At 36.2% G+C, this 72089-nt stretch overlaps 2 protein-coding genes and 1 pseudogene across 3 annotated transcripts in view; 2 read left to right on the top strand and 1 right to left on the bottom strand.

Annotated features, from left to right (window-relative positions):
• Window positions 1-25917: 25917 nt before the first annotated feature.
• LOC308347495 (olfactory receptor 6C2-like) lies at window positions 25918-26853 on the bottom strand (the record flags this gene model as incomplete). Its single annotated transcript, XM_080810968.1, has 1 exon — window positions 25918-26853. One exon carries the CDS (start codon window positions 26851-26853, stop codon window positions 25918-25920), a length of 936 nt encoding a protein of 311 aa, XP_080667094.1.
• Window positions 26854-46983: 20130 nt separating this feature from the next.
• LOC308347485 (olfactory receptor 6C2-like) lies at window positions 46984-47922 on the top strand (the record flags this gene model as incomplete). Its single annotated transcript, XM_080810959.1, has 1 exon — window positions 46984-47922. One exon carries the CDS (start codon window positions 46984-46986, stop codon window positions 47920-47922), a length of 939 nt encoding a protein of 312 aa, XP_080667085.1.
• A 24120-nt stretch (window positions 47923-72042) lies between these two features.
• Window positions 72043-72089, top strand: part of LOC308347523 (olfactory receptor 6C2-like) — a 964-nt pseudogene continuing 917 nt past the window's right edge. The window contains exon 1 of the transcript in view: window positions 72043-72089. This exon is cut by the window's right edge and continues 917 nt beyond it. The product of the transcript in view is annotated as an olfactory receptor 6C2-like (transcript).

Genomic DNA, 72089 nt, shown 5'->3' with positions numbered 1-72089 from the left:
TCAACATTTCCTTAGCAATTCGGGGTCTCTTCTGATTCCATACAAATTTTAGTATTATTTGCTCCAGCTCTTTGAAAAATACTGGTGGAATTTTGATTGGAATGGCATTAAAAGTATAGATTGCTCTGGGCAGTATAGACATTTTAACGATGTTTATTCTTCCCATCCAAGAGCATGGAATGGTCTTCCATCTTTTTGTGTCTTCTTCAATTTCTTTTAGGAGTGTTCTGTAGTTCCTCGAGTACAGATCTTTAACCTCTTTGGTTAGGTTTATTCCGAGGTATCTTATGGTTTTTGGTGCTATAGTAAATGGAATCGATTCTCTAATTTGCCTTTCTGTATTTTCATTGTTAGTGTATAAGAAAGCCACTGATTTCTGGACATTGACTTTGTATCCTGCTACATTACTGAATTGCTGTATGAGTTCTAGTAGTTTGGGGGTGGAGTCTTTCGGGTTTTCCATATAAAGAATCATGTCATCTGCGAAGAGAGAGAGAGTTTGACTTCTTCCTTGCCAATCTGGATACCTTTTATTTCTCTTTGTTGTCTGATTGCTGTTGCTAGGACTTCTAATACTATGTTGAACAAGAGTGGTGAGAGTGGGCATCCTTGTCGTGTTCCTGATCTCAATGGGAAGGCTGCAAGCTTTTTCCCATTGAGGATGATATTTGCTGTGGGTTTTTCATAGATAGATTTGATGAAGTTCAGGAATGTTCCCTCTATCCCTATACTTTGAAGCGTTTTAATCAGGAACGGATGCTGGATTTTGTCAAAAGCTTTTTCTGCATCAATGGAGAGGATCATGTGGTTCTTCTCTCTTCTGTTATTGATTTGTTCTATCACATTGATTGATTTGCGAATGTTGAACCATCCTTGTAACCCAGGGATGAATCCTACCTGGTCATGGTGGATAATCTTTTTAATGTGCTGTTGGATCCTGTTTGCTAGGATCTTGTTGAGAATCTTAGCATCCATATTCATCAGTGATATCTGTCTGAAATTCTCCTTTTTGGTAGGGTCTTTGCCTGGTTTGGGGATCAGGGTAATGCTGGCTTCATAAAAAGAGTCTGGAAGTTTTCCTTCTGCTTCAATTTTTTGAAACAGCTTCAGGAGAATAGGTATTATTTCTTCTTTGAAAGTTTGATAGAATTCCCCAGGGAATCCGTCAGGTCCTGGGCTCTTGTTTTTTGGGAGGTTTTTGATCACTGCTTCAATCTCGTTACTAGATATCGGTCTATTCAGGTTGTCAATTTCTTCCTGGTTCAATTTTGGGAGTTTATAGTTTTCCAGGAATGCATCCATTTCATCTAGGTTGCTTAGCTTATTGGCATATAACTGTTGATAATAGCTTCTGATGATTGTTTCTACTTCCTTGGTGTTAGTTGTGATCTCTCCCTTTTCATTCATAATTTTATTAATTTGGGCTTTCTCTCTTTTCTTTTGGATTAGTGTGGCCAATGGTTTATCGATCTTATTGATTCTTTCAAAAAACCAGCTTCTAGTTTCGTTGATACGTTCTACTGTGTCTCTGGTTTCTACCTCGTTGATCTCTGCTCTAATCTTGATTATTTCCCTTCTTACGTGTGGAGTTGGTTTGATTTGTTGTTGATTCTCCAGTTCTTTAAGGTGTAGAGACAGCTGGTGTATTCTGGATTTTTCAATTTTTTTGAGGGAGGCTTGGATGGCTATGAATTTCCCCCTTAGGACCGCCTTTGCTGTATCCCATAGGTTTTGGAGTGAAGTGTCTTCGTTCTCGTTGGTTTCCATAAATTGTTTAAGTTCTTCTTTGATCTCCTGGTTGATCCAAGCATTCTTAAGCAAGGTGGTCTTTAGCTTCCAGGTATTTGAGTTCCTTCTGAACTTTTCCTTGTGATTGAGCTCCAGTTTCAAAGCATTGTGATCTGAGAATATGCAGGGAATAATCTCAGTCTTTTGGTATCGGTTGAGCCCTGATTTGTGACCCAGTATGTGGTCTATTCTGGAGAAGGTTCCATGTGCACTTGAGAAGAATGAGTATTCTGTTGTTTTAGGGTGGAATGTTCTGTATATATCTATGAGGTCCATCTGGTCCAATGTATCATTCAATGCTCTTATTTCTTTATTGATTTTCTGCTTCGATGATCTGTCTATTTCTGAGAGAGGCGTGTTAAGATCTCCTACTATTAATGTATTCATATCAATATGACTCTTTATCTTGATTAATAGTTTTCTTATGTAATTGGCTGCTCCCATATTGGGGGCATAGATATTTACAATTGTTAGATCATCTTGGTGGATAGTCCCTTTAAGAATGATGTAGTGTCCTTCTGTATCCCTGACTACCGTCTTTAGTTTAAATTCTAATTTATCTGATATGAGAATCGCTACCCCGGCCTTCTTTTGAGGCCCATTGGCGTGAAAGATGTTTCTCCATCCCTTCACTTTCAGTCTGGGTGTATCTTTAGGTTCAAAATGGGTCTCTTGTAGACAACATATGGATGGGTCCTGTCGTTTTATCCAATCTGCAACCCTGTGTCGTTTTATGGGTGCATTTAGGCCATTCACATTGAGAGTGATTATTGAGAGATACGTTTTTATTGACATTGTGTTATCTTTGAAGTCTTTCTTTCTGTCGATTGTCTCTATATTTCTGTTCAATGCTATTCTTAGGATTTTTCCTCTTTTATAGAACCCCCCTTAATATTTCCTGCAGTGTCGGCTTGGTGGTTGCATAGTCTTTCAAGCCTTGCCGGTCTTGGAAACTCTTTATCTCTCCATCCATTTTGAATGTCAGTCTTGCTGGATAAAGTATTCTTGGCTGCATGTTCTTCTCATTTAGTGCCCTGAATATATCTTGCCAGCCCTTTCTGGCTTGCCAGGTCTCTGTGGACAGGTCTGACGTTATTCTGATGGGCTTTCCTCTGTATGTAAGGAGCTTCTTTGTCCTAGCGGCTTTCAAGAGATTGTATCTACAATTATGATTCCTCAATTTTACTATGAGGTGCCTGGATGTTTTTTTTGAATTTATAATCTTGGGGGGGGACCTTTCTACTTCTAGTACATGAACACTTGTTCCATTTGCAAGATTGGGAAAATTTTCATGAAAAACTTGTTCCACTATATCTTCTAGACTTCTTTCTTTCTCCTCCCCTTCAGGGATTCCAATAATTCTGACGTTGGAACGTTTCATGGCATCATTTATTTCCCTGATTCTGTTTTCGTGGCTTCTAAGCTGTTTGTTCCAGGCTTCCTCCTGATCCTTTCTCTCTATTTGTTTGTCCTCCAGATCACTAATTCTATCTTCTGTCTCAGTTACCCTAGCTTTTAGAGAATTTAGATTAGATTGGAACTCATTGAGAGCGTTGTGAACCTCATCCCTGGTGGCCTTCAGCTCTGCCCTAACATTATGAACCTCCTCTCTGGTCGCTTTCAATTCTGCCCTAATCAATTCTGTTTGGTCATCCATGGCTTTCTCCAACCTAGCTATTGCCTGGATAATTGTTAGCCTGAATTCTCTTTCTGACATATTGTCTATGTTGATAGTCGTTAGCTCTGTTGCAGAAGGCCCATCCTCTGTATTTTTCTTCTGTTGGGGATTCCTCCTCCTAGTCATTTTGGTGAGAGATGACTGGACAGATGTAGCTGGATGTATTGACCGTGGTGCAGTCAAGGTGCACCCTGGAACGCTTCTGAGCACTCAGGATTCCCCACCCAAATGAGAGAAAAAAGAAAAGAAAAAGAAAAAAGAGGGAGAGAGAGAGACAGGAAAAAAAGGGAAGATAAAAGTGAAGGTTCAGCCCAAATGGGCCCCAGGGTAAGGTTTATGACGTATACAAACAAAAACAGACAAACAAAAAGACTGATAAAAGTATATGACGAGAGAAAATATATATATATATAAGCAAAAAAAAGGAGGAGCCTCGTCAAGAAGAACCCCAAGTATAAGATTTATATACTATCAGGACAAACATAAATACACAGAGACACTGGCAGAAGAAAAAGATGGGAGCATGGTTATAGATTCTCGGTGTGGGCGAGGAAGGTTATTTTGATTCTTCCTGGATGTATCTTGATATCTTTGTTAAAGGACTCAACTTTCCTAAGAAAAAGGGGGATTAAAAATTGGTTCACCTATAGGGGTAGCATTGCTTGGAGAAAGGGGGTTACCTTGAAGTTTAACTCTATATGAATATTAGAAAATAAAAATAAAAAAGGAATAAACTGGACTAAACTAAATTAAAAATTTTTTTAAAAATTAAGAAAATAGAAAAGCAAAAGAAAAACACATGTGTATGTATCAAAAAATTCAGGTTAGAAGTTTATCATGGAATTTGATGTACTGGACATCTCACTGTGATGGTAAATAGGTTAAAAAATTATCTATATAAAAAAAGAAAAAAAATGAACCAGAATAGTGGGAAAGAATTAAAAATAAAAGTTGTATCTATGAAGTAGTGGTGGTTGTTCTCTTGTAGTCTTTTTTTTTTTTTTTTTCCTGATTTGTTTTCTGGGGGAGGGGGCTGCCACGTGGGTTTTCAGTCAATGATGTTCCCTGAGTTAAGTCCTCCCGACCCCCTCAAGGGGGTGGGCTCTGAGAAAAACGTTTTTTTTCAGGTTTTTGTTCTCTGGAGGTTTTTATGTTTGTTCACTTCTTTTCTCTCGCCTTGACAGCTTTTGATGGTTTTTGGAGGTTTAGAGGAAAGAAAACTGCACCCCAACCTCCCTCTCAGAGAGAAGCCTCAGTCTGCTCCCCTGCAGGTGCTGCAGCCGCTGGGCCGCTGGCAGAGCAGGTTCTGAGTCACGGTCCCTGGGGACGCAGGATCTCCTGCTTGTACGCAAAACCAAGGCAGCTGTGGCTGTCTGGGCAGCTCCAGACCGCCAGAGAGGTTCCAAGCAGCAATCGCACACTGAGATTTTCCCGCTGGCTGGGGCTAAGAGCTCAGGTCTTGCGCGCACCTCTCCCAGGGGATGGTTTGGGGCGCTGCGCCTCCAGCTCTATTGGCTCTATCGCCGCGTGGGTCTATCGCCGCGTGGGTCCCAGAACACCAGGCTGGGCGTGCACCTCTCTCAGGGGAGGTTGAGGCACGCGCGCATCTCCAGTAAGGTGCGCGTTCTGCCGTCTGGTGTGGCTCCCAGCCCCTCACGGGAGCCAGACTCCACCCGTTCTCGGGCGCACTGGCTGCTCCGGGACAAAGACCAGGTTTCTCCGCCGCACTCTCCGGCTCAGCGCCAAGGGATGCTGCCCTGGGTCTGGGGACTTAAGCCCCTATCCCTATCCGCCCTGATTCCCACAATTTCCCCGCTCGAGTCTTTGCTCTTTTGAGTGCTTTCAACAAGACTCCAAGTTAATGCTGGTCCCCAGATGCCGGGCACTCTCGTATCGGGGTATTATTTTTCAGTCGGTCGCCTCTGGTGGCTCCCTCCCCCTTTTGTTTATCTTCCGATATCAGTCCGACGTTCCCACTCCACTTTACCTGCCCACTGGCGTCTTCTGGCCCCCGTAGAGATCCAGACGTGTATAATTCTGATCTCAGGCTGATTTCATGGGTGATCGGAGTTCTTTGGTAGGTAATCAGCTCACTTTAGGGTGCAGGTTGAAAAGGCGCCTCCTCCTACTTCCCCGCCATCTTGTCTCCCTCTGTGAAAATATTTTTTGTACATTGTCAGATAATTGATAGAATTGAACTCTCTTCATAATATTGATCTATTTCTAACTGTGTTTTTAATTAATAATTTTATTAATTCATTATTTTAAGTGATAATTAATATCTTCCTTTAAGTGTATAAGAGTATCTTTGTGCATACACCTAAGTCATGAACATACATCTTCTTTTTTTTAAGTAATTATTACTTTCATTCATTTATGGATTAATATGGATCTAGGTTGGGTTACAGATTTGTTACAGTAAAATTTACATACAATAAATGGACCATTTTTTAATATTTCAGCTGAGGAATTTTTATAAAAATATACCTCTCTAATTATTACTACCACTGAAAATACAATGAATATTTCCATTTCCCTACAAAGTTCCTTTAGGTCTCTTCCTATTAAAACTCTCTAATCCCAGCCAATGGAAATATGCTTTTCATCATTTTATATTAAATTTGACTTTTTCAAATGCAAGTCTTTTTCTTATGTTTCATATGAATGGAATCAAACATAACATTCTTCCCTTTTGTGTTTTTTATATTCATCTTTTTTTTAAGATTTTATTTATTTATTTGACAGACAGAGGTCATAAGTAGGCAGATAGGCAGGCAGAGAGAGAGAGAGGAAGAGAAGCAGGCTTCCCACTGAGCAGAGAGCCTGATGCAGGGCTCCATCCCAGGATGCTGGGATCATGACCCGAGCCAAAGGCAGAGGCTTTAACCCACTGAGCCACCCAGGCGCCCCTGTCTTTTTGATAATAGCAGTTCTACAAGTGTGAGTGATATCTCACTGTGGTTGTGATTAGCATTTCCTTCACAATGATATTGGACGCCTTTACCTGTTGGCCATCTGTGTGCCTTTTTTTGAAAAATATCTATTCAGATGCTCTGCCTATTTTTTTAAATTGTTTTTTTTCCCCTATAAAGTTATGTAAGTTCTTTATATATTTTGTATATTAACTCCTGATCAGATATATGATTTGCATATTTTCCCCTATTCAGTAGATTGCCTTTTCATTTTGTTGACATTTTCCTTTGCAGTTCAGAAGCTTTTTAATTTGGTGTAGTCCCACTTACTTACTTTTGCTTTTTGTTGCTTCTGATTTTGGTGTCAAATCCAAAAAAAAAGAAAAAAAATCATTGCCAAGACCGATGTCAGAGAGCTTACCCTCCTATATTTTCTTCTAGGAGTTATGATTTCCAGTTTTATGTTCAAGTCCTTAACCTATTTTGAATTTATTTTTGTGTAGGGCATAAGATAGGGGAGAAATTTCATTCTTTTGTGTGTGGCAATTCAGTTTTCCCAGAACAATTTTTGGAAGAGAATATTCTTTCTGCATTGTGTATTCTTGGCTTCTTTGTCATAAATTAATTGACAATATTTGTGTGGGTTTATTTCTGGACTTTCTATTCTGTTCTATTAATCTCTGTGTCAACTTTTATGCCAATACCATACTGTGTTGATTACTATGGCTTTATAATCTAGTTTAAAATCAGATAATGTGATGCCTTCAGCTTTGTTCTTCTATATAAAGATTGACTTGGATACTCAGGGTCTTTTGTGGTTTCATACAAATTTTAGGATTGTTTGTTTTATTTTTGTGAAAAATGTCATTGGAATTTTTGTAAAGACTGCCCTGAGCATGGTATATCTCTTCATTTATTTGTGTTGTTATCAGTATTTTTCATTAATGTCTTACAGTTTTTGGTGTATAGATCTTGACCTTCTTGGTTAAACTTATTCTTAAATATTTTAGTCTTTTGATGCTATTGTAAATGAGATTATTTTCTTAACTTCTTTTGCAGAGAGTTCACTATTAGTGTGTAGAAATGTAACTGATTTTGGTATAATGGTTTTGTAAACTACACATTTACTAAAATTCTTTATTATTTCTTTTAAGATTTATTTATTTATTTTAGGAGGGGACAGAGGGAGAGAGAGAAAGAGCCTCAAGCAACTCTGTGCTGAGTGTGGAGTGTACTCGATTGCACCACCCTGAGATCATGACCTGAGTTGAAATCAAGAGTCAGACACTTAACTGACTGAGCCACCCAGGTACCCCTAAAATTTTTATTATTTTTAACAATTTTTTTGTGGAGTCTTTAGAGTTTTCTATATATAACATGTACCCACATAGAAATAGTTTTACTTCTTCTCTGATCTTGAAGCCATTTATTTATTTTCTTTGACTAATTATCTGGCTAGGACTTCCAATACTATGTTGGACAGAAGGGTAAGAATGGCCATCTTTGGTGTCTTATTCCTGATCTTAGAGTAAAGCTTTCAGCTTTTCACTACTGAGAACAATGTTATCTGTAGACTTTTCATATACGTCTCTATTCTATTGAGATGTTTCCTCTGCACCCAGTTTGCTGATACTTTTTATCATGAAAAGGTGCTGAATTATGTCAACTGCTTTTTCTGCAGCTATATGGAATTTTATCCTTCATTTTGTTAATGTGGTGTATCACATTGGTTCATTTGTGGATGTTGAACCATTCCTTGAATTCCTGGAATAAATTCCACTTGATCATTGTGTATTATCCTTTTAGTGTATTGTTGAATTTAGTTTGCTAATATTATGTTGAGGATTTTTATATCTATGTTTGTTAAGGACATTGGTCTGTAATTTTCTTTACTTGTAGTGCCTTTGTCTTGCTTTGATATAAGAGTAATGCTGGTCTCATAAAATAAGTTTGAAAGTATTTTCTTCTCTTCTCTCTCTCTCTCTCTTTCTCTCTTTTGGAAGAATCTATGAAGTATTGGTATTAATTCTTTAAATGTTTGGTAGAATTCGTGTAAAGCCATTTGGTGCTGGACTTTTCTTTTTCTTTGTTGGAAAGATTTTGAATAATGATTTATCCTCTGTACTAGTAATTGATCTGTTTAGATTTTGTATTTCTTTGTGATTTATTCTTGGTAGTTGTATGTTTCTAGGAATTTATCCATTTTTTTCTAGGTTGTCTAATTTGTTGCCACATTTTTATAGTATTGTCTGATATCATTTTGTAATATTGTCTGATATCATTTTGTAATTATGTGGTATCAGTTGTAAGGTCTTCTCTTTTATTTATAAATTTATTTACTTGAGTCTTCTTTTTTCTTGTTAAATCTCACTAAAGTTTCTTTATTTTGTTTTTATTTAAAAAAACAGCTCTTAGTTTCATAGATATTTTCTTTTTGGTCTCTATTTATTTCCATTTTGATCTTTGTTATTTCCTTCCTTCTATTAGCTTTGGGCTTCATTTGTTCCCCTGTTTTAGTCCCTTGAAGTATAAAGTTAGGTTGTTTGTATGAGATCTTTTTTGTTAATATAGATGTTTATCATTATAAATTTCACTCTTCGAACTCTTTTTGCTGCATCCCATATGTTTTGGTATGTTGTATTTCCATTTTAGCTTCTCAAGATATTTTTTGATTTATCTTTTGATTTCTTTCTTTGTTGGCCCATTCGTTGATCAGTAGATGTTTTTTAATCTCCATGTATTTATAAATTTTTGAGTTTTCTTCTTGTAATTGACTTCTACTTTCATACCATTATGGTTGGAAACGTTGCTTGACATAATTTCAATCTTCTTAAATTTATTAAGACTTGTTTTGTGGTCTATCACATGATTGAATCTGAAGAATGTTTTATATGTGCTTGAAAAGAATATATTTTGCTATTTTTTTTCCAGTTTAAAATTCTGACACCAATTCTGATGTATATTGTTTTCCACATAAAGCAATCCTTCAACAGCAATTGGGCATCCTACAATTCAACTGAGTTCTGACACCATCTACCTGGAGATGTTGCCAGATACCACAGGTGGAGGGCTTATTCCTATAAGACCACTCTCCACCCACTTCAGAGGTCAATGGCAAGCCTAAGTTGTCACTTGTAATTCTGACAGACCAGCTATAGATCTGAGGTTCATTGACCTTCTCCTTGGGTTGGATTACTTTGCCAGAGTGGATTACAGAGCTCAAAGAAACATTTTATTTACTAGATAAGCAGTTTATTTATACAAAGGTATAATTCAGGAATAGCCAGACGAAAGTGATGTATAGGGTATGTTATGTGGGAAGAGCACAGAGCTTCATGCCCTCCCAAGTGCACCACTCTCAAGGTACCTCTGCTTGTTCACCAACTTGGAAGTTCTCTGAACCCATTCTTTTGTTTTTTAATGGAAGCCTCATTACATAGGCATGATCGATTAACTCACAGGCTATTGGTGATTGAACTCAATCTCCACCCCTCTCTGCTTCCCAGATGTGAGGAGGCGAGGACTGTAAGTTCCAACCCTTTGTACAAGGTTTCTTGCTCTGGCAACCAGCCTCTATCCTTAGGTTACAAAACGGCTTCCCAAGTCACCTCATTAGTATAACAAAAGATACCTTGATTTCTTCCATCACTCAGGAAATCCCAGAGGTTTTAGAAGCTCTGTGTGTCTAACTGGATGAAGACCAAATAGATATTTCTTATTATAAGTCACAATATCACCCAGCTGATAGGTCCTTATTGTTCATGATAACAGTACTAGTCTTGTAAATATGATGAATGTGTTGTTTTCTGGGCTTGTTCTGTTTTTTTTTTTTTTTCACAAAAATATTAGATATCCAGATGTTCTTTTCATATATTTTCACTGGTGAAGCACGAATATGTCCGTAGGATGTTACAAAATGTGAAATCTCAAAAGAGTGATTCTTTTAATAACAATAGTTATTGTTGAATGATGGTTTGGTAATCAAGTGGAGAAATCTTAACTACCATCAAGCTTTAGAATAAGGTACTCCCTTAAAATCATATTTGTGAAGACTTGTTTCCTTTTTTAACTGAAAAATGTATATATGTGTATTCTTAAATATTTTATTGTGTTAAGAATACTTAACATGAATTCTAGCCTCTTAAGTTTTAAGTGTAAAATGTATTACTGTTAACTATAGGTGTTCTGAAAGATGAAATAAAATCGGGTCACTTATGGCAAGGAGTGTTTTTTTTTTTTTTTTAATTAACATACAATGTATTATTTGCCCTAGGGGTACAGTTTAACATGCTACCACACCATATTTATTACTATCTCAGATCTATTTTGAAAGAATTTATACCAATGACCACAGTCTAGATTTCTAAGACTTTTTCAGGCATTTATCAATTTACGTTAGGAAACACTGAGATATATTTGACAAATTATATCCATGCACAAACAAGGTAAACTAAACAAAAAACCAATAACAATATTTAATACCTATTATGTGGATATTAACAGCCTACTATAAGCAGATTAGGAAACTCAGAAACTCACAAATATAATTTCTTCCTCATTCTTTTTCTTTTTTTAACCTATTGTACTTTTTAATGCTTTATAGGAGCATATGATCAAAAGTTTTTTTGAAGCTCTCCAAATTCTGTGTCTTCCTTAGCCTTTGCTTCTGCATTTTTTTTTTACATATAATGCATTATTTGCTTCAGGGTACAGGTCTGTGAATCATCAGGCTTACACATTTCATAGCACTCATCATAGCACATACCCTCCCCAATGATCATCACCCAGCCACCCCATCCATCCCCCTAAACCCCCAGCAATTCTGTTTGTTTTGTGAGATTGAGTCTTATGGTTAGTCTTCCTCCTGATCCCCTCTTGTTTATTTTTTCCTCCTTACTCCCATGACCCCACCACCCTACTTCACAAATTCCTCATATCAGAGAGATAATATAATATGATAATTGTCTTCCTCTGATTGACCTATTTCACTTAGCATAATACCCTCTAGTTCCATCCATGTCGTTGCAAATGGCAAGATTTCGTTTCTTTGATGGTTGCATAGAATTCTAATACACACACACACACACACACACACACATATATACACATATATATGTATATATACACATATGTATATATGTATATATGTATATATGTATGTATGTATATGTATATACATATACATGTATATATGTGTATATATATGTATATATACATGTATATATACATGTATATGTTTACATATATGTATATATATGTATACATATATATATACACATATATATATACATGTATATGTATATACATATACATGTATATGTATATACATATACATATATATGTATACATATACATATATATGTATACATATACATGTATACATATACATATACATGTATATACATATACACGTATATATGTATATATACATATGTATATACACGTATATATACATATACATATATATGTATATATTCATATATACATATACATATATATGTATATATTCATATATACATGTATATGTATATGTATATGTATATATACACATGTATATATACATGTATATGTGTATATATGTATATGTATATATACATATATACATATGTGTGTATATGTATATATACATATACATATACATACATATACATGTATATATACATACATATATACACACATATACATACATATGTATATATACATATACATATGTATATGTATATGTATATACATATATACATACATGTATATGTATGTATATATGTATATATGCACATGTATATATACATATATGTATATGTATATACATATACACATACGTATATGTATACATATATACATATATATACATATGTATATGTGTGTGTGTGTGTATAGATGTCCATCAACTGATAAATAGATAAAGAAGTGGTATACACACACACACAAACACACACACACACACATATATATGTGTGTGTGTATGTATATATATACCACTTCTTTATCTATTTATCAGTTGATGGACGTCTAGGTACTTTCCATGATTTGGCTATTGTGGACATTGTTGCTATAAACATTTGGGTGCATGTGCCCCTTCAGATCACTGCATTTGTATCTTTAGGGTAAATACCCAGTAGTGTGATCGCTGGGTTGTAGGGTAGCTCTACTTTCAACTTTAAAAAAAAAAAATTATTTATTTATTTGACAGACAGAGATCACAAGTAGGCAGAGAGGCAGGAAGAGAGAGAGGGGGAAGCAGGCTCCCCGCTGAGCAGGAAGCCAGATGCGGGGCTCGATCCCAGGACCCCGAGATCATGACCTGAGCCAAAGGCAGAGGCTTAACCCACTGAGCCACCCAGGCTCCCCTATTTTCAACTTTTTGAGGAATGTCCATAATGTTTTCCAGAGTGGCTGCACCAACTTGCATTACCACCAACGGTGTAGGAGGATTCCCCTTTCTCTGCATCCTTGCCAACATCTGTCATTTCCTGACTTGTTAATTTTGGCCATTCTGACTGGCGTGGAGTGCTATTTCATTGTGGTTTTGATTTGTATTTCCCTGATGCCAAGTGATGTTGAGCACTTTTTCATGTGTCTGTTGGCCATTTGAATGTCTTCTTTGCCAAAATGTTGGTTCATGTCTTATGTCCGTTTCTTTTCTTTCTTTTTTTTTTTTTTTTAAGATTTTATTTATTTATTTGACAGAGAGAGACACAGCAAGACCAAGAGGGAATAGAAGCAGGGGGAATGGGAGAGGGAGAAGCAGGCTCACCACTGAGCAGGGAGCCTGATGCAGGGCTTGATTCCAGACCCTGGGATTGTGACCTGAGCCAAAAGCAGATGCCCAACAACTGAGCCATGCAGGCACCCCCTACCCATTTCTTGATTGGATTATTTGTTCTTTGGGTGTTGAGTTTGATAAGTTCTTTATAGATTTTGGATACTAGCTCTTTATCTGATATGTCATTTGCAAATATCTTCTCCCATTCTGTCAGTTGTCTTTTGGTTTTGTTGACTGTTCCTTTGCTGTGCAAAAGCTTTCAATCCTGATGAAGTCCCAATAGTTCATTTTTGCCCTTACTTCCATTGCCTTTGGCGATGTTCCTAGGAAGAAGTTGCTGAGGCTGCAGTCGAAGAGGTCACTGCCCGTGTTCTCCTCAAAGATTTTGATGAAATCCTGTCTTAGATTGAGGTCTTTCATCCATTTTTAGTCTATTTTTGTGTGTGGAGTAAGGACATCATCCAGTTTCATTCTTCTGCATGTGGCTGTCCAATTTTCCCGACACCATTTGTTGAAGAGATTGTCTTTTTTTCCATGGGATATTCTTTCCTGCTTTGTTGAAGATTAATTTACCATGGAGTTGAGGATCTATTTCTGGACTCTCTATTCTGTTCCACTGTTCTTTGTGTTTGTTTTTGTGTCAGTATCAAAGTGTCTTGATGATTACAGCTTTGTAAAAGAGCTTGAAGTCTGGAATTGTGAGGCCACCAACTTTGTGTATTTTTTTTTTCCAACATTACTCTGGCTATTATGGGTCTTTTCTGGTTCCATATAAATTTTAGGATTATTTGTTCTATTTCTTTGAAAAAAAAATGATGGTGTTTTGATAGGGATTGCTTTAAATGTGTAGATTGCTCTAGGTAGTATAGACATTTTCACAATATTTGTTCTTCCAATCCATGACCATAGAATGTTTTTCCATTTCTTTATGTCTTCCTCCATTTCTTTCATGAGTACTTTATAGTTTTCTGAGTACAGATTCTTTGCCTCTTTGGTTGGATTTATTCCTACGTATCTTATGGTTTTGGGTACAATTGTAAATGGGATCGACTCCTTAACTTCTCTTTCTTCTGTCTTGCTGTTGGTGTACAGAAATGCAACTGATTTCTGTGCATTGATTTTATATCCCGACACTTTAATGAATTCTTGTATGAGTTCTAGCAGTTTTGGAGTGGAGTCTTTTGTGTTTTCCATATAAAGTATCATATTATCTGTGATGTCCATCTGGTCCAGTGTGTCATTTAAAGCCTTTATTTCCTTGCTGATCTTTTGCTTAGATGATCTGTCCATTTCAGTAAAGATGGTGTTAAAGTCCCCTACTATTATTGTGTTATTGTTGATGTGTTTCTTTGATTTTATTATTAATTGGTTTATATAATTGGGTGCTCCCATGTCAGGGGCATAGGTATTTAAAATTGTTAAATCTTCTTGTTGGATAAACCCTTTAAGTATGATATAGTGTCTTTCTTCATCTCTTATTATAGTCTTTGGCTTAAAATCTAATTTATTTGATATAAGGATTGCCACCCTAGCTTTCTTTTGTTGTCCATTAGCATGGTAAATTGTTTTCCACCCCCTCATGTTAAATCTGGAGGTGTCTTTGGGTCTAAAATGAGGTTCTTGTAGACAGCATATTGATGGGTCTTCTTTTTTTTTTTTTTAAGATTTTATTTATTTATTTATTTGACAGAGAGAGAGACAGAGAGCACAAGCAGACAGAGAGGCAGGCAGAGGCAGAGGGAGAAGCAAGCTCCCCACTGAGCAAGGAGCCCGATGCAGGGCTCGGTCCCAGGACCATGAGATCATGACCTGAGCTGAAGGCAGTGGATTAACCCACTGAGCCACCCAGGCGCCCCAATAGATCTTCTTTTTTTTAATCCATTCTGATACCCTGTGTCTTTTGATTGGGACATTTAGCCCATTTACATTCAGGTAACTATTGAAAGATATGAATTTAGTGCCATTGTATTGCCTGTAAGGTGACTGTTACTGTATATTTCTCTGTTCCTTTCTGGTCTGTTACTTTTAGGCTCTCTTTTTGCTTAGAGGAATCCTTTCACTATTTCCTGTAGAGCTGGTTTGGTGTTTGCAAATTCTTTTAGTTTTTGTTCGTCCTGGAAGCTTTTTGTCTCTCCTTCTATTTTCCATGATAGTCTAGCTGGATATAGTATTCTTGGCTGCATGTTTTTCTCATTCAGCGCTCTGAATATATCATGCCAGTCCTTTCTGGCCTGCCAGGTCTCTGTGGATAGGTCTGCTGCCAATCTAATATTTCTACCATTGTATGTTACAAACCCCTTGTCCCAAGCTGCTTTCAGAATTTTCTTTGCCACTGAGACTTGTAAGTTTTACTTAGATGACAGGGTGTAGTCCTATTTTTATTGATTTTGAGGGGGCTTCTCTGCACCTCCTGTATTTTGATGCTTGTTCCCTTCACCAAATAGGGAAATTATCTGCTGTAATTTGCTCCAATATACATTCTCTCTTTCTTCCTCTTCTAGGATCCCAATTATTCTAATATTATTTCATCTTATGATATCACTTATCTCTTGAATTCTCCCCTCATGATCCAGTGGTTGTTTACATCTCTTTTTCTCAGCTTCATTATTTCCCATTATTTGGTCTTCCATACCAGTAATTTTCTCCTCTGCCTCATCTATCCTAGCAGTAAGAGCCTCCATTTTTTATTGCATCTCATTAATAGCTTTTTTAATTTCAGCTTGGTTAGATTTTATTTTATTTTATTTTTTTAAAATTTCTCCATAAAGGGATTCTCTAGTATCTTTTGTGCTTTTTTTGAGCCTAGCTAGCACCTTGATAATCATCATTCTGAGTTCTGGTTCTGACATGTTACTAATGTCTGTATTGATTAGGTCCCTAGCCCTTGCTACTGTCTCTTGTTCTTTTTTTTTTTTTTTTTTTTTTTTTGTAGTGAGTTTTTCCACCTTGCCATTTTATCCAGTTAAGAATAGATGAATAAGAGAACAAAATACTAAAAGGGGAGCAATGACCCCAGAAAAATATACACTAACCAAATCAGAAGAGACCCAAAACTGGGGGGGGAAAGAAAGGGGGAGAAAAAGAAAAAAAATATATATTAGACTGTTGAATAGAACAAAGCTGCACACTTGATTTTGGGTGTATTTTGGTCTTTAGAAGAAACTACCTCCTAAAATTTTAAAGAAAGAAAAACTTGTATATATACAAAGAAAAGGGTTAAACACGATGAAGTGATGGAATATGAATGTGAAGATGAAAATTAAAATAGATTCTAAAAAAGGAATTGATAAGATAAGAAGTTGGTTGAAAAGAGGAAAGAATGTGATCAGGCTGGAGACTAGTTCAAAAGCATGCACTCAATTTAGGGTATATTTTGATCTATTAGAAGAAATTGTATCCAAAAATTTAAAGGAAAAAAACACTATATTTATACAAAAAAATAAGGTTAAAAACAATGAAGGAATAAAATACAAATATAACAATGAAAATTTCAAAAGATTTTTGAAAAGTTATTGGTAAGATAAAATAGTCAATGTTAAAGTAGGAAAGAGGAAAAATTTTAAAAAATGGAATAAGAAAAAATAATTTAAAAAAATTTAACTTTGAGGGGCACCTGGGTGGCTCAGTGGGTTGAGCCTCTGCCTTCGGCTCGGGTTGTGATCTCAGGGTCCTGGGATCGAGTCCCGCATCGGGCTTTCTGCTCGGCGGAGAGCCTGCTTCCTCCTCTCTCTCTCTCTGCCTGCCTCTCTGCCTGCTTGTGATCTCTCTCTGTCAAATAAATAAATAAAATCTTAAAAAAAAAAATTTAACTTTGAAAGACTAAAAGATCATAGGGGAAAAAAAAAAAAAAAAAACATGAATTCTATTTGTTGCTTTCCCCTATCTCTGAAGTTTTGCATTTCTTGTTGGTTGGTGAACTTGGTCTTGCTTGGATGTTCTTGCTGATCTTCTCGGGGAGGGGCCTGTTGCAGTGATTCTCAAATGTCTTTGCCTGAGCTGGAATTGCACTGCCCTTGCCAGGGGCCAGGCTAAGCAATCTGCTCTCAGTATTTTTTTTTTCCTGAACACTTTCTGTACAGCATTGGAGGACAGGAATGAAAATGGCAGCCTCCCAGTCTCCCACCCCATAAGAGCTGAGAGCTCAGGGCCCCACTCCTCAGTGCACCCTCCAAGAAAAGTGGTCAATCCATTTTTGTGGGTTTTGTGATTGAGTTCTAGCTCCAGAGAAGCTCTTCCTGGTCTCCAGGTGTGCTCTGAGATCACCCAGCCTGTGAACAAGCATTTCTATCTCTGGCACATGGCTGGGTTTGGAGTCTCCATTGCCAGCAGATACCTGCAATGTGCTCCTATGCCACTCCTCCCAGAGAAGGAATAAGGTCTCTCTGGATCTCTTCAGTTGCAGTTGCCCTGCTGTGCCTTGGATCATGGTTTAAGGTAACCCCAAGCTGAGACCACACTCCTTGGCTCTGTCTCTGCAGTGGGCTTCCCTGCTCCAATACCTGGGAGCTTTGCCACACTCTGATATCTCTGGTCTTTTTGTGTCCCTGTGGCTGTTGAGACCACATTGTCCCCATGAGGGCTCCACCTCCTACTTAGCCTCTGGAGCAACATCCCTCAGTGGAGCAGACTTATAAAAATTCTGATTTTGTGCTCCGCTGCTCTCTCACTTGCTGGGTGCTGACCCCTCCTTCTTGGTCTATCTTTCTGTCTCTTCAGATTCACTTCTCTACATGTCCTACCTTCCTGAAAGTGGTCAATTTCCTGTTCCTAGAATTGCTGCTCTTCCCCTCTTTGACCTCCTGTTAAGTTTGTAGGTGTTCAGAATGGTTTGATAACTATCCATTCAGTCTCCTACTTGTCCACCATCTTGCTCCTGCCCCATGTTAAGGAGTTTTTAAATGGAGCCAGGAGGCCATTAAGGAGATGGGTCTCATGCAAGTCTTCAGTGGTGGAACCATGAACCTTTAAACTGAGCCAAACCCAAAATATTCCAAGGACTCAGCCTGAACAGCTGCCTTCACTATAGTAAGAGACAATTTAATGATAAACTTTGCAGCCAATTATATTCAGTCAAGATTAGCTTTCTGTTGCCAGCACTAATAAAAAATTCTTTGTTAACAACTAATACAAGCATTCCCTATTTGCTTAAAAAAAACAAAAACAAAAACAAAAACAAAAAACAAACAAACAAAAAACCTGGCTTTTGCTCCCTAGTAAGACACTATTTAGTTTCTCCCAAGTCTGCGTACCCTGAATTGCAATTCTTTGATTCCAAATAAATATCCTTGCTTAATTCTTGCTTCCTGACAATTTTAGGTTGACATGACTGGTGTCAGAAGCTGGACTGAAAGCAATCCCACTGCTGCAGGCTCAGTGTGGCCTAGAAATGGCTGTGGTATTCACTCAAGCATTTGTGCTCATCACTTCCCTGGACAGCTGTCTCCTTCAACTGTGAGTCCTTTCAGGTTCCAACCTCCCTCCTTCTTGTTGAGACTGTAGCCTTTATTTGGGGCCAACTTGGAGATACCAAGGGAGATGATTATGGTGCCAGCTCACAGCTATGTTGTAGTGGTGGTGGCGGTGGGTCTTCCTATTGGTGAATACACTTTTCTTTCACAAGGGGGGGGAAATGAGTAATTCCTGGTATCTTAAAATAGCTGTTGGATAATTTAAAATTGCATTGGCCATTCTGGGGAAGCTTTGTTTAAACGAGTCCACCTTAACAGAGACTCTTAAAATAAAAGATTCCAAACCACTTGAAGATCATGGAATGCATTCTTTGATTGGCATACAGAAGCTTCTAAAGACAAAATAGCTCCCATACAGCTCTAAAAGGATTCTTACAGCATGCAAGTGATAATAATGATAATTTAAAAAGTCTTTGGTTAAAGACTTTGGACATTTGAACTGGTAATTTTAACTTGGTCCATCTACCAGAAACACAATTTGGATTCAGCTATTCTTTTGAGTTTCATATCTGAGGCATATGACAATATGAGGAATATTTAAAAAAGAAACACCAAAATGTGTAAGATCTCTTTATCTGTCTGTATACACATTATGGACATAGTATTTTTCAACCTCTGGATGGTATTACCAAAATTAATTTGTAAGAGCTCTATTTAATTGTCTTAACAAAAATTAAGTGCTTATAAATTAAATATTCCTAAAGTTCTCAGAAATATAATCAAACTAGATTATATTAAAATATATTATATTAAAAAACTAGACATTTTTTCAAGCTCATATGATCTAGGATGATCTTTGATATATAAAAGCTAATTTAAGTTTATTGGTTTAGAAAAAAAAAAACAGGAAGGTCTTCAGAGTTATCAGCATTAGATATAATGCGGGTAAACAAATTTTTCTACATTTGTTTACAATCAAATAAGCTAATGTTATCTCAATGTTCTAAAATTTGTCAACAAGACAAATAACAAAATGGTGTTTAGCTGTTTAGTGTTTAATCCAAATATAATTGTTATGTTAAACAAGTGATTTAAATTAATATGAATAAGATCAAAGTTTATACTAAGTTAAAATAAATAATGGATATTTGTTAAATATTTAACTTACAAATCAGAGAAACATTAACTGTTAAACATGTTTATTTACTTTTGTCTTTTGATATTTACAAAAAGTGTATTATGAGGAAGAATATATTTCTGAAAATTTCAGATGCTTTTAAAAGTTTACTAATATACTACAGGATGCAATTTATTATGGTCCCCAAATTGCTGGTTTCCTAATTTTCACTGAAAGGAAAGATTATAAATAGTTAAAAAGGTTGGAAGAAGAGCTAACATTACAAAATGAACCAGAGAAAATGTTAAAACAGAAAATAAGCATAAATTAACTCTTTGCAAACTGTGAGCGTTGATGCTGAGAGAATGCAGACAAGGCCACAGGTGCCGCTTTAGAAGATAAGGTGCATTGAACTCCCATAGAGTTTTCTCACCCTGTGGAAGGATTTGCTGTAACTTCTCATTTTTCAAACTGAGGTCACAGACCATTGATGAGTTATGGTTAACATTTATTTAAATAAAGAATACACAATATCTATCAATGTAGATGGACAGATGATATATGTGTCTTTAATTTTACCTATAATTTACAGATTTTATTATAGATTTATTTATTACCTTTATATAAATAAAAAAAGAATAATTTCATAGAATGGAAAATAGAGTATGCATGGCATATACTGAAAATATATACATGTCAGGAAATACTTCCTGAAAATATTTCCATGTCAAGGAAATACATGTCCATTTATTGAACTTTTATTTCAGTTACTTATATGGTTTTAATGTGTATGTATGTCCTGGGACATAAATCTACACTATTTGTTGCTGTGAAATGATCCAGCATGTTTGAAAGCTACTGGTTTTATACCACAGTTAACTGAGCAACAAAAAGGGCTGTGCAGCTGGCTGAAAAAGTCAGTGTAAGAACAATCACGCTTCTGCCCTGTACACACACAGTCGTAACTTCTCGAGGCCAAGCTGTAATCACTCTTTGATTGCCTCATAAATAGATTGTCTTTTCAGACTTATAGCCAGGCAACAATCTTTGTTCAAAACAATTTCCTTCATTTTTTCCCAGTTACTTGCAAGGCTGGGAATTCTGGTCATGGCATCACAGATATTGATAGTTCTGTCATCAGTTCTGAAATTGGCGTCCCATCTTTCAAGTCTTTACTCTCTGAGAACCTTCTTCAATAATGATACAGGGATCCTATTGCCTCTGCTTATTGTATCATTTCTAGTCTAGCTGAACAATGTCAGGATAAAACTTAATATTCTTTCATCTGCTAAAAGGACAGAGTTTTCCTGTACTATTGGTCTGCTTCTGATAAGAGATTATGAAAGAAAAGCAAAGATTTTGTGTCTTATTGAAGTAATTTTCTGTGCTTTATTAGGTCTTTGATAGGTTTTGCTCACAAGTCTGTAACCTTCTGGTATTTGCCTGTAAATCTTTTATTGTCTCTGGTCAAATACACAGTTAAGTATCTTTCATAATAATCTGGGAGACTATTTACTCAAATGTTTAAAACCTTTTGATATTTTTGACAAAATTCTGTCTGCATTGGCCGTTATCAAGACTTTTGGACATTCAAAATTAGAAGACGCTAAAAGCAACAAATCTAATTTTGAATGTCCAGAAGTCAATTGTGCCATTCTGGCAGCCCTAGAAATATCTCCCACCAGTATTGCTTCATGACATTTACAAGTTTATCAGCTGCCCAGTGGGTCATCTGATGAGTCATTTCCATCAGAGGTCACCCAATTACCCCATCCCCCTACTATCCTCCCCTCCAGCAACTTTCAATTTGTTTCCTATAGTTCAAAGTCACTTGTGGTTTGTCTCCCTGTCTGTTTTCTGAATCTGACTTATAATAATCAAACTCATTATTGCTTTACATATATGGAAAAATAAGATGCTCTTATATTCAGTCACACAATTCCAGTAAATCAGATTATCATGTACTCTGTAAAGATGATTACATTTTAAGATTTTATTTATTTATTTGACAGACTGAGAGAGATCACAAGTAGGCAGAGAGGCAGGCAGAGAGAGAGGGGGAAGCAGGCTCCCTGCTGAGCAGAGAGCCCGATGCGGGCTCGATCCCAGGACACTGAGATCACGACGACCTGAGCCGAAGGCAGAGGCTTAACCCACTGAGCCACCCAGGCGCCCCTAGACGATTACATTTTAATCATGAGATTTCTTCCTTTGAAACTGAGAAAAGAGTCTGGACAAAGGGACCCACTTATGCTGTGTCCCTACAAGGTTCTGGATTTTTGTGCGTCCGTGGCATCAGTATTTATTTCGCTCTTCTTATTAAATGGAAAGGGCATTATGGGGTTATTGATTTTGCCTGTGATGCTACCATTGTCCCTCCACTGCTCCTTTAACCAAATCTGGGATCCTTCTCATACCAATTAAAAAGACCTTGGTGAAGTTGGGAAGGTTATAATTTTGAATGTGTGCCCATTAATAACTCAATCTAAGATAGAAAGGGGCTTGGTTATACTTTTGCCCAAGCCTTTTTTTCCCTTGGACTGGAATAATAGACTTAGAAAAGGCAATATACACCTTCTCCATAGTCAACACCAGCACATTTATAACTTCTGTTCAATTCAAATTATCAACAAACTGAAGTTGGTAGCCTGGCAGAAGTTGTCTTAGAGACTATCAAGGGCACTTGATATCTTAATGGAGCAACAAGAAAGCTCTTGTGCCTTATCAGGAGAAAAATGCTATTTCTATATTAATTGATCTGGTGAAGTAACATAAGAACTAAAATTTAGGGCGCCTGGGTGGCTCAGTGGGTTAAAGCCTCTGCCTTCTGCTCAGGTCGTGATATCAGTATCCTGGGATCGAGCCCCACATAAGGCTCTCTGCTCAGCAGGGAGCCTGCTTCCTCCTCTCTCTCTGCCTGCCTCTCTGCCTCCTTGTGATCTCTGTCTGTCAAATAAATAAATAAAATTTAAAAAAAAACTAAAATTTATAAAGGATAATATCAACGTATTAGGTGACATAGGACACAAGCCCAGACTTGGAGATTATTTCAATCTCTTCAGTTGTTTACCATCAGAAATAAAATCATGGTTAAGAATGATAGGACAAACTCATTTATCACTATTAATTTAATTTTATGTGTTCCTATGTTAATCAGATGCTTATTAAAAATTGAATCTTATGCTGTAAATTGCCCAACTGTGCAGTTTATGTTTGCACAGAAGACTATGTCAGATAATTTTAATCAGCATGGAGTTTATAGACTAGAAGACTTGGAGAAATTAATCACAGGACCTTCCCTTACTTGCTCCCCCCAACTCTGTCACAGAGGAACTAGATGGAACCAGGGCAGGTATTGATGTTTCTTCAGGAACTTATGAGGAAAAGGGAAAAGATATGAAAAGAGTTGATAGCAATGACTCCATTTTTGTACTTCAAATTTTATCTCATTAAAATATGAAATTTTACTGGCCTTGCTGACTTGCCAACAGTAAGGTTTTATTTCCTTGGATCTGTACTTTTGCAATAAGTTTACTGGGCCTTTAGATACTTCATAATTCAACATTCTTAACAATTTTCTAGATTAAAGCCTAATGTACATGAGTTTCTGGGAATATTATTATCGCTAATTGCTCTTTTTATGCTTATCATCTTGCTAAGGAAGGTGAGCATCTAATTATGGGCACTCCAAGGATTGATTTGCTTGAAACTCCAGGTTACTAAAGCTTACTAAAGCTCCAGATGAGGAAACTGTCTAAGAACCATTTTTCTGACTACCTCCATGTTGCTCATTGTGGCCTGATGCTAATGACAGTGTTCTTAAAACATCCTTCCAAGACTGAAATTTCCCTCCAACATGGGACATGATTTCCTGGGATAGGTCCATCCCAGCGACATGGGACTAAGTAAATACATGACTGATTAGGGATGCTTTCAGAGAAAGATCTTAATCAAAAGGAGGAAATGTGAAAAGTGAAATGAGATAGGGTCACTTATATCAAGGGGTTTTACAGTGAAGCTGGGAAGCCATTAAGGAGGTGAACCTGTCCTCACCCATGAAACTATGAAATTTTAAACTGGACCAAATCCCAAATATCCCAAGGACTCAAACCAAATACCTGCAATTTGCTATAATAAGAGATTTTGCTTAGCAACCAATTATATTCAGTCAAGATTGGCTTTTTACCCCTAACACCAAGGAAAAGTTCTTTGTAAATAATGTATACAAATACTCCCTTTTGCTTAAAAAACTGCTGACTTTTGCTCGCTAGTAGGATACTATTTGAGTTACTTACCCAAGTCTGTATATCCTGAATAGCAATTCTTTGATCCCAGATAAATTCTCATGCCTAATTATTGCCTCCTCACAACTTTAGATTGGCAGTATAAAATTGTAAAGCAGATCTCTAGAGCTTTCTTCTTTCTGTGATGACTGCTGATTAATAATTTTTCATTTTTCTCTCCCCTATTCCTGGTCAGTACCATTCTAATCTTTGACTTTATGAATTTGACTATTTTAGATATTTAAGTGGGACAGGGAATTACTTGTCTTTCTGTGTCTGGCTTATTTCACTTAAAATAAGTCTTCAAGTCCATCCATGTTGCTGTATGTTGCAAAATTTCTTTCTTTTTAAAGGCTGTGTAGTATTCCATAGTATATACCACATTTAATATATCCATTCATCAGTTGATGGATATATAGGTTGATATACATATGTTTCTGCATTTTAGTTATCCCAAATAGAGCTGCAATGAACATGAGAGGGCAGATATCTCTTTGAGATCCTGACTTCAGTTCTTTAGGGTATATACCCAGAAGTGGGACTACTGGATCATAGGGTAGTTAATGTTTATTTTTTTGAGAAATCTGAATGATTTTTAAATTTAAAACTAAAGAAAAGAAAGAGTGAGACAATAAAGAAGGAGGAGAATATATTTAGATGGGGAAATAGCAATTGGAAAAGATTAGATGTGACACAGAGGGGAAATGTCAGTTCTAATTGCTAAAGCATGGAGAATGGTGAGATGGGGAAAAGTTTCAGATGATGAGCTGTATGAGGTTCTTTTTTTGGAGAAAATGTGATAAACAGTTTGTATTCTTCCAATGTGTATCTTTATATCACAAAAGATGGAACACCTTTATGTTTAGCTTTTCATACTCCTTTTGGGAGCTTTTTTAAGTTTCCAAGATCCTATGTATCTAGCTATTTTTATTTCCTTGATTTCTTTCACTTTATTTATCTATCTATTTATTTATTTATTTGGCAAGGGTTTGCTTATTTTAGCGACATTCTCTGTTAGCATTTCAATTTGGTGTATACATCTGGCAGTTTTTTCTTTTTTTCAATACCAAAATATTTGAAGTCTTCAGGATAGTTTCCCATTTTCTTTCTTTCTTTCTTTCTTTCTTTCTTTCTTTCTTTCTTCCTTTTAGTTACCCATTTTCATCATCTTCCCTTTAACTTTGTGTATTTTTTAAGAAAGGCTTATCTGTAACATTTGAAAGTTTTGGTTATTTTCAGTTTGATGTAGTTACAAATTTTATAATTTTTGTTTCGGTATTTTAGATATTTTTCCATAATTGTAAAGTTTATAACTCCCTTTCATGGAAAAATATTTATTTGAGTGCAAATTTCTTTCTTTCTTTCTTTTTTACTTTTATTTTACTTTATTTTTAAAAATATATATATTTTTATTTTTTAATTAACATATAATGTATTATTAGCCCCAGGGGTATTTTATTTCTTTAATATAGAATTGTTTCTGTTTTGCCCTAAGGGTACATGGAAGTAAATTTCTGCTGATTTGTTCTCTATTGTTAGTGCTTAACATAGACCTTACTCAAGGAAACTACCAAATTCATATTCGTTAAGTGAATCAAGGGATAAATCATTTGAAAGCTTTGGATTGGAAGAAACAATGACAACCATTCCTTAGTCTTTAACTGGAAAAAGTAAAAAATTTAAACTATATTTTCCTCTTTTGATATTTTCTGATTTGGAGATATACTTCTGTTTAATTTGTTGTGTTTTGTTTTTTGATTTTCCTAATTTGGAAGTAAAGCTAGGATTTAAGTTTTTAAAAGCTATTAACATGGCCTGTTTGTGGAAGGATCTTAAAAGATATTTTTGATGAAGATGTTACTAGAACAGGATGAATGAAAATGTACTGAATAAAGTAACTTGACTATGAAATTTCGCCCATTATACTTGGTTCATTATATTTATTTACTTATTTGGCTTCACATTCTCTTATTTCCTGGAAAATATCACAATTCTTTTGATTGAGTTATTGAAGGCTTGTTTGACTTGCTTGTTCCTCAGTGTATAAATGAAAGGGTTCAGAACTGGAGCGATAGAGGTAGTGAGCACCGTCACGCCCTTATTAATCGCCACTGATTCCTTTGCTGAAGGTTTGATATAGATGAAGATGCAGCTGCCATAAGTGATAGAAACCACAATCATGTGGGAAGAACAGGTAGAAAAGGCTTTTATCTTTTGCTGGTCGGAAGGGAATCCTAAAATTGTCTTGATGATATAAATATAAGATACAACTACACACATAAGTGTCATAAGGAGGGTCAGCACAGCACAGATTATAACAGTCTGTTCCATGAACCAAGTATTTGAACAAGAGATTTTCAGGAGGGGAGATGCATCACAGATAAAATGATCAATGGTATTAGAATCACAGAATTCCAGATTTAGGCCTAAGCCAAGTGGGGGGATTATAATAAACAGACCAGCTACCCAACAACAAAAAACATATCTTCTGCAGACAGTACTACTCATGATGGTCACATAATGCAAGGGTTTGCAGATGGCCACATAGCGGTCATAGGACATGGCAGCCAACAGAAAAAATTCAGTTACACCAAAGAAGTCAGTAAAAAATACCTGACTGGCACAGGCATTGTAAGTAATGACCCTGTCACCTGTTGCTATGTTATACAAATACCTGGGAATACAAGCAGATGTGAATGAGATCTCTAAGAAGGAGAAATTTTGTAGGAAATAGTACATGGCAGTTTTAAGGTGGGAATCCAATAAGATGAGGGAGATGATGGTCAAATTCCCAGTTATACTCAACATATAAGTGAGGAAGAGAAAGATAAAAATTAAAACCTGCAGTGGAGGGTCATCTGTCAGTCCCAGCAGAATGAATGTTGTTACTGTACCGTTTCTCATTGCTGATTCCTGATAATCTGTTAAATCTGCATGTAACATTGAGACATTTTATTATAGATTATTTTAACAATATGAACTCTATCATAGTCAGGTTCTTTTTATTATTATTAAAAATGTTTGCAATTTAAGTGTACACTCTGTAATGGACTACTTTTGACACTTATGGGGTCTCTCATTTCATAGGAGAAAGATGTTTTTTGATTTTCAAGAATTCTTTGATGTATTTGCTTGACATATTGTTCCTTCTTAAAGTACTAATATGTCAAACACGTTGGGTTTGATGCATATTCTGTAGTCACTTGAAGTCTCTGTTCCAGCTCTATTATTAAAGAATTTTGCTTTCTGTTTTTGTTTATTGCATACAAGTTTTCTCCCATGAATATCTCTAAACTTTATCTTGCATGCATTTACACACACTCACACACATACACACACACAATGTCTTTACCTCTTCCTCTAAGATTTGTATGTCCCTAAGTAATCACCTATAATTCACAGTAGAGCAGAATATATAATGTCTTAATGTGCAGTATACTTTGCATGAGATACTTTTATACTTTCACAAAGTGCTCTGATCAACCAAGTTCAAAGATATTAAAAATGATATGTTTTTCTGATCCTTGTATATATCGGTGTTTTCTTCATTTCCCTTCATTTCTTGCCATAATATTTCCTCTGTAGTTGCATCAGTTCCTATGTTTTGAAATATTTCAAGTGGTCTTCACTAAATTTGTATCTTTAGTTTATAATTGTTCTTTCTGATTCTCAGATGCAACCTAACATCTATTTGGATATTTCACATGGACTTCAAATTCCCTGTATCACAAATGAAATGTAATCTCCCTCTCTCTTCCACCTCATCTTAATATGTCTTTTTTTAAGAAGGATAATAGACTACATTTATTGAACACATTCCACATGATCGGTATTTTAGTAAACATTTCTCATGACACATCTGTTCTCTGTCTTCAACTCACTGAGTAATTTCTATTCATCTTTATGCCCTATGTAGTTTCCTAAAAGTCTGATGACTATGCTGTCTTTAAACCTCATCACCATGTTCCCATAGAAAACAATGCTTTCTATTATTTTTAACACTCAAAAGAGAATACTAATTTGTGAGGATAATAATGTGTTTTTTTTTCACCATACAGCTAACACAGCTCTGTATACACTGTGAGCCACCTAATGTTTTTAAGTGAATTTAATTATAGTGTGCTTTCCAGACACCTATAGCAGCTATTTTCCTATTTGGATTTCTAATTCAAAGCACTTTGATAATAATTTTGTTCATTGAAATTTTCTATTGGAATCTATTATTGATTTTATTTTTTTTTACTTTTAAAGAAGATCAAGTTTTTTTGCTTTTGTTTATTACTTTCATAGAAGATAGAAGAGAAACTGCCTTCTTTTTGCCCTATCTTCTAGTAAAATTCTGTTGATGCAATTTTTGCCACTGGAAGCAAGATATTAATTCCAGAGGGAATGAAATTTTTTTATTGAGTTTCTGTTATTAGATCTTCCACAGATTGTTTTAAGGCATTGACAGTTAATTAGTGAAGACTCAAATATTTTCATTTAAAGTTAGTGTCTCTAGGTTTGAAATTTCCTACTACACTGAATTATGAAAAGTTTCCCCTGGAGACTCCAATATACTTATATGTGGACTACTCACTTTAGCATGTAAACTAATGTATTTAAAAAAATCAATTTTGTTCAGTTAGCCGCTGTATAGTACAACATTAATTTTTGATGTAGTGTTCAATGATTCATTAGTTGCATATAACACCCAGTGCTTATCACTAATGTATTGTTTTACTGATGTGGAACAGGGTTGGCTCTAAGGAGCAAACCCAGTTAAGGCCTCAGGATGATGGTACCAAACAGAAGAAAGAACTGAAGTAAGCTCATGGTTGGAACACTCTAAGGAAATCAAGAGATACATTCAACTACTGTATTAAATCAAATTGATATGTGGGAAAAAAATTTCTGTGGCCCATCTCCTACCTTCCTCCAGCCCAGTTTCTAATTTCTCAGCACTGCATACATCATGGTATTGGTTAAATTTTCTCAGCCCTATCTCCATAGGATATTATTCTATACTCTAAAAAGTTTTTTTTTAATCTAAGATGTCATAAGGTATAATACAAGACTTAAAAAAGACTCAGTGAAATGTGACTAATTGGTTTTTGTTTATTCTGCCTTCAAAACATGTTTGATGTGGGTTTAAGGATCTCTAATGAGGACGAAACTTTGGTTGATGTGTCATTCTTCTGAGAGAGTAAGGGTATGTTTATACAATTATGTGAATATATATCTTATTTTTTTGGTGAGATTGATGATACAGGTAATATATTTCTGGATAGCTATCAAATTTTAATCCTCTTAAATGTCAGTATATTCTTGTACATAAAAGTCTCTCAGAAAATTACATTTATGTATCACTCTCACTTATAATTTTTAAAAGATAGGTAAAACATGTTTTTTTTAGAGCATAGTAAAACGCAGGTGACATGAAAGTAAATTATAATTAAAATGACACTTTTTCTCACTTACTATTATGACTGTGAATCATAGTTTCTGCTGGTTGTTGAAACACATGAAGCTTTAAAACTCCTAAACTAAAGATGGTAGTTAGGGTGAAGATATTTATCTGAACTTCTGGCCTCTTTTGCTTATGAATCCACTGTCACATTCACAACTCCAAGATGCACAGTAGTATCCATCTTCAACCAGTTACATGGAATTCCTTGTTTGCTATTAAAATCCCCCTCACAAAAGGGATAAAAGAATAAAATAATACAGTACAAGGCTGTAGAATGTCAGTAACCTTCTCTAGTTTCAAGAAAGTTGCAATTTTGACCTCTCAGGACTGTGAGCACAATTGCTATATCTAACTTGACATTTGCGTTATTTGATAAGAATGCAACTAAGAGAATAAACGAAAAGTCCCTGATGACTGAAGAACAGAGTCATTAATGAATCTTCTGAGAAATAAAATTGGGGTAAAAAAAAAAAAGTACACTAACTGAGGCTTCTTCGGAGACAGTGTCCTTGGAGACAGGAGGGTGCAGCAGCAGATAATAGCCATAGGACAACAGAAAAATCTGGTTATAAAACAACTTTAGCTTCTTTTGGTGTCATATCATATAAACTGAGAGACAGCACAAGGGAGGGTCATAAAGAAACCACATTTTTCATTTACTGATTTGTTACAGAAATTATATTTGGGAAATTTAAATACATAAATTATATTTGGGAAATTACACTTGGACAAGAAAAAGGAAAATATGTAAAACCATATAACCCATAGTGCTTAATTATAGTATCAAAACTCCAGTCTTTCCCCCCCCAAATATATCAATATACTTTTAGGTATGATTTAAAAATAAACATTAGTAACATAATTGGTATATTTGGACATATATATCAGTGTTCTTCTAAACATATTCTAGATTAATATACATATAATTATATTTGAATCATTTATTGTTATTAATTTATGTTCAATATCTTAATGTTCCTTTAGCTCTTGAAATCAAATTACCAGAGGTCCATGTCCTTAAAAATTTTCCATGCTGCCATGGTCTATTAATTTATGACAAAAGAACCAAGAACATACACTAGGAAAAGGAAAGACTCTTCAATAAATGCTGTTAGGAAAACTGGACAGCTACATATAAAAGAATGCAACCATACACAAAAATCAACTTGAAATAGGCTGCGGACTTGAATATAAGACCTAGAACCATAAAATTCCCAGAAGAACACATAGGAGGTATCAGTCTTGATATCTTTGATATCAGTCTTGGCAGTGGTTTTGGATTTGACACTAAAAGTGAAGCAACAAAGAAAAATAAACAAGTGGCGCTACATCAAACTAAAAAACTTTTAACTAACATAGTAAACCATCAACAAAATGCAAAAGCTCCCTACTGAATGGGAGAAAATATTTGGAAATCACTTATCTGATAAGAGATTAGTATCCAAAATAATATAAAGAACTCATACAACTCAATAGCAAAAAAGAAAAAACAAAACAAAACAAATCAAATAAAATTAAAATTGGGCAATGGGTAGAAGATCAGAATAGATATTTTTCCAAAGACATACAAATAGCCAGAAGGTACACAAAAAGGTGTTCAACATCACTAATCATTATGGAAATGCAAATCAAAACCACAATGGGATATTACTTTACATTGTGTCATAGTTTTAGTGTCATAATTTTATTAATAATTTATTTAGTTTCCTTCCTTGTTCAAATTATAGATTATAGATGGCTGATTAATAAACTAAAAGTATAAGGTTATGTGTTAATATTCAGCAAAAACCCCTAAATATATGAGAGTTATCATTTCTGAAAATATTATTAAATATTATTAAATGTAAAATATTATTAAATTTTAAATATTATTAAATATTATTAAATGTAATTTGGTGCTTTCTGTTTTCCTTGATTTGTTTCTATGCACAAATATATGAATTATAAAAACTGATCTTCTCATCCTTGATGAAATGAATAAATGTAAATATTTGTGATTTCTCTGGGAAAATGGTCATCCAAAATAATTATGAAGAACAGTGAAAGACAATTCCAATAAACTAATTCTTCCAGTCACTCAGTGGAGTCAACTGTGGAGATTTTGTTTCATTCGGGCAGAGATTTCACATGATCTCTAGTTAATTTGTCAAGAATGAATGAGTAGTGCCAGAAGTTAGTGCCAGTGTTACTATCAAGCTGAGCTAGATATTGCCCATAACATTAATTAAATTCTTTTTCTTTCATCTAATATATTAAGATAAATGTGAACAACTCATTCTGAACAATTTAATAAAGGAAAAAGAAACACAGTAACATGACCAACAGAGCAAATTTCTTTGGAGTACTCTATGAATGTATTTTTCTAATGACTTTTAAAGGGCTTTAACTAAAGATAAGTGAATAAACACATAAGATTAAAAAAAAAACATACTATCAAAATTAATGCATTACTAAGGGAGACTTCCATCCAGCACAGCAGAAAGAATTATTTAAGTTTTTTTTAATTTTAAAATACCTGAAATGAAGTGGAACCAGTCAAAGGTCCTCTCTCAGACTGTCAAAGGGACATCCTTTGAGACTTCAATCTCATGTATTTTTTTAAATAGAGTTATTTTCTTACCTTGAACATCAATGAAATTGCCATAGACTAGTTTATCAGAGGTATTAATTAATCACCATTCATATTTACTTGACGGTAAAAATTTCAAAAGGGTAAGACATAAACTTTTTAAAAAAGATTTTATTTATTTCAGAGAGAGAGAGAGTGGGTGTGAGCTGGCAGAACAGAGGGGACAGAGAGGGAGAGGGGAAAAGAATCTGAAGCAAACTCCATGATGGACATGGAGACTGACTCAGGGTTCCATCCCACAATCTTGAGATCATGATCTGAGCCAAAACCAAGAGTGGGTGAGTCATTCAACTGACTGAGTCACCCAGGCACACCATGATACTGATGTGTTAAGAACAAAACCTCTGAAGATGCTTCCTAGACTTCTTATTTAGCCAATATTCACTCTTATGTTTCAATTTCAATTTTATTTAATATTTTTAAAAAAGTATTTATTTTTTGTGAGAGAGAAAGAGAGAGAGAGTGGGGGGAGCACCAATGGGGGGCATAGAGAGAATCCCATGCAGACTCCTCACTGAACACTGAGCCTAAGGTAAGGCTGGATCTAATGACCCTGAGATCATGACCTGTACCAAAACAAATAGTGAGAGGTTCAGCTTACTGGGCCACCCAGGCACCCCTCTAGTTTCACTTTTCAATGGCTCCGTGAATCTGTCTCAGGAATCCTTAGAAAGCAAGTCAAAAATTTTTTAAAGGAGTGGAAAGAAATGTGTATCCTACTGGCATAAGCCATTACACTGAACTGGAATAAGTATATTAAATATATATTTAGTTAGTGGGATAACCAAATGAGGTGTAATTATTCCAAGAGATCTTAAGTGCTGTATTTGAACTGTACATCCAAGTAGGATTTAATCCAAGAGCAAAAACAATAGCTTAAAAAATCTTAAGTTGTTCCTAGGTAGGAATAATATGGTGGATAGTAGTGCTGTCACTGTTATTCTAATGCTGCTCTATGTGCAGCCTGAGGAAAAGAAGCAAATCAAGATTAATACGATATTAGAATCTTCTCTAATTCCATCCATAGTCAGGGTTCTCATTATGAGATAAAGAATATATAAAGGTATGCCTGGGTTGTTCAGTTGGTTATGCATCTGCCTTCAGTTTAGGTCATGATCCCACAGTCCTGGGATTGAGCCCTGTGCCAAGGTCCCTGCTCAGCAGGAGAGTCTGCTTCTCATTCTCCCTCTACCCTTACCCCCTGCCACACATATGCTCTCTTTCTCTCAAAAAAATAAGACTTTAAATTAAAGATATATATATATATCTTTATTTTATTAATAAATATGTATTAATATATAACATATATATGTATATGGTAGAAGGAGTTTCATAAAAAATATTGTAGTCCTAAATTTGAATGATAGATTGAAATTGCCCTCATAGGTATTTTACTTTAAAAATATATATATACGTGTGTGTGGCGCCTGGGTGACTCAATGGGTTAAGTGGCTGCTTTAAACTCAGGTCATGATCCCAGGGTCCTGGAACTGAGCCCCACCTTGGGCTCCTTGCTCAGTGAGCAGTATGCTTCTCCCTCTCCCTCTGTTCCTCCTCCCATTCGCCCGCTCCACCCACTCCTGCTTTCTCTCTCACTTGTGCTATTTCTCTCTCAAATAAATAAATGAAATCTTTTTTTCTTTTTTTTAAATTTAATTTCTTTTCAGTGTACCAGTATTCATTGTTTTTTCACCACACCCAGTACTCCATGCAATATGTGCCCTCCATAATACCCACCACCTGGCTCCCCCAACCTCCCACCCCCCACCCCTTCAAAACCCTCAGATTGTTTTTCAGAGTCCATTGTCTTTCATGGTTCATCTCCCCCTCCAATACATCATCACTAGCCATCAGGGAGATTCAAATTAAAACCACATTGAGATACCACCTTACACTAGTTAGAATGGCCAAAATTAACAAGACAGTAAACAATGTGTGTTGGAGAGGATGTGGAGAAAGGCAAACTGTCTTACACTGTTGGTGGGAATGCAAGTTGGTGCAGCCACTTTGGAGAACAGTGTGGAGATTCCTCAAGAAACTAAAAATAGAGCTTCCCTATGACCCTGCAATTGCACTACTGGGTATTTACCCCAAAGATACAGATGTAGTGAAAAGAAGGGCCATCTGTACCCCAATGTTCATAGCAGCAATGACCATGATCGCCAAACTGTGAAAAGAACCAAGGTGCCCTTCAATGGACGAATGGATAAGGAAGATGTGTTCCATATACACTATGGAGTATTATGCCTCCATCAGAAAGGATGAATACCCAACTTTTGTAGCAACATGGACAGAACTGGAAGAGATCATGCTGAGTGAAATAAGTCAAGCAGAGAGAGTCAATTATCATATGGTTTCACTTATTTGTGGAGCATAAAAAATAACATGGAGGACCTAGGGAGATGGAGAGGAGAAGAGTTGAGGGAAATTGGAGAGGGAGATGAACCATGAGAGACTATGGACTCTAAAAAACTATCTGAGTTTTTTGAAGGGGCAGGGGGTAGGAAGATGGGTCAGCCTGGTGGTGGGTATTATGGAGGGCACGTATTATGGAGGGCACATATTTCATGGAGCACTGGGTGTGGTGCTTAAACAATGAATTCTGGTACACTGAAAAGAAATTTATATATATATTGAAAGATTTTATTTATTTGACAGAGATCACCAGTAGGCAGAGAAGCAGACAGAGAGAGAGAGAGAGGGAACCCCGCTGAGCAGAGAGCCCGATGTGGGACTCGATCCCAGGACCCTGAGATCATGACCTGAGCTGAAGGCAGAGGCTTAACCCACTGAGCCACCCTGGCGCCCCCCAAAAATATATATTTTTTAAAAAGGATAGAAATAATGAAGACAAAGCAGAAATCAATTAAATATAAATCAATTCAAATAAGCAATAGAAAAAAAATCAGTGAAATAAAGTTCATTTTATGCCCATTTTATAAAACTTGAATATAGTTGACACACAATATTATATTAATTTCAGGTATAACAACGTATTGATTCAATATCTCTACATGTTATATTATTCCCACCACAAGTGTAACTACCATCATCACCATACAACACTATCAAAATATCATTGATCATATTCCTTATGCTGTGCCTTTTTTTCCTGGGACTTATTCATTCCATAACTGGAAGCCTGTATCTTCCATTCTCTTTCACCCATTTTGCTCTTCCCCTCAACCCTCATCCCTATGTCAACCATCATTCTGTTCTTTGTATTTATAGGTCTGATTCTTATAAAGCTAAATTAAAAAAAATCAATATAATCAATAAACTTCTACTTAGGAGATCAAGAAATAGAGTTAAAACAAATCACCAATTGTGCCATTTATCAAATTCCATATTGTCTCTCAGCTTCAAATTCAATTTCCAATCTGTTATAATAAAGAGATGGATTTCTTTCAAGCATTTCAGATAGCACCATACTAAGATACTCAGTATCATAAGATAAGCTCATTCAGTGGAGAAATGGTCTTCTCTTGCTATGTTGACTTGCAAACTGTCTTCCATACACAGAGGGCCAGGAGAGACAAAAGAAAGAGGAAGGCCACTCCAGACTGAGAGGTAGCCATTTTAATAAGCAAGGGAACTTACACAGGTTTGTCTTGGGCAGCCACAAGAGGAGCAGATCTCTGCATCCACCTGACAGAATCTTAAAAGTTTACATAAAGTCCTTGAGTTCAGTCATATACATAGTCCAGATGGTCTCAACAACACTTTATTCTTTCAGGGATATTTCCATGAAATAGCTCCTAGTGTAGGAATGATAGACCATACATTCTCAGGACCAAGGGGTGGGGGTGGGGGTGGTGGTAAGGAGCCTTCAGTTGCCAGAGTCCAGCTGGGTCTCAAGTCCTCTCAGTGACTTCATCCAACATGCTAGCTCTGCCAACTGCACAGTGTCAAGAGGTGTGAGAGTGAGGACATATACCCCAACAACTCACCAGTTATGCAGTTATGCAGAGCCCTTCAGCAACCTTGCAGCCCTGGCCTGGCTGCACTATTTCTCTTCTTCCTGATGTGAAGGCCTCCAGCCCACTGTTATACTCCTGTTATACTCCTACCACCTCTGCACACCTTTACGTGCATCCACTGGCTAGGACTAGTTAGTGCCCTGGGGTGTTCTTTCTGACTTGTGCAGGACTGTTGACTAGTTTAGGCCCAGGAAAACCTGTGAACTTCTCCCCACCCAGTGTAATGCAACTATACTTTCTACAAAGAGATTTGAATCTGTCTTGGAGATTCCATCCCCCTTCAAAATCATCCTTCCTAGTTAAATCCTCCCTGGGTCTTAGGGTATCTCCTAAAGTTCTCTTATATCTTATGGTTACTTATTTATCATAAGTTAGTAATTCTTGACATTAAATTACCCTTGTTTAAATCACCATGTGGTTTGTGTCCTGATAGAACAGATAGATACACCAATATAAAGAATGTAAGATAGAGCAGCAATACAGATCCTCTAGCTATTAACATATTAACAAGAGAGGGCTATGAAAAATGTTAAACCAATACATTTGACAACTTAGATAAAATGGAAAATTTATTTGAAAGATGTAAATTACAGAACTGACACATAAAGAAACAGAAAATCTGCATACCTTTATTTCTGTTATAGAAATTGAACTAATACCTGAAAGTCTTTTCACAAAGAAAATTCCAAATTTATGTTGCCTCACTGGTGACTATCAAAAGGATAAATAATCCAGTCTTTCAGAGCACGTGAGGAAAGAACGCTCTCTCACTCATTTTGAGAAATCAGAATAAGTTGATACTAATATCAAGCAAAGAAATTACAAGAATGAAAGTATCGACCAATATCTCTCATGATCATAGATATAAATGTCCATAATGATATATTAGCAAACAATAATTATCAACTAAAAATGGTCAAGAAAATTTATTAGATGCTTCATAAAGGAAGATACGTGAATAGCCAATAGGCATATGTAAAGGAGCTCAATATCATTAGTCACTAGGAAATTCAAATTATAACTAAAACGAGTCACACACTCACTAGAATGGCTACAATTAGAATGTAAGTTGACAGCATAAATCATGACAAGGATGGAGAGCAACTGGAAGTATCATATACTCCTGGCAGGCATGTGAAATGATGTAACTACTTAGGAAAACATTCTGGCAGTTTCATATGAACACAGTAATCATGTCTTAGTAATTGCTCTCCTAGTTACATACCTGAGAAAAATGAAAATATGTATCTCCAAAAATTATACACATGAAACTAGGACAGTAGCTACCTTTGGTTGAATCTTGACTGCCAGAGGGTAAGAAAGACTTGTTTTGATTGCTGGTAGTATTCTGTCTTTTTCTGGGTGGTGGCTTCATGTTTGTGCATATTTGTAAAGTTTAATTAACCTGAAAAATTTAATTATTTGCCTTTATTGTAAATGTGTTATTAAAGGTAAAACAGAGAAATTTCCAGAAAAACAAACACTAAGTGAATTCATCACCAATATATCTACACTAAAAGAAAAAATAACAAAGTGCTCTCTATAACTGAGAAAAATAATTACATGTATTGATGTCATGAGTGATGAAATACAGAATAAGAAAATAAGTTGAAAAGTTAAATGCACATTGTCCGTATAACACAATAATAAAAAATATCTTGTGGGGTTTAAATATATGAAGAATTTTAAAAACAACAAATATTCCTGGAAAATTCACATCCTGGGATAACTGCTATAAAGACCAAGGTTGTTTTAGTAAATTTCCTATATGCTAGGGTTAAAAAATAGTGACACAATAAGTTCACTGGTTTCCCTAACACTTCAGAATCTCTAAAAATGGGCAAATTAGACTCTTACATCTTTTAAGTTCTTAAAAGAGTTACTCCAACTTAGAAGATATCAACTCAGGTTTCAGCTTTCGAAAAAAAAAATTTGAATTTTATCCAAACATCAAGTGTCCTCTACTTAAAGGCGATGGATACATTCATTATCTTGATTGTGGTGATTATTTCACAGGTGTCTGCATAGGTACAAACTCATCAAGTTGTATATATTAAATTGTGCAGTTTTCTGTATATCAGTTATACTTCAATAAAACTGTTAAGAATAGAATAAACAGAATAAAACTTGGGAACATGAGAACATTTTATTTCACAAATTCATTTTCTAGGACTACTGTCTAAGAACTCTGGACCATTACTCTCTAAGATTTTTTTTTTAATTTTATTTATTTATTCATTTGAGAGAGAGAGATGACAAGTAGGCAGAGAGGCAGGCGGAGAGAGAGGGGGAAGCAGGCTCCCCGCTGAGCAGAGACCCCGATGTGGGGCTCGATCCCAGGACCCTGAGATCATGACCTGGGCCAAAGGCAGAGGCTTAACACACTGAACCACCCAGGCGCCCCCTCTCTAAGAATTTTTAATCATCTATATTTGGGGTATCTCTAAGTTATGGAATTTTATTACTAAAGTATCTACAGTGTCATTTGAAATTAGTTTCATGTGTTAGTTAATGTATCTGTACTTGACATTGGAAAAATATTAGAAGGTAGATTTTCATTTACAGGTTTAGAGTGGCCCTCCTAAATTATTTTTCTAGTACATTGATTTGGAGTAACTTCTGAAATGTCCAACATGGGTCTAGAAAGATATTCAGAGGAACTGGCAATGGGAAAGTAAAACTGGGAAGGTGGACTCTTTTGCCTTAAAGAGAGCTAATTTCTCTCTTAAGCAGTATAAGCATACACTTTGTTAGCCATAGGCTTAATGTTAATCTAACCAGTTAAGAAAAAAAATCTTAGAAATATGATGAATATGTGAATATTAGGAAAAATATATACTCCCTAATCTTCATATTTCTCTCCATGTGGAGGGGAATTCTTTTAAGACTAATTTTCAAAAGGTAAAAAAAAAATACAATATTCATACAATTATTCAACAAACATATGCAAAGTACTTTATTCAACTAGTTAAACAGTAAGATGGTAAGGCTGTTTGAAAGGAGAATTCAAGGAATAAACACTATATAATCAAATGATGACTCTTTGGTATCTATTAGATACTGAATTGATTAATATCTTATAGTGCCCTGAAACTATAATCTTTAGGATATCTTTTCTACTGAACAGAAATCTACAGTTAATGTGTATTTCAAGGTGTGTGGACTTTAAGCAAAAAGTAAACAACAAAGTCAGATTCCTGTGTATTTTCCTGAATAATTAAGAAATTTTTGGATGAACTTGTAAAATAATGACATTGTAAAGATGGGCAGTCATTCTACTTTATTTCTAGGGTTTGAAGATTTTTTTTCAATAATTCATTTATGCAATTCTCCTGACACTCTCCTATCTCTCCTTCCACTGGTGTTGAAAAGACTTATCTGACAAGTAGAATTAGGGGGGTTTGGGTGGGCTTTTTGGCTTTGATTTTATCTCTGTAACTTCCCCCGCCCATTTCTTTTTATTGTGGGAAAAAGTGTATATCATAGAATTTACCATTTAAAAAATTTTAAGAATACATACAGTTCAGTATATTTACATTGTTGTCCAGCCATCACCTCTATATAGCTACACTACTTTTTCCATTTTCCCAAATAAAACTCTATACCCATGACAGGTAGATTTTGAACAAGGATCTGTGTATGCTAGATCTATCCTGTTCCCTTTCCTCTTTTATGTTGTCTTTTCTACAGCTAGATTTAAACCTGCCTGAAGTCATTCAATAGAAGATATACCCCTGGTTGGTGGGGTAGATTTGGATCTAGTCATGACTAACTTGAGAATTTCTTATTGCAATGTTCAAAGCCATCTTTTCAATACTTCTATTTGTAATAAAACTGGAATTTACTTGCCTACTTTCTCTGTCTAACTGACTCAGAAATCAAGCAAAGAATAAGGGTGGAATTCCTTCATAATCCCAACAATGGCAAGGAACCCAAATGCTTCTGTGAATATTATGTGGCATTACACATGGCAATACACTTCTGTTGTGATGAGCACTAGGTGTTATATGCAACCAATGAATCACTCAACAGTACAAAAAATAATAATTAATTATTATACATAATTAATTATATATATATACACATATATGTATAAAACTGGTCTTTGCCTCAGAAATTCCTCTTCTGATAATTTATACTAAAGAAATAAATGGTATTAATATAATACATAATGTTATAATGGTTAAATATGGGAAGCTTTACCAAATAATGGCTTGTCCATATAAAGAGTCTAATGCAGAAAAAAATTGTGATGCAAATCTATATTTTTACCATGGAAAAGTATTTACAGTTACCGTTCAGAAAGAGATTATATACTATTTTCACATGTATACATATTTGCACATTTTTCCACTGAAAGTACAGACTTAAGGCAGTTTTGTTGTCTTTTGTTCATATTTTGTTATCTCTAGGTTGAGAGTAGCCAGAAATATCTTTTCATCAGAAAATCACTGCGTTACCCTTAGAATGCATCTAATAAAATTGTTGCACCTTATTGTCTCCAAGGACATGATTCCCACTGCTGCCTCTATTATATATTTTGCCAAAATGCAGTGCATATTAGAATCATTAGTCATGTTCAAACTTCGGTCACAGAGGACCCTTTCTTTACCCATATAGAGAGCTCCTTAACATCCATAACAGTCCAAGGTAACAAAACACTCATGTAACTTCACTGTGTAAAAGTCTATCTTTGCCCAGGGAAGTCATAAATCATCTGTCAAAATCTTCTAATAATCATATTAGATTGCTCATCATTTAAAACAAATGACAAGGATTTTTTTCAGGTTTGCTATATAAGAAATTTTTTCCTAGATTTAAAGTGGAATAAAATCTTCAAAGAGAGTTTGTTGGCAACTCAGAGAACACTATCTGCAGTAAAACAAAACAAAACAAAACAAGACAAAACAAAAACTGTCTGAGACTGTGTATGTGTCTGTGAGTGGGGCATTTGTACACATATTTGACTCCACGTACACTTCCAGTTTCATCATGAGGACCATCACAATTACACAGTCACCTAAAGCCATGATTACCTCCCATGAGAGTAAGTATATTCTTATTTGGTAATTTCAGTTTCTTTCTTCATTCAACATTCTAGTTCCTTGGTCTCTAAAATATCAGACTGATCTATAGACTGATCTATTTAAATATGAGATGGGAATAAATTAACTTGGATATCTCTGAGTAAGCAAGTAGTTATTTAAAATGTTATTTCCTTGTAGAAAAATTAAATTTTAAGGGATTTGACTCACTGGAGATATTTGATACACATATCAGTGGAGATGGGTCAATACCTGGTCACTCTTTTTTTTAATTAGCCTACTCACGTCTTTTATTTTTTTATTTAATTTTATTTTTTCAGTGTTCCAAGATATATTGTTCATGCACTACTTGTTCACTCTTTTCATCTTTAGTATCTACAGCAATACCAAACATATCATAGGTTCTCAATAAATATGTTTTGAATTAATTCATAGAAATAGGAGGAACAAACAGAAATGACCTGGCCCACAACATCACACTTACCAATCAATATATATTTATATCAAGATGCACCTGTGCCTTCATTAGAGTGCCACATTATTAGCAATGTTGTTGTTAGCGAACAGTGAGCTAATTATAAACACAAATTCTCCTTGAACTACACTAAATTGAAAATACACCTGAATTAGAGTGGTTTACGAGGACACTCACTTAATATCCCAGGATCACAGAAGATAAGTGTTGGTGATCAGAATGAAAGGAGAGTTTGGGAATCTAGCACTGTACTCTGAGTTAGAATGCCACAAGGAAGCACTGAGAGCTTTAAGGAATTTTCTCAGTTTGGTTCAGAGGGTTCAATTCCTATATGATCCTGTTTAAAAGGGTGCCTAGTTATCAGTTAATTATTTCTCCCCTTGACCATAGATTAGTGCTACTTTTCCGCAGAGATGCCTACAATCCGAGATAATTTCCTATCTATAGGACTCTGACATTGTTTTATGTTACTGTCTTGATAGAATTAGCATGCTTCAATTCACCAGACTTTAGAAAAGCACACTTCTATGTTTCTTGTTGGGTCCAGACTGCTAAAAATTAGTGAAACCATTCATATAACAAACTAACCAATTTTTCCAAAAGAAATCCTTTTCTTTCTTGGACTGGAGATGGAAAAAAGGACATAGACTCTTTATTTACAAAAGGAAATAGCTGCCCATATAATTAATAACATAATGATAGTTGAGAATGATATCTGAAATACCTATTGCCTCATGTCCAAAATTGCAGATTCAATGAACTCAGCCCTTAGTATTTCTGTGCAGAGCACTTAACAGGTTATCAGAGGCACCAAAAATCACAAGATTTATAAAAAATTCAGGAAAGGGTGCCTGGCTGGCTCAGTCAGTTGTGTTCTACCCTTGATTTTGGCTCAGGTCATGATCTCATTGTGATGAGTTTGAGTCCCTCCTTAACTCTAGCTGAGCATGGAGCCTGCTTGAGATTCTCTCTCCCTTTCCTTTTACCCCTCCCCCCATGCTCACACACATGCTTGCTCTCTCATTCTCTCACTTTCTCTTTCTCTCAATAGCATGCAAAATAAAATTTGTCAACACTGGCAAGTTGGTCATAAGAACTATCATAAGAATAGTCATATATCAAAAGCTAATGACATACTATATGGTGACTAACATAACATAATAAAAAAATAATAATAATAAAGAATAGTCATAGACTACAGTGGGAATATTAAGAGTAAAAGCTATTTCTATCTCATAGGATTATGCATAGAATCCTAGTAAAATGTATACCTAAACCAAAACTTTGAAAGAGGGATAGGGAGGGAAGAGGGTGCAAGTATAAAAATCACTAAAGACAAAAGGATCAGCATATAGGAATTTCCACAGATAATTTTAAGCATGTCCTTTTATGGGAACTGCTAGTAAATAACTGAACCAAATTGAATGAGGAGATGTGAAACCAGCAGCCTGACTTTGTAGACTGTACTCTTTGTCACTATGAAATACTATATTTCTTTTTATTGTACTATAATTAAGTCTTATATTCATTTCAGGTGTACAATATAATGATTCAACAATTCAATACGGTACTCAGTGTTCATCAAGGTAAATATATACTCTTAATCCCTTTATCTTGTTCACCCAGGCTCCACCCATCTCCCCTCTGGTTACCACCAGTCTGGCCCCTCTATTTAAGAATCTGTTTTCTAGTTTGTCTCTTTTTTTCTTTGTTCATTCATTTGTTGTTTCTTAAATTCCACAGATGAGTGAAATCATATGGTATTTGTCTTTCCGTGACTGACTTATTTCATTTAGCATTATATCCTGCAGATCCACTCATGCTGCTGCAGATGGCAATATTTCATTCTTTTTTAAGCCTGAGTAATATTCTTTTATATATCATAGTGGTATATGCATACTAGGATGGTAAGATAGTAGCCAGCGTAAGTATACTAGGAGAATAGAACAAGAAATGCTTTTGACTGTATGAATTAATACTGGAAATATTAGAAAGATCTCCATATGCTCACTAAAAAATTAAATTTTATAATGAAGGCAAAAGGGAGTGATGGAGAGGATTAAAACTACTGCTTGGGTTACAAAAATTCCATTTACAAATTCTGAAAACAATACATAAAAGTTTATTTTTTAATTCAACTTAGTATCAGGGTCTTCCCTCTCTAACTAATTCCACCATCTATCTATCACATTCTCATGAATCATTACCGTATATCTATTGCCGCCCTCAACACAGCTTCACCTTAATTCTGGTACATTTGCACACTTCTGATATTAAGAGGTAAAGAAATATCAGCATCCATCAGAGTTGGCATTACCAAAATATGCATCATCTTTTCAGGTCCTCATATACCTATTTTGTCTCTACTAGTTTGGGATTGACCTCTTATTTCCCTTCCCATATTACTCTTATGGTCTAGTGGTTTTCTGTATAAGCTTTAAGACACTTTGAGTATTTCTGCAGCAAATTGCAATACAGGAAAATGTATGAAGTATCAAGTGTTCCGTTTTAGTTTCCTTGTCACCATTAGGCATGAGAACAACCCTCTTCTAATTCTATACCAGTCTTGAAAATGGAAAAACTATGTGACTTTCTAAAGCCCTTTTAGCCTGTGTTCAAAGAGCAACTAATTACTTCCTATTATTTTCCTCCTTAGATCTCTACAAGGAAAAACAAAAACAAAAACAATACTTCAGAAGTGTATCTCATGTTCTTTCCTTCTGTTATTCTGGCTCTGTATCACTGGAAGATAGCAAAGGGCCCCAAGCATAGAGATCTCATGCAGAACCATCAAATTCTCTAACTATCCCCCAATTTTCTTATCCCCTGCTAAACAAATTTCATAAATTCTCTAAAAATGAAAAGACTTGTCCTTAGTCACTACTCTGAAAGAAATATTTATTGCCTGAAAATATTCCATTAATCTAAATGCTTGATGCCTTTGAAACTTAAAATCCATAAATATATTCCTTCTTCTACTCTTCTCAATTATGTAAAGCCAAAATGAATTAACTTTCATGTAACGGAGAGATGGATCAAGAGTTTTAAGGAAACATCTAGTATGGGATGAATGTCAGATAATAACAGTTCAGAAACTTTTTTTTTCACAAAACATAAGGGAGAATTAATCATATCTGGGTTTTTAAAAAAATGATTCTGATTGCATTGAGTTTTAAAATATTGAAGGGAGAAGCAAAGGCATATGTTAAAGTGTATGTTAATACACTTTTGCAATATTTTAACTATGAGATAAAGAAACCCAGAGTAAATTAGTATTTTGAGTGAGAGAGTAAAAGAAACAAATTAAGAAGAGAACCAAAATGGCAAGACCAAGTGTTAAACTGAAAATGTGAGAAAAGAAAAAGGAATAATAAAGAATGTCCTTATATGAGACTTAAGATTGACAAGAAAGGATATACAAATCTGAGAGGCATATTTAAATCTTGAAATATGCACATCTACAGGACTCTCAATAAGACTAAGATAACAAAATAAGGATACTAAGTGTAATTAATAATAATGAGTGTTTACCATATTCTAAATGCAGCTGTATATATTTTATCTATATTATCTAAATTTCTCAGTATAACCCTAAAATGTAAAAATTATTTTACCTGAATTTTGCACATTAAGCAAATTGCTCAAAGCCACTCCAAAAGGAAGAAGGGAAAGTGTAAACTCAAACCCTCGAAGTCAGATCTAGATGTCCAGAATAAGCTGAATGTTGAAATCAGAACAGTGTAAAGATGTATTTTTCCCTGGCAATATAAATTCGGGGATTACCAGCCTATTTGAAATCACCTTACTTATAAGAATTGCCTCATTTATAAGAGAGAGTGAAAGAAAGGATTTTCTAGAGAAGAGATTTCAGATGAATAAACAACCACAGGGATTAGGGGGGAAAAAACCATGAAAGAGAATGAAAAAGAATAGACAAAGCAGTAGGAAGAAGTTCAAGGAAATGTGACATAGTGGGAATAAGGCTGTAAAGAGTTTCTTAAATTAGCAGTTTATAGTCTCATATGTCACAGAGTTTGAGTTAAGTGAAAACTGATTTTGTTTAATGAGTGAAACAAAAGGGAGGTTAGCGGTGACTTTGGCTAGAGTAGTTTAAATGTTGCAATACTCAGATGAGTTGATGTACAAATGGTTACTAGGACAGAGGAGACAATTGCCATGTAGGTGAAATTTAAGCGAAAATGTGTAAGTATAATTAAGAAATGGCTTAAACCTCTTAAACCTAATATTGCTAAATGTCATTTGTAATAAGGTGGTTGATGGTGTTTCAAACTGAAACAAGGCTAGCCAAAAACAAACAAACAAAAAAAAAACAGGGATATGGCTCTTCAACTCTATAAACATACTTCCAACATTCCCTTACTTCTTTGTAATAAATTCTGAATCCAACACATTGCTATGCAATACATCCAAGCAGTGATAAGTCGTTCTCAAATGTGTTTAGAAAGAAACAATGGAAATTCAGTTTAGAATTTTAATATCAAGAATCGGCTCTTAAGGAGAACCCTTTGACATGAAAAAAGGGGGAAAAGTTCTCAAGATCTAGAGAATACAAAATAGTAGCAGTTAGAGTATGTTAGGACTTTTACTATTAAAGAAATCTAGAAGAAAGTACTGAATGAGACATTACAATCCCAGACCTCAGCTTGCAACCTGGGGAGAAATTCTTCTTCACACAAGGATATCCCAGGAAGCGTCAAAATATCTCACATAGATATTCTATTCTGAAAGTAGAAAGAAAATACAGCCAAAGGTAAATATTACAATGTTAAATGTGTACCTTTGAAGTAAAATTTCTATGGTGAAAACCTGAAGAAAAAATTGGACTGTTAACACATTCAAATGAATCTTGAAGAAAATATAGCCAATAAAAATGTCTTTTTTTCAATAAAAATGTCATAAACACACTTCCAAGAAGATGGTCTAAATAAGCTGACACAGGGTAAACTATGTAGTAAGTACTCATTGTCTATTTAACAACTAACACACATGTAAACTTTAATACTGGGATTCTCTTGTCAAAGACCATTGTTAGTTTTTCTTAAAATCATCTCTGTGGGAAGCATGTCTGCAGACAGAAAATTTTGGGAGAGCAGAATTGTTGATTCAAAAGCAATTTATGGAAGGAGGATTTTTTTTCAATGATGTTTATAAGATGATACGTTGAACTGACACCAAGTATAGCTAAGTTGTAGATTTATTAGAAGCAGCAGCAGAAAATAAGTACGTGATTCAAATGTGAATAGTCACTTTGTGTGATGCCAAGAGGTATTCAAACATTGCCATGTGTTATGTGCTCACTTCTCAACTAACCAGTTGTATAGGAATCACTCTCAGATTTACTTCTCTTAAAGTTAGACACTGGCCAGGACTTTGGCGTTCTTCATATATCCTTCTTTATTGTTTCAAGCAGACTGGGCAAAAAACAGTAGTCAAGGATGAGAAACCAAACAGCACTACCAACTTTCATCTTGCTGGGACTGACAGAGGACCCTCGACTGAAAATTTTGCTCTTTATATTTCTGTTTCTTTCCTACATGCTAAGTATATCTGGAAACCTAACCATCATCACCCTCACTCTGATTGATTCCCACCTTAAAACACCAATGTATCTTTTCCTCCAAAATTTCTCCTTCTTAGAAATTTCATTCACAACTGCTTGTGTCCCCAGATTCTTATATAGCATATCATCTGGGGACAAGTCCATTACCTATTATGCTTGTGTCAGTCAACTGTTGTTTACAGACCTCTTTGCAGTAACAGATTTTTTTCTCCTGGCCACCATGTCCTATGACCGCTATGTGGCCATCTGCAAACCCCTGCATTACCTGACCATCATGAGCAATAGAGTCTGCAAGAACTTCATCCTCTTCTGTTGGGTAGCAGCACTGATCATCATTCTCCCACCAATTAGTCTAGGTTTGGGCCTGGAATTCTGTGATTCAAACATCATTGATCATTTTTGTTGTGATGCATCCCCTATCCTGAAGATCTCTTGCTCAGACACATGGTTGATAGAACAGATGGTTATCGTCTGTGCTGTGTTGACCTTCATCATCACCCTCATGTGTATAGTTCTTTCCTACATTTATATCATTGGGACCATTCTAAGGTTTCCCTCTGCCCAGCAAAGGAAAAAGGCCTTTTCCACTTGTTCTTCCCACATGATTGTTGTTTCCATTACTTATGGCAGCTGCATCTTCATTTATGTCAAACCTTCAGCCAAGGATGAGGTAGCTATTAATAAAGGGATTTCACTTCTTATTACTTCTGTCTCACCAATGTTGAATCCCTTTATTTACACACTGAGAAACAAGCAAGTGAAGCAAGCTTTCCATGACTCAATTAAAAAAATTGCATTTCTCTCAAAGATGTAAAGGAGAAATGAGTCTATGAATCCAGCTGAAAGGAAGGACAAAGAGGCTTCTAAAACAGTTCGTCTCTATATCATTTATTCTCCAGTCATACGGACACTCTCACTTTCTTTTTAAACAACTTACTGTGAGCACTATTCCACTTTTTTACTCTCTGCTATAACTAAACTCTGTGCCTGTTTGCTCTTAGTGTCTGACAGAAATTGATGTTTGTCAAACATGTTGAATGTTATCCCTGGAAACACAGTAGACCACATTTTTTCTTTTTTTTTTTTCTTTTTTGCCATATTTCTACACTGTCAGGTGTGACTATGTAGCCTCTGTTATAGTTAACAGAATGTCTGTGGAAGTGATATGCACCATTTTTAAACCTGGCCTATAAAATATCTAATATGTGATTCACCAATGCTTTTTTCCCCCACCTACCAGCTAGATGCCAGGTTTAATGATTTTGTAAGCTTCACATTGGTGATGAATGAAGCTGATTTTCCATCTCAGCTATAGTCTTCATCCAAAGATAGCAGTCACAGAAAACTTGATAAAGTTTCTTCCTTGCCCCACCTCAACTCAGCTGTCACCAGTTTGGACAGGTAAAGTATTACAGAACTATCCCTGTTACTTAGTTAAGGGAACCACATTCATAGTTACCTCTACTTTAGCTAAATGGATGAAATTATTACCTCTACTAAGGAATCGCTAGAAGTATGTACTGTTGAATTTAATGGTATGAATATTATGTCTTGACTATTGGCATCATCTTCCTCAGACACCCATAAATTCAAATCTAGCCCAGAACAACCATATGAGGAAAATAGTACTAAAAATAATATATGCAAAAAAATAATATGTACAAAGTTGTTAAGTTATAATACTACCCACCCCTCTTTCACATCTCCTGGTCCTATAAACCTTTCCAGTTAAGTGCCCATATTACCTTCTCTCATCTTCACTGTGAGGAGACAATTATTTAAATAAAATTTTATTTTTATTTAAATTTGGTCAACCATTTTTTTTTTAAATAACTAGTGTTTAACTGCCCTTTCCAATTTTCAAGGAGTCCATTGCATAGAGAGCATTATGGAATACAATATGTCTATATAATATTTTATTTTTCTTGACCCTTTGTGTACATTGGTAAGAGTAAAGTATGTAACTGTATCAGAAGGAATATATTCCATATACTCTACAAGGGATTGTGCAAATAGATGTAGTCCCTCAATCTCTTGCAGATTCCCTAAGCTTAAATTTAGTCCCCTGTACAAAGGTTTGCCATTCTAAATCACAATGCTCACTACATTTGGAACTCTTACAAGCTAGGATAAATTGAATAAATCTGAATGGGCATTATAAGATGTGCATGTTGAGCTAAAGTGGCTTTCTCACACATTACAATTGACATTTCACTAGCAATTCTTCAGTGACATCTTAATAATTGATCTTTATTCATCTTATTCTTTGAAAGTATGTTTCTCTGAAGATCTGTCATTAGTTAATCCCTTTTAAGGGGACTTCACCAGGTCATGTCTTCCTTTCTGCTACCATACACCCTGCCCCCTGGGTCCTTGGTCACAGCTTTGACCCAACACTACTAAGGCCAGGCTGTCACCACTCCGCACTCCAACCCTGGGGCCTAAAATGCAGCTATGACTAGACTGCACTGTTCTGTGCCCAGCCCCCTGGGGCACTACTGCTCCCTCCCTAGAAGTAGAAATACTGCCCCCCACCTAGTGGGCACCCTCACACTCATTTGGAGACTCAAGTCTTTTCCCACCAAAGCCAGTTTGAAAAAACTGCAAGAGGCAACTGTTGCCTCAAATTTGTAGACATCAGTGCAAAACCAGTAGAAACATGAGAAGGTAAAGCCATATGACACCATCAGGGAAGCACAATAACTTTTCAGTACTGAGAACAAAGAAATGGAAATCTATGAATTATGTGAAGTAGAATTCAAAATAATTATCCTGAAGGGCATGAATAAATTGTGAGGCTCTAACTACAATGTGGATAATAATTAATAATACCATATTATACACTTGAAATTGGTTGGGAAATCTTAAACATTCTCACCACAAAATTAAAAATTTTATACATATAAGGTGATGGATGTGTTAATTCACTTGATTGTGGTAAGCATCTCACAATGTATATGCGTATTAAATCATCATTAAATCATTATATTCAATTTTATTTGCCAATTATTCCTAATAAATCAGGAAAAAAACAGACACATATATATATAAAATAATCAATTAATAATAAAAACAGAAATAGGCCCATGAAATATAAAAACAGAAGAATCATAAAAATCTAGGAGGTATTTCTGAAAACTATAAATAGTAATCATTTTGCCTTTTCTTAAGAGATTTTTTCTTTTTTATTATCTGGATAGCTATATTTATACTAAGTATTAATTACATTAATTACATTTTATAGAATTAGTACATTAGAAAAATTGTCCTTATCATCTTACAAATACTTAAAATGATGTTGAAATAAAAGAAAAGAAAGTTGCATTTTGCATTGTAATCTGGTATTTATTATTGTATACCTGGCCTTTTCTGATGTTAATGTTATTTATACTGTGTCTCAGGATATTTTTCCCAGCTCTGTTTGTTCCACTCTGTATTTCCAAGTCTTACATAAGAGATTCATTAGTAATGTTTAGGACATAACCACGAAGGACATATGTGTTTATTTCACTTAAATGAAAATTGGGTCAATTTTACCAATTCAGAAATATTTTCCTGTGCTAGAAATATCAGAATATCAATTTTTACAGAAACAGAGATCCTTTCCTACCCACTTAAACTATTATAAGCTCTGTAGTTAACAGGGTAAAGAAAATTTTTCCTGGGCTCACAAGGAGGCAGGCTTCCTGCTGAAAAACTCTTCATCTTATGTAGATGGTAGATCACTTAGTGAAAACTGCAATTGCTAAGCTCTCTGTGTAAGTCTGTATTCACAGAATGGCAATCAGAGCCCACCCACCTATCTCCATGATAAGACATTCCTGGATGACTTTTTTCACTCTTTGCAACTTTAGGGTTCACTAAACATCTGAGGTCATGACTATCAGAAAACTATTTTTTTGGCTTTTTTTTTCTTCCTTGAACTCTAGAATGATGTTTTCTCTGGGGAAAGTGTCTAAAACAAAATAATGGATATGATGTGTTATTTTAATGGTTTATGAAAGGTTTCGACAACCATTAACGAAGTGCGACTTTTCAGTATGAGTGACGAATATATGACAGTCACTGACAACCTGTTTTTACGTATCAATACACGAAGATAATCTAGAATGAAGATCATCATGGAATTTGGGAGGACACTCCTAAGCATCCTCTGCCACAATCTCACCCTCATTTTAAGCAAGAACTATGCAAAAAATAAAAATAAAAAATTAACAAAAACTATGCATAAAATGTGTAAATTTTATCTCCATTGAGAGATTTGTTTGCTGACATTTTACCAGTGGGTGATCTTGCTCTCTAATAGTCATTTACATTTTAATGTAAAGTCTATGTTTAATCTCTGTATCTTAATGTCAATGTCAATTTCATGACAGTGTTCTTAATAATGCAAATAACAACTGGGAGAAAATGGTGTGTGTGTGTGTGTGTGTGTGTGTGTGTGTGTGTGTGTTTAAGAAAAGATACCATCCTCAGCACATACAGGCTGAATGAGGTGTCTCGGGATGAGTTACTTATCAGGAATTGTGGTGATGGGAATGGAGGAGATGTGTCTGGGCTGCAGATCCAGTTCCTTTCTATACCACCATTGGAAATGCTGTGTTTTCCCTTAACCTGGTATTGACATGCCATGGTTAACTGTGACCTGTTCTTACTCTCATTTTGCTTTTCTATATTCTTTAGGTTAAACTATGGGACTAGGTACAAGGTGGAAGATGATAACTGTCCTTTCTAATTATTAAAAAAGAAACTTCTTAATGCAACCAAGTGCAACTCCATGTAGCCATCTAATTGAGGCCTCTAAAGCAAATGCTTTTAATTCAGCAATGTGGGAAAATGACAAAATATGCAATGATTGAAGATGGGGAGTACTTGAGTTAGTTGCTATGTAAGTAATCAGATCAGAGAAAGGGCCAAATATGTAATACTAATTGACCCAAAAAATTTCAAATAATTGAATCAGTTTGGTACATCTGAAACCAATGTAATATTGTGTGTCAACTATACTCAAATAAAAAAACTTTATAATGAAAAAATAAGAGGCTCTTGGGTGACTCATCCTGGTAAGTGTCCAGGTCTTGATTTCAACTCAGGTCATGATCTTGGGGTCATGTGATCAAGACCTATATTGGGCTCAGCATTCAGTGGGGAGTCTGCTTGAGATTCTCTCTCTCTCCTGCTTTTCCCCCATCTCCCACTCCCTCTCTCTCTTTCTCTCAAAATACATAAATCCTATATACTATGCAGTATTATGCCTCCATCAGAAAGGATGAATATCCAACTTTTATATCAACATGGATGGGACTGGAAGAGATTATGCTGAGTGAAATAAGTCAAGCAGAGAGAGTCAATTATCATTTGGTTTCACTTATTTGTGGAACATAAGAAATAATATGGAGGACATTGGGAGATGGAGAGAAGTGAGTTGGGGGAAATTGGAGGGGGACACAAGCCATGAGAGACAGTGGACTCTGAGGAACTAACTGAGGGTTTTGGAGGGGTGGGGGTGGGAGTTTGGGTGAGCCTGGTGGTGGGTATTATGGAAGGCACGTATTGCATAGAGCACTGGGTGTGGTGCATAAACAATGAATTCTGGAACACTGAAAAGAAATTTTCAAAAAATATGGTACTGGCATAAAAACAGACACATAGACAAGTGGAACAGAGTAGAGAGCCCAGATATGGACCCTCAACTCCATGGTCAAATAATCTTCGACAAAGCAGGAAAAAATATCTGGTGGAAAAAAAGAACAGTCTCTTCAGTAAATGGTGCTGGGAAAATTGGACAGTTATGGGTAGAAGAATGAAACTCGACCATTCTCTTACACCATACACAAAGACAAACTTGAAATGGGTAAAAGACCTCAGTGTGAGGCAGGAATCCATCAAAATCCTAGAGGAGAACATAGGCAGTAATCTCTTCACAACTGGCCACAGCAACTTTCTTTCAAGACATGCCTCCAAAGGCAAAGGAAACAAAAGCAAAAATGAACTTTTGGGACTTCATCAAGATCAAAAGCTTCTGCAAAGCAAAGGAAACATTCAACAAAACAAAGAGGCAACCCACGGAATGGGAGAAGATATTTGCAAATGACAGTGCAGACAGAAGGCTGATATCCAGGATCTATAAAGAACCCCTCAAACTCAACACACACCAAATAGACAATCATGTCAAAAAATGGGCAGAAGACATGAACAGACACTTCTCCAATGAAGACATACAAATGGCTAATAGACACATGAAAAAATCATCATCACTAGCCATCAGGGAGATTCAAATCAAAACCACATTGAGATATCACCTAACACCAGTTAGAATGGCCAAAACTAGCAAGACAGGAAACAACGTGTGTTGGAGAGGATGTGGAAAAAGGTGAATCCTCTTACACTGTTGGTGGGAATGCGAGTTGTTACAGCCATTTTGGAAAACAGTGTGGAGATTCCTTAAGAAATTAAAAATAGAGCTTCCCTATGACCCTGCAATTGCACTACTGGGTATTTACCCCAAAGATACAGATGTAGTGAAAAGAAGGGCCATCTGTACCCCAATTGTTCATAGCAGCAATGGCCACGGTCGCCAAACTGTGGAAAGAGCCAAGATGACCTTCAACGGACGAATGGATAAGGAAGATGTGGTCCATATACACTATGGAGTATTATGCCTCCATCAGAAAGGATGAATACCCAACTTTTGTAGCAACATGGATGGGACTGGAAGAGATGATGCTGAGTGAAATAAGTCAAGCAGAGAGAGTCAATTATCATATGGTTTCACTTATTTGTGGAGCATAAGAAATAACATGGAGGACATGGGGAGATGGAGAGGAGAAGGGAGTTGGTGAAAATTGGAGGGGGAGTCGAACCATGAGAGATTGTGGACTCTGGAAAACAATCTGAGTGTTTTGGAGGGGCAGGGGGTGGGAGGTTGGGTGAGCCTGGTGGTGGGTATTATGGAGGGCACATTTTGCATGGAGCAATGGGTGTGGTACATAAACAATGAATTCTGGAACACTGAAAAGAAATTTAAAAATAAAGAAAAATTTTTTAAAAATTAAAAAGATACATAAATCCTGAAAATTTTAAATAAATAAATAAAACACTTTATCGTTTTAATAAAAAGCTAACCATTTAGCTTTCGGTGAGTTATAATCTTTTTGCTGGTGGAGTGTTCTTCCTCAAACTTAATAGCTGCTAAGCTGATAGGGTCGTGGTTGCTGATGGTTGGAGTGACTGTCACAATGCCTTAAAAATGTTTTTTTCATTCTAGAAATGCTTTTTGTTTGTTTGTATGTTTTTAGTTTTTTTTGGTGGTGCTTTAGATAAATCTTATCCATCCTTCAGAGTTCATCATAACTGTCACTGCCTTGGGAAATCTTTCTTTGGTCACTTCCCTATCTATGCCTAATCAGATAGCTGAATTTTCTTCCCATTTCCCCCGTACCTATCAACCCACTTTCCCACATCCTGCTTGTGGAATTCTTCTGTGTACAAGAAAAGCTTCTTTTCTCTACCTTTGAGGCACTTGGCAAATCTCATGGTAACAATATTCTTCCTATTGCAATAATTACCCCTATTGCAGTATGATCTCATACTTACAATAATCTTTTTAGAATAAACTCTCTCCTTACTAAGTCCAGATTTGTTTTGTTTTGTTTTGTTTATGACAATGTACAATAGTATGGATCCTTTCTGATTTTATCACGTGTTTAACCCTATAAGAGAATAAGCACAACTATCCTCCAAACAATACTTGAATGTGTTTTTATCAAGATTTTATTTATTCATCTGATAGAAAGAGAGCACAAGTAGGCAGAGAGGCAGGCAGAGGGAGAGAGAGAAGCAGGGTCCCCGCTGAGCAGGGAGCCCGATGCAAGCTTAATCCCAGGACTCTGGGATCATGACCAGACCTGAAGGCAGACACAAAAAACTGAGCCACCCAGGCACCCCAAAACAATACTTGAGTCTTACAACACCAATTAATAACAGCTATACTGCTCTATGCATTTGAAGAAAAAGAATGGCAAACCTGTTATAGAGAATTTAGTATACCAGTATTAATGATGTTAAGTGGAATTTTATCAGAGATATTTACTCTTCCCCCATAAAATAATCACTTCTGCTTTCAGGGGAACAAAAGGAGAGATCAGGGTGTCTCTTTACCACTGGACCTTGCTTTACTCTGTGTACCTAACATTCAACAACTTGCACATACAACCATGAAATACAACCGTACAATGATGAAAACTAGAGAACAACCACTAGAGTCAGGGATCTTCATTTCAATCCAAACTTCACCACTTCCCAGAGGCACCACATTACACAAGTTGCAAGACTCTAGTACTTTGATTTATCTGCAAACAGTAATAATAATTACAGCTGTGCCACAGAGCTGTAAAAATATGAACTAATGCTTATAAAGAGCTTTCTCCTATCAGCAGAGCCTTACTAGTAGCCTAGAGCAACAAAGTGGTAAGAGCTATACCTTCTCACACCCCTCGCTGGTGGCAGTGAGGCCTGGCATGGAGGTAATCATCCATCCCTACTCAGGCAATGAGGCTGTACGAGCCACTGCCCTTTTTCACTGGAAAGGTATCAGTTGGGCTGAGATGGGACCTGAAATTCCATTCATCAGCAACAAGGCAATATGACTCAGTGCACCAATTTTACCAGACTCTTATTGGTATTGGCAGGGCTTAATGTGAAACTGAACATGAACATCCACCCAGCCCTCATGTTACATCTCAACAAGGGAACTGCCTCCTAAAAAAATTTAAAAATCAAAAAAAGTATTGGGGAGGGTATGTGCTATGGGGAGTGCTGTGAATTGTGTAAGACTGATGAATCACAGATCTGTACCCCTGAAACAAATAATACACTATATGCTAATAAAAAAATAAGAAAACTCAGAACCCAATTTAAAAATAAGCAAATGATTTAAACAGATACCTTACCAAAGAAAATATACAGATGGCAACTAAATGCACCAAAAGATAATAAACACATTAGCTATTAGGTGTACAAAAATTAAAATCACAAGGAAATACCACAACACCTACTAGAATGTCTAAAAGTATAAAAATTGATCATACAAAATAAGTGGACCATAGGGGTGCCAGAGTGGTTCAGTCAGTTAAGTGTTGGCCTTCAGCTCAGGTCATGACCCCAGAGTGCTGGAATCAAGTCCCAAATTAGTCTCCCTCCCTCTCCTTCCTGCTCTGGTTCTCTCTCACTGTCTGTCTCTCTCTTTCTCTCTCCAATAAATAAATTAAGTCTTAGAAAGAAAGAAATGGAAGGAAGGAAGGAAGGAAGGAAGGAAGGAAGGAAAAGCCTCCTACACCACTGGTAGGACTGTAAAATCATGTGACTGCTTTGGAAAACTGGTTTCTTAAAAAGTTACATATATACTTTCTGTATGCCCCAGCCATTCCACTCCTAGGTGTTTATCCAATCTACAATGAAATGAAAGGATATGTCGTTAGAGAGATTTGTGCATAAAGGCTCATAGCAGCTTTATTTGTAAGTGCCTCAAAACTAAAATGACAAAATATCTTTTATCAGGTGAATAATAAGCAAATTATGATATATCCACAAATGGAATTTTTCTCAGAAATAAAAGGAGTGAGTTATAGATACACATAATAATGTGGATGAATCTCAAAAACTCATGTCGAATAAAATAAGCCAGAAGAAAAATGGTTGGCTATAAATAGCAGCAGTGAGGGTAGGGAGGTGGGGGCCAAGAAGGAAGGATTTGACAAAGGGCACAAGAAAACTTTGAAGAATAATTGATATATTATGATTGCGATTATGGTGTTATTTTCTTGGGAACATACAATATGTCAAAACGTATAAAATTGTACACTTTAAATATGTACAGCTTATTGAATGTCAATTGTATCTCAATAATGCTGTTTAAAAATTAAAAAGACGAAACAAAAAATAGATTTGACTCTATAAAACCATGAACTAGATGCCAAAAATCAGCAATGACACTTCTGTTAATTTTTAAAAAAATTTTTATTAACATATAAAGTATTATTTGTCACAGGGGTACAGAGCTGTGAATCGCCAAGTTTACACATTTCACAGCACTCACCACAGCACATAACTTCTCCAATGTCCATAACCCCATCACCCTCTCCCTACCCCCTCCCCATCACAACCCTCAGTTTGTTTTGTGAGATTAAGAGTCTCTTATAGTTTATCTCCCTCCCAATCCCATCTTGTTTCATTTATTATTTTCTTACCCCCCAAATTCCCCAAGTTGCATCTCCACTTCCTCATATCAGGGAGATTGTATGAAAGTTGTCTTTCTCAGAGGATTGACTTATTTCACTAAGCATAATACCCTCTAGTTCCATCCACGTCATCACAAATGGCAAGATTTCATTTCTTTTAATGGCTGCATAGTATTCCATTGTGTATATACAACACAGCGTCTTTATCCATTCATCTGTTGATGGACATCTAGGTTCTTTCCATAGTGTGGCTATTGTGGACATTGCTGCTATAAACATTCGGGTGTATGTGCCCCTTCGGATCACTACATTTGTATCTTTACAGTAAATACCCAGTAGTGGGATTGCTAGGTCATAGGGTAGCTCTATTTTCAACTTTTTGAGGAAACTCCATGCTGTTTTCCAGAGTGGTTGTACCAGCTTGCATTCCCACCAACAGTGTAAGAGGGTTCCCCTTTGTCCACATCCTCGCCAACATCTGTCATTTCCTGACTTGTTAATTTTAGCCATTCTGACTGGTGTGGGATGGTATCTCATTGTGGTTTTGATTTGCATTTCCCTGATGTCGAGTGATGTTGAGCACTTTTTCATGTGTCTGTTGGCCATCTGGATGTCTTCTTTGCATAAATGTCTGTTCATGTCCTCTGCCCATTTCTTGATTGGATTATTCGTTCTTTGAGTGTTGAATTTGATAAGCTCTTTATAGATTTTGGATACTAGCCCTTTATCTGATATGTCATTTGCAAATATCTTCTCCCATTCTGTCAGTTGTCTTTTGGCTTTGTTAACTGTTTCCTTTGCTGTGCAAAAGCTTTCGATCTTGATGAAGTCCCAATAATTCATTTTTGCCCTTGCTTCTGTTGCCTTTGGCGATGTTCCTGGGAAGAAGTTGCTGTGGCTGAGGTCGAAGAGGTTGTTGACTGTGTTCTCCTCAAGGATTTTGATGGATTCCTTTCTCACATTGAGATCCTTCAATCATTTTGAGTCTATTTTTGTGTGTGGTGTAAGGAAATAGTCCAATTTCATTTTTCTGCATGTGGCTGTCCAATTTTCCCAAAACCATTTGTGGAAGAGACTGTCTTTTCTTCCATTGGACATTCCTTCCTGCTTTGTCAAAGATTAGTTGACCATAGAGTTGAGGGTCTATTTCTGGGCTCTCTATTTTGTTCATTGATCTATGTGTCTCTTTTTGTGCCACTACCATACTTTCTTGATTATGATAGCTTTGTTGTACTGGAGCTTGAAGTCTGGAATTGGGATGTCACCAACTTTGGTTTTCTTTTTCAATATTCCTCTGGCTATTTGAGGTCTTTTCTGGTTCCATATATATTTTAGGATTAATTGTTCCATTTCTTTGAATAAAATGGATGGGATATTGATAGGGATTGCATTAAATATGTAAATTGCCTTAGGTAGCATAGACATTTTCACAATATTTGTTCTTCCAATCCATGAGCATGGAACATTTTTCCATTTCTTTGTATCTTCCTAAATTTCTTTCATGAGTACTTTATAGTTTTCTGAGTATAGATTCTTTGCCTCTAGATACCTAGATACCTAGGTTTATCCCTAGGTATCTTATGGTTTTGGGTGTAATTATAAATGGGATTGATTCCTTAATTTCTCTTTCTTCTGCTTTGTTGTTGGTGTAAAGAAATGCAACTGATTTCCGTGCATTGATTTTATATCCTGACACTTTACTGAATTCCTGTACAAGTTCTAGCAGATTTGGAGTGGAGTCTTTTGGGTTTTCCACATATAGTTTCATATCATCTGTGAAGAGTGATAGTTTGACTTCTTCTTTGCCAATTTGGATGCCTTTAATTTCTTTTTGTTGTCTGATTGCGGAGGCTAGGACTTCTAGGACTATGTTGAATAGCAGTGGTGATAATGGACATCCCTGCCGTGTTCCTGACATTAGTGGAAAATCTCTCAGTTTTTCTCCATTTAGAATGATATTAGTGGTTGGTTTTAATCTACTATTATTGTATTATTGTCAATGTGTTTCTATGATTTTGTTATTAATTGGTTTATATAGTTGGCTACTCCCGCGTTAGGGGAATAGATACTTGAAATTGTTAGATCTTCTTGTTGGACAGACCCTTTGAGTGTGATATAGTGTCCTTCCTCATCTCTCATTATAGTCTTTGGCTTAAGATCTAATTGATCTGATATAAGGATTGCCACCCCAGCTTTCTTCTGATGTCCATTAGTATGGTACATTGTTTTTCACCCCCTCAATTTAAATCTGGAGGTGTCTTTGGGTCTAAAATGCTTTCTTGTAGACAACATACTGAAGGAATTTTTTTTTTTTTATCTTTTCTGATACCCTGTGTCTTTTGATTGGGGCCTTTAGCCCATTTACATGAAGGGTAACTATTGAGAGATATGAATTTAGTGCCATTGTAATGCCTGTAAGGTGTCTCTGTTCCTTTCTGACCTACTACTTTTAGGATTTCTTTGCTTAGAGCACCCCTTTCAATATTTTCTGCAGAGCTGGTTTGGTGTTTACAAATTCATTCAGATTTGTTTGTCTTGTAAGATTTTTATTTTTCCTTCTATTTTCAATGATAGCCTAGTTGGATATAGTATTCTTGGCTGCATGTTTTTCTCATTTAGTGTTCTGAGTATATCATGCTGGTTCTTTCTGGCCTGCCAGGTCTCTGTGGATAAGTCTCCTGCCAATCTAATATTTTTATCATTGTCTGTTACAGACTTCTTGTCCTGGGCTGCTTTCAGGATTTTCTCTTTGTCACTAAGACTTGTAAGTTTTACTATCAGATTATGGGGTGTGGACCTATTCTTATTGATTTTGAGGGCGGTTCTTTGTGCCTCCTGGATTTTGATGCTTGTTCCTTTCAATATATTAGGGAAATTCTCTACAATAATTCTCTCCAATATACCTTCTGCTCCCCTCTCTCTTTCTTCTTCTTCTGGAATCCCAATTATTCTAATGTTGTTTCGTCTTATGGTATCACTTATGTCTCAAATTCTTCCCTCGTGGTCCAGTAGTTGTTTGTCTCTCTTTTGCTCAGCTTCTTTATTCTCTGTCATTTGGTCTTCTATATCACTAATTCTCTCTTCTGCCTTATTTATCCTAGCAGTAAGAGCCTCCATTTCTTAGTGCACCTCATTAATACTTTTTTTTTTTTATTTCAACTTGGTTAGACTTTAGTTCTTTTATTTCTCCAGAAAGGGCTTTTTTTCTCCAGATAGTGTTTCTCTAATATCTTCCATGCCTTTTTTGAGCCCGGCTAGCACCTTGAGAATTATCATTTTGAACTCTAGATCTGACATATTACCAGAGTCTGTATTGATTAGGTCCCTAGCCTTTTTTTTTTTCTTGTTCTTCTTTTTTTTTTTTTTGCGGTGAATTTTTCTGCTTTGTCATTTTATCCAGAAAAGAATATATGAAGGAGCAAATAAAATACTAAAAGGGTGGCAAAAACCCCAGGGAAATGTTCTTTAACCAAATCAGAAGAGACCCCAGATTGTGAGGGTAAGAAAGGTGGTAAAAAAAAGTTCAGAAAAAAAAAAAGAAAAAAAGAAAAAATATAAAAAAGAAAGTATATATATTAGAATGGTGACTAGAACAGTGTCACCCACATAATTTGGGGAGTATTTTGGTCTTTTAGAAGAAATTACCTCCCAAAATTTTAAAGAATGAAAAACATATATAAGGGTAAACACAATGAAGGGATGGAATATGACTATAAAGATGATTTTTTTTTAATTTCTAAAAAAGGAGTTGATAAGTTGATTAGGAGAATGAAGAAAAAGAAAGTGTAGAGTATTTGCTCAGGCTGGAGACTAGAACAAAGCCCTGTGCTAGATTTAGGATATATTTTGATCTATTAGAAGAGGTTGTATCCCAAATTTTTTTTAGAAGAAAAAACCCTATGTGTATACAAAAAATAAAGTTAGATACAATGAAGGATAAAATATGAATATAATAATGAAGTTTCAAAAAATATTTTCTTATGAAAGGTATTGTTAAGATAAGCTAGTTAAAAAACACTAAAAGAGGAAAGAGTAAAAGTTAAAAAAAAGCAGAAAAAAAATAAAATTACAAAAATTAATTAACTTTGCAAGACTAAAGAATCATGGGGAGAGGGGGAGGAGTCAAGATGGCGGAGAAGTAGCAGGCTGAGGTAGCAGATCAGCTAGATAGCTTATCTAACCATTGTGAACACCTACAATCCAATGGGAAATCGAAGAGAAGAAGAGCAACAATTCTAGAAACAGAAAACTGATCACTTTCTGAAAGGTAGGACCTGCGGAGAAGTGAATCCAAAGTGACAGGAAGATAGACCCCGGGGGAAGGGCCAGCTCCCGGCAAGCGGCAGAGCAACGGAGCACAAAATCGGGAGTTTTAAAAGTCTGCTCCACTGGGAGACATCGATCCAGAGGCTAAACCGGGGGGAAACCCAGGTGGGGTCAGCATAACTCCAGCTCCTGCGGGGTCACAGAAGGACCGCGGGTGTCTGAGTGCCACAGAGCTCGCAGGTATTAGAGTGGGGAAGCCAGCTACAGTGACAAAGCCGAGTAGTGAGCTCTCAGCCTGGGGTTACCTTGTGCTGGTCGCAGGCTGGGTGGGCTCGGAGCGTGGCGCTGGAGGCCACAGAGAAAGAAGCGACCAGGCGCTTTTCCCCAGGTTCTGGCAATTGACTGCTTTCCTCAAGGCGTGACCACAGGCCAGGGAGGCGGGGCGGTTGGGTGCTTTTCTCTGAGGGCGCACTGAGGTGCAGAACCCCAAGCTCTTGGCTCCTCTGGGCCGAATTGCGGTGCAATTCCGCCTTCGGCAGAGACACTTGAGAATCACTAAAACAGGTCCCTCACCCAGAAGATCAATAAGAAACCCATCCAAAACCAACTTCACTCACCAAGAACAGCGGAATTCCACAGCAGGAGAAAGCAAATCTTATCTGGACAAAATGACAAGGCAGAAAAACTCACCTCAAAAAAAAAGAACAAGAGGCTGTACCGAAGGCTGGAGACGTAATCAATATGGACCTTGGTAACATGACAGATCAAGAGTTCAAAATAACAATTCTCAAGTTGCTAGCCAGGCTCGAAAAAGGCATAGAAGATATTAGAGAAACCCTCTCCGGAGAGATAAAAGCCATTTCTGGAGAAATAAAAGAACTAAAGTCTAACCAAGTTGAAATAAAAAAAGCTATTAATGAGGTGCAACCAAAAATGAAGCTCTCACTACTAGGATAAATGAGGCAGAAGAAAGAATTAGTGACATAGAAGACCAAATGACAGAGAATAAAGAAGCTGAGCAAAAGAGAGACAAACAACTACTGGACCATGAGGAGAGGATTCGAGAGATAAGCGACACCATAAGATGAAACAACATTAGAATAATTGGGATTCCAAAAGAAGAAGAAAGAGAGAGGGGAGCAGAAGGTATATTGGAGAGAATTATTGGAGAGAATTTCCCTAATATGGCAAAGGGAACAAACATCAAAATCCAGGAGATGCTAAGAACGCCCCTCAAAATCAATAAAAATAGGTCCACACCCCGTCATCTAATAGTAAAATTTACAAGTCTTAGCGACAAAGAGAAAATCCTGAAAGCAGCCTGGGAAAAGAAGTCTGTAACATACAAGGGTAAAAACATTAGATTGGCAGTGGGCCTATCCACAGAGACCTGGCAGACCAGAAAGAACTGGCATGATATATTCAGAGCACTAAACGAGAAAAACATGCAGCCAAGAATACTATATCCGGCTAGGCTATCATTGAAAATAGAAGGAGAGATAAAGGGCTTCCAGGAAAAACAAAAGCTGAAAGAATTTGCAAACACAAAACCAGCTCTACAGGAAATATTGAAAGGGGACCTCTAAGCAAAGAGAGACCCTAAAAGTAGTAGATCAGAAAGAAACAGAGACAATATACAGTAACAGTCACCTTACAGGCAATACAATGGCACTAAATTCGTATCTCTCAGTAGTTACCCTGAATGTTAATGGGCTATATGCCCCAATCAAAAGACACAGGGTATCAGAATGGATAAAAAAACAAAACCCATCAATATGCTGCCTACAAGAAACTCATTTTAGACCCGAAGACACCTCCAGATTTCAAGTGAGGGGGTGGAAAACAAGGTACCATGCTAATGGACATCAGAAGAAAGCTGGGGTGGCAATCCTTATATCAGATCAATTAGATTTTAAGCCAAAGACTGTAATAAGAGATGAGGAAGGACACTATATCATACTCAAAGGGTCTGTCCAACAAGAAGACCTAACAATCTTAAATATCTATGCCCCTAACATGGGAGCAGCCAACTATATAAACCAATTAATAACAAAATCAAAGAAATACATCAGCAGTAATACAATAATAGCAGGGGACTTGAACACTCCCCTCACCGAAATGGACAGATCATCTAGCAAAAGATCAACAAGGAAATAAAGGCCTTAAATGACACACTGGACCAGATGGACATCACAGATATATTCAGAGCATTCCATCCCAAAGCAACAGAATATACATTCTTCTCTAGTGCACATGGAACATTCTCCAGAATAGACCACATCCTGGGTCATAAATCAGGTCTCAACCAGTATCAAAAGATTGGGATCATTCCCTGCATATTTTCAGACCACAATGCTCTGAAGCTCAAACTCAATCACAAGAGGAAATTTGGAAAGAACCCAAATACACGGAGACTAAACAGCATCCTTCTAAAAAATGAATGGGTCAACCAGGAAATTAAAGAAGAATTGAAAAAAAATTCATGGAAACAAATGATAATGAAAACACAGTGATTCAAAATCTGTGGGACACAGCAAAGGCAGTCCTGAGAGGAAAATATATAGCGGTACAAACCTTTCTCAAGAAACAAGAAAGGTCTCAAATACACAACCTAACCCTACACCTAAAAGAGCTGGAGAGAGAGCAACAAAGAAAGCCTAAACCCAGCAGGAGAAGAGAAATCATAAAGATTAGAGCCGAAATAAATGAAATAGAAACTAAAAAAAACAATAGAACAAATTAACAAAACTAGGAGCTGGTTCTTTGAAAGAATTAATAAGATTGACAAACCCCTGGCAAGACTTATCAAAAAGAAAAGAGAAAGGACCCAAATAAATAAAATCGTGAGTGAAAGAGGAGAGATCACAACCAGCACCAAAAAAATACAAACAATTATAAGAACATAGTACGAGCAACTCTACGCCAACAAATTTGACAATCTGGAAGAAATGGATACATTTCTAGAGACATATAAACTACCACAACTGAACCAGGAAGAAATAGATAACCTGAACAGACCCATAACCAGTAAGGAGATTGAAACAGTCATCAAAAATCTTCAAACAAACAAAAGTCCAGGATCAGGTGGCTTCCCAGGAGAATTCTACCAAACATTTAAAGAAGAATTAATTCCTATTCTCCTGAAACTGTTCCAAAAAATAGAAATGGAAGGAAAACTTCCAAACTCATTCTATGAGGCCAGCATCACCTTGATCCCAAAACCAGACAAGGATCCCACCAAAAAAGAGAATTACAGACCAATATCCTTGATGAACACAGATGCAAAAATTCTCACCAAAATACTGGCCAATAGGATCCAACAGTACATTAAAAGGATTATTCACCACGACCAAGTGGGATTTATTCCAGGGGTGCAAGGTTGGTTCAAGATCCACAAATCCATCAATGGGATACAATACATTAATAAAAGAAAGAACAAGAACCATATGATACTCTCAATAGATGCTGAAAAAGCATTTGACAAAGTGCAGCATCCCTTCCTGATTAAAAATCTTCAAAGTGTAGGAATAGAAGGCACATACCTCAATATTATCAAAGCCATCTATGAAAAACCCACCGCAAATATCATTCTCAATGGAGAAAAACTGAAAGCTTTTCGGCTAAGGTCAGGAACATAGCAGGGATGTCCGTTATCACCACTGCTGTTCAACATAGTTCTAGAAGTCCTAGCCTCAGCAATCAGACAACAAAAAGAAATTAAAGGCATCCAAATTGGCCAAGAAGAAGTCAAACTATCACTCTTTGCAGACGATATGACACTATATGTGGAAAACCCAAAAGGCTCCACTCCAAAACTGCTAGAACTTGTACAGGAATTCAGTAAAGTGTCAGGATATAAAGTCAATGCACAGAAATCAGTCGCATTTCTTCACACTAACAACAAGACAGAAGGAAGAGAAATTGAGGAGTCAGTCCCATTTACAATCACACCCAAAACCATAAGATACCTAGGAATAAATCTAACCAAAGAGGCAAAGAATCTATACTCAGAAAACTATAAAGTACTCATGAAAGAAATTGAGGAAGACACAAAGAAATGGAAAAATATTCCATGCTCATGGATTGGAAGAACAAATATTGTGAAAATGTCTATTCTACCTAAAGCAATCTATACATTTAATGCAATCCCTATCAAAATACCATCCATTTTTTCAAAGAAATAGAACAAATAGTCCTAAAATTTATATGGAACCAGAAAAGACCTCGAATAGTGAAAGGAATATTGAAGAAGAAAGCCAAAGTCGGTGGCATCACAATTCCAGACTTCAAGCTCTATTACAAAGCTGTCATCATCAAGACAGTATGGTCCTGGCACAAAAACAGACATATAGACCAATGGAACAGAATAGAGAGCCCAGAAATAGACCCTCAACTCTATGGTCAACTAATTTTCGACAAAGCAGGAAAGAATGTCCAATGGAAAAAAGACAGCCTCTTCAACAAATGGTGCTGGGAAAATTGGACAGCCACATGCAGAAAAATGAAATTGGACTATTTCCTTACACCACACACGAATATAGACTCAAAATGGATGAAGGACCTCAATGTGAGAAAGGAATCTATCAAAATCCTTGAGGAGAATGCAGGCAGCAACCTTTTTGACCTCAACCACAGCAACTTCTTCCTTGGAACATCGCCAAAGGCAACAGAAGCAAGGGCAAAAATGAACTATTAGGATTTCATCAAGATCAAAAGCTTTTGCACAGCAAAGGAAACAGTTAACAAAACCAAAAGACAACTGACAGAATGGGAGAAGATATTTGCAAACGACATATCAGATAAAATGCTAGTATCCAAAATCTATAAAGAGCTTATCAAAGTCAATACCCAAAGAACAAATAATCCAGTCAAGAAATGGGCAGAGGACATGAACAGACATTTCTGCAAAGAAGACATCCAGATGGCCAACAGACACATGAAAAAATGCTCCACATCACTCGGCATCAGGGAAATACAAATCAAAACCACAATGAGATACCACCTCACTCCAGTCAGAATGGCTAAAATTAACAAGTCAGGAAATGACAGATGCTGGCGAGGATGTGGAGAGAGGGGACCCTCCTACACTGCTGGTGGGAATGCAAGCTGGTGCAACCACTCTGGAAAACAGTGTGGAGGTTCCTCAAAAAACTGAAAACAGAGCTACCCTATGACCCAGCAATTGCACTACTGGGTATATATCCTAAAGATACAAACGTGGTGCTCCAAAGGGGCACGTGCACCCGAATGTTTATAGCAGCAATGTCTAGAATAGCCAAACTGTGGAATGAGCCTAGATGTCCATCAACAGATGAATGGATAAAGAAGATGTGGTATATATACACAATGGAATACTATGTAGCCATCAAAAGACATGAGATCTTGCCATTTGCAACGACGTGGATGGAACTAGAGGATATCATGCTTAGCGAAATAAGTCAATCAGAGAAAGACAACTATCATATGATCTCTTTGATATGAGGAAGTGGAAATGCAATGCGGGGGGGTTGGGGGGATGTAGGAAAAGAAAAAATGAAAAGATGGGATTGGGAGGGAGACAAACCATAAAAGGCTCAATCTCAAAAAACAGACTTAGGGTTGCTGGGGGGAGGGGGGACGGGAGAGGGTGGTGGGGAAATGGACATTGGAGAGGGTATGTGCTATGAGTGCTGTGAAATGTGTAAACCAGGTGATTCACAGACCTGTACCCCTGGGGATAAAAATACATTATATGTTTATTAAAATAAAAACAAAAACAAAAAGAAAAACAAAACAAAACAAAACAAAAAAAAGAATCATGGGGAGAATTCCATGCTTTGCTTTCTCCTCTGGATTTCTGTTGTTCTCTTTGGTAAGTGAACTTGGTCTTGGCTGGATTTCTTGCTGACCTTCTGGGGGAGGGACCTGTTGTAGTGATTCTCAAGTATCTTTGCCTGAGGCAGAATTGCCCCACCCTTACCAGGGGCCAGGCTAATTAATCTGCTCCGGTTTGCTTCTGGGAGCTTTTGTTTCCTGAACATTATCCATAGAGTTCTGGAGGATGGGAATGAAAAAAGCAGCCTCCAATCTCCGGCCTGGAGGAGCTGAGAGCTTGGGACCCCACTCCTCAGTGCGCCGTAGGAGCAAAGCGCTCAATCACTCCCATCTCCCTGGCCTCCAGCTGTGCTCTAAAGTCACCCAACCTGTGACCAAGCATCTCTGTCTCCAGCACACAGCACCACCTGGAGTCTCCAAACCCAACAGATCACTGCACTCTTCCATGGTGGTCTCCTGGATCATGTGGAATCCCTGCTCACAGAGCAGTGGCCAGTGCCTTGGATCACAATTTAAGGTAACCCTGAGTTGAGAGCTCACTCCTTGGCTCTGTCTCTGTAGCTGGTAATCCCCACTCTAATACCTGCAAGCTCTGCAACACTGAGACACCCCCGATCCTTCTGTGACCCCATGGGACCTGAGGCCACGCTGTCCCCACATGGGCTTCACCCCGGCTTAGCCTCTGGAGGGATGTCCCTCAAAGGAGCAGACTTTTAAAAGTTCTGATTTTGTGCTCCATTGCTCCGCCGCTTGCCGGGAGCTGGCCCCTCCCCCCATGGTCTCTCTTCCCATCGCTTTGGATTCACTTCTCCGCAGGTCCTACCTTTCAGAAAGTGGTCGATTTTCTATTTCTAGAATTATTGCTCTTCTCTTTGATCTCCTGTTGGATTTTTAGGTGTTCAGAATGGTTTGATAAACTATATAGCTGATCTCCTGCTACCTGATGTCATCTCAGCCTGCTACTTCTCCACCATCTTTACTCATCCACAGCAATGACACTTTTAAAGATTCACTAAAATCTTAAAATTCATATTTAACTTATTTAAAAAAAAACAAGATACAAATAAGCATAAAAATAAAAACAATGTACACTAAAACCTAATTATGGTGACACATGTTTGATCCAAAATAATCTTATGGCTCTGATTATACAAATTTTCTAAAAGCAGAATAATATTTTTATTTAGAAATTTCACTTCCACCAATCATTATCACACATGCAAAAATATTTGTATGAAAATGCTTTTGATAGAATGGTTGATAACTATGGAAAATAAAGAACACTGTACATTTAATACAGGCAATAGTTTAAAATTGCCAAAATATTCATACACCCAACATTATTAATACTGAATAATTGGAAAAAAACAAAGGCATATCATGGAATAAATTAATAAATGTTTAAATAGATGAAAGCATATATTTTTATTGTGGTAAAATATACATAACATAAAATTTACCATTTTGACCATTTTGAAGTGCAAAATTAGTGGCTTTAAGTATATCTGTGTTACTATGCAACCATAAAGCATATATTTTGCATCCAATTATAAAATATGACCAAAAATCTTTATGCACTCATAACTAATACTTATAATGCAATTGATATATTTGGAGAAAAAATCTGAAAAGGTAAGTTCTATAATGCAAGTGGTAGCCTTATATAATTATATAAACATTTCCTTGTACTTATATGATTAAAATTAGCCAATGATAATAAAACATTTATATAATAAAGGATTCCATTCATAAATAAAGGATTATAATCTTCCAAATGCCTTAGTGGATGTGAAAGTTTAAAACAAATTAACTATGTAACTTAAATGATACAGTTGCCCTCCTGACCTGTGTCAAATGGTGCTCTAACATCCTCCTATCTCCAAAGGCACAGTCCCCACTGAAGCCAGTGTTACTTGTGTTTTTGCCAAACTTCATTACTCAGAAAATCAATGACTCTTGACTGTAGGTCCCCAAGGACCATTTATTTTTTTCACCCTTAACATTTTCTGCCAATTAAAAAGATAAGTCACATTTGACATAGTGTGTGCATTTTTCTCTGCTGTTATGATTTAAAATTCATTTCTTCCACCAGTGGAGAGAGTTCCTCAGCCCTTTGAGTAATTTATTTTCTTTTCAATGATGGAGATAATAAGAAAATATTTAGAGGCTTCTAACAGCATTAAGCCCATTACCAAGTCTGTCCAAGTTGTTGGTGAAAGTAAGCAAAGGGAGTTCTATGCAATCCCAGACATGTCAGTGAATATGAAGACATAAATACCTTTATAAAAATATCACTTTTAACATTGTATTCTTGCTATTGGCTATGGTCAAACAAACAACAGAAGCTCTGATCTACTAACAGAAAAGTAAGTACAATAAAGTTTGTCTCTTTGACTGTGATTCCCTTTATAGGATCTATGTTATATTTACCTCTAAGAAAGAAAATAGATTTGCAGTGATAATTTTAATATTTTCAATGTATCTAAGATATATGTATGAGATGTCATTTTTTTAGAATGAATTTCCCTTGCGTAGATAAATGTCATTGCCTGGAGTATTGTATGCATAAGATACATAAACAAATCTGTATCTAACTTAATGTAAGAAGTATTTAGGGTAATTTTGGATAGATATTCAATCTTGAATTTAAAATAAAATGTCTTCCTATAAGAAGGAAAGGATAAGTGAATTGGTGGAAATTGTAAGGGGAGACAAACTATGAGAGACTGTGGACTCTGAGAAACAAATTGAGGGTTTTGGAGGGGAGGTGGGTTAGGTGAGCGTGGTGGTGGGTATTATGGGCACATATTGCATGGAGCACTGGGTGTGGTGCATAAACAATGAATCTTGGAACACTGAAAAAAAAATATAAAATAAAATAAAATAAAATAAAATAAAGTGTCTTCCTATATATAGAAGTATATAAGCAGGGGAACCTGGGTGGCTCAGTGGGTTAAAGCCTCTGCCTTCAGCTCAGGTCATGATCCCAGGATTTTGGGATTGAGCCCCACATCGGGCTCTCTGCTCAGCAGGGAGCCTGCTTCCCCTTCTCTCTCTCTCTCTCTGCGTGTCTCTCTGCCTACTTGTGATCTCTGTCAAATAAATAAATAAAATCTTAAAAAAAAAGATATGGTTAAAAAAAAAAAAAGAAGTGTATAAGCATGCACCCGTATTCCTCTTCCCATCCCTGTAAAGAACACCATAATGACTGAAATGACAGCATCTCATGACAGAGTCCTGTGCTCGTTTTGAAAACTTTAGAAAGACAGAATAAACAAAATCAGTTAGTTACACTTTCATGTCAACTTACTAACTTTCATCATAAAGTAGGTTGTAATATCTTGGGGGGAAAATGACTATATTTTGAAATCGGATAATGTTCAACATTTGGGGGATGAATAAGATTTCACAATAATACATATTATCTCAGAGATTCAGAGAAAACATAAAAGGAAAGTGGGTGGGCTGCAAGTATATAAATATACAAATATTCCTTTTGCGTCTCCATTTGATAGAACTATATGATAGTTGTTGAATAAAAAACTAAATTTCCTAAGAGGATTCTAACTTTTGAGTAAACCTTGATCCTCGGCAGTTTTTCTATATATTAGAAACACTGTGAATGAGGCAAATAGTCCCAAACAATTCTGCCACAAACAATTCTGTTCCCAGTCTCAGTGAGAAGAGAACGCAGTAAATTAAACAATAAAGTGAATTTGCTCATAATGCAAAGAAACTCAGTATGCCAGAAAACCTCAACGTTTAAGATCTTGATTGTGTATTGGACATATCTGAGTCCCTACAGGTATGACATCAATGAAAATAAAATAATTCATTCACTGAAAGATGAGAGAGGGAAGAGAAGGCTGTTATCATTTGTATCAGCAGTAAATGTAACACAAATTCAGCCAGTAATGCAAATATTCAGAAAGATAAATAGCTAGGCTGTGTAGCAGGAGGTAGGGGGAATCAGCAGGTTATGAAGTTGCTCATAAGAATTAAGCTCACTTAACCTAAAAGCACACCAAAGAACAAAAATCTTCTTTTGGAACAAAGACCTCCAGTTTTGTTTTGTTTTTAAAGATTTTATTTATTTATTTGTCAGAGAGAGAGAGAGCACAAGCAGGTGAGAGGCAGGCAGAGGGAGAAGGAGGCTCCCTGCTTAGCAAGGAGCCCAACGCAGGACTTGATCCCAGGACCCTCAGATCATGACCTGAGCTGAAGGCAGATGCCCAACCTACTGAGCCACTCAGATATCCCTAAAGATTTCTTGTTTTGCTCTAGTGTCTATATAGTGAACCCAAGTTATATTAGCACTATTTTTCTAAAAAGACCCAAAGTGTCAGGAAAAGACACAAATGAAATCAAGCATGAAAATTTGTGACTCAGTTTCTCAATAGGGAAGAACTTTTTTACCCTTAATATGACACTCCCTCAGTAATCTACTTGGTCACATGGGAAAATACTAAGTACAGGATAGGCATAAAATGTAAATATACGTATAATATATATTTATGTTAAAAACATAATGAAATATAAAAGCTTGAATACATTATATTGTAGAACAGTTAAAATAATCTACAATCAATGAGAACATTTATCTGAATATCACATGCAGACTGGAGAGAAGTCAGAAGTAAGTGATGAGAAACGGTACAATAAC

Source organism: Martes martes, assembly GCF_963455335.1.
Source record: "Martes martes genome assembly, chromosome: 8".
Lineage (NCBI taxonomy): Eukaryota > Metazoa > Chordata > Mammalia > Carnivora > Mustelidae > Martes > Martes martes.
Note: the sequence above shows the minus strand (reverse complement) of the source record. Positions and strands in the feature narration are given on the sequence as shown.